Genomic DNA, 71,624 nt, shown 5'->3' on the forward strand with positions numbered 1-71,624 from the left:
GTTCTGAATAAAAAGTCTTCTTTGTCAAAACCCCAGCAACAGAGTTTGGTGCAATCTTCCAGCAACGGCCTTGACATAGCCCACACACTGCTGGAGGCCCCTTTAGAATCTTCTGTAGTCATGTTCCTCTCTCTCAGACTTGTCAGATGTGTCCAAATATAAACTGTGCAAAAGTCAGAGTCCATATACCTAACCCTGCTGCTGCGGGTTTTGTCTGAACATGCCTGGACACTCCCACCCCCGCGCATGCGCTCGTCTCTACATGTTCCCTAACCCCGCCCCCGTCCTAGGAGGTTTTTGAATAAATAACCAGGCACAAGATGTAGGTATTTTTCCTTTTTTTTTTTTTTTATTATTATCATTAAGCAGTTTCTTGTAATTAAACCCCATCGCGTCCCCCCCGACGATTTTTTTCAGAGGTTCCGGTAACTTGGCCTCGATTCTTCCCATGACTGCCTGCGGGTCAGAGGCCATCTCAATACTTTTTATCAAAGACCAAAGGTTGACTAGGGTGTCTCGTGAAAAATACAGGGCGCCTAGTTTACTGGAGAGACTGCTTATAATTTTGTCCATTTCCGGCAGTGAATCGGCGCCCTCGACACATTCTCTAAAATCCTCAAGCTGATCCATGGCTTGCTGTGCGAAAAGTAGTTTGTCCAACCTGATGGACACGTTAATAAGGTTCCAAAGCCCCTCAGATCCGGTTAGGAAGCTGCACACTTTTTGGATGATCTCTGTCTCGCTGCCTTCTCGCTGCCTGGCCGCTAAACCTCCGTGTAAAAATTTTAGGATGCAGACTTTCAGAACAGGCACAACACCGTCAGGCCCTCTCGTTTCTCTGACAAAAGGAAAAAAGAACATAAAACTACCCTCCCTGTGAACCGTAGCCGTCTGTTATTCAAAAGCTCGATGGTTGCTTACCCTGTGCAGTCCTGCATTGTGTGCAATGACACGCCACGGCGGGCTTGTCCTGGCCGCTTTCATACGGCCCCGGTCTGATGGCTAGTTTCCTGGGGCGGGGTTTTCTTTTCAGGGGCTCTGTGGTCCCGGTGAACGAGGAATCCAGCATACCTGCCATCTTAAAAACACGGCGTTCTGTATTCGAGACAGACGTACCCGGCTCCAAATTCCCTCACGGCCCCGCCCTCCGCCACATGTGTCCCGCCCACGGCTCCCCATTGGTCTCGGCGCGACTCTGCCCCGGGCGTGTCTGGAACATGCCCGGACATGCCCCCCCCCGCCCCGGCGGTCCCCTCCTGCCTTCGGAAAACCCTGGTGGGGGGAGGGGAAAGGCTCGGGGCCCTGGGACGGCGGGCGATAGCCTTTATTGCGCGGGAGAGTCGGCGGGGCAGCGGGCAGCGAGAGACTGGCTTTGGGGCTCGGGGCGGGCAGCTGCCGGCTGGCTTTATTGCCCAGGGGAGACGGCGGGGTGGCGGGCGGCGAGAGACTGGCTTTGGGGCTCGGCGGGCGGCTGCCGGCTGGCTTTATTGCGCGGGGAGACGGCGGGGCGGCAGAGCTTTGGGGCTTTGCGCACTTGAGGGGCTTCCCCGTTTGCAAACACGCGTGCTTTTGTCGTTTTCGACACTGAACCGCTCGCCTAAAACGGTTTGTCGTTTTAAAATCCCCTGGTGCTTCCTGGAAAACACCGCGGCGCATGCCAGGAGGACAGCCGCTTCTGGCGCAGACTGCGCAAGGCATGGCGGGAGGACGGGGAAATGGCACTTCTGGTTCCACCCGCGTGAGGCATGACGGAAAGAGGGACACTTCCGGATGGCGCGCAAGGCATGCCAGGAGGAGGGACAACGTCACTTCCGGTTACACCCGCACAAGGGATTCTGGGAGGGGTGTGGCCATGACATCACTTCCGGCCCACTCTTTTCCGTGGGGGGGGCACCTCCCATTGAAAATCGGTATACACTTATACTACTAACCACAGCTGCTAATGAATCCAGTTGGTTCTGGAGTTCAAGTACTCCTTGCGCAATTTGATCCAGGCTACTTTGGAAATCTTTTGACAGTTGTTGAAATGTGATAGCAGAGTGGGTTATTCCGGCAATCCCAGTTCCTAAGGCTACTCCTATAGCTATTAACAGGGGAAGAAAAAGTGGGACTCACTTCCTCCGAATATGTCCTATCAAAGGGATTGGCGGATCTTGCTTATTTACAATAACCCCAATATCAGGAGACAGGAAGGCTAAAGTACATATTCCTTCCCAATCAAGGGGCAGGCATCGAAATGCCTTGTCTCCACAGAGAAAGAAGACTCTTCCCTCTTCCAGGCATGGTCTCAAAGTGAATTCAAAATCTTTTTCCTGTGAACTGTCACTGAGCCTCACAGTGAAAGTCCCAGTCACATACATTCCAACCAATGGTTGCACCCCTTCTTGTGGTTTTACAGGGGCTTCCATTGATCTGTTTACTACCACCCCTGGCAGGGAAGGGTCCACAAAATATGAGGAGTCTTCCCACTGTCCCTCTTGGGACCTTTGGGGAATAGGGAAACAATCCTTTCCCTTCTTGCCCTTTAAGAGCCAAGGGAGGAGATCGAACTGGTCATAGGCAGGTTTATTCAGACACCAGTTCTTTCTCACATTTCCTTGCAGAATAGTTACTCTGGATCCTTTGGTTAAATACACATCTTTAAGCTGTTTTGTAACTTCATGCATAACTTTCATCATCGTGAAAGTATGATCACGAACCATTGAAACCATCATAGAGCAAGCATTCACATCAATTCTCCCCACTTCCACTCGTCTCTTAGGTTCATGGGGATTATGTCGCTGAACACATATTGGTGTCTTATCCAGCATTTCTACTCCAATAGCCACAGGCCCATCTATGGGGGGGCCTTGCTTTAGTCCCATTCTCAATATCATCCTCTTAAGTGTATCAAAATAAGATCGAGCAAGTCCACTTGGGGGTCTTTCTCCTGTGAAAACTAACTTGGTCTTGATTTTGTACCACCATTCTGCTGGGACAGGAAGGGCTTGGTGAACCCCTGGGGCTATAGGTAGACATATCCAACAATCCTTTGCTATTTCAGGGTTGCCTTCCTGCAGCAGATTTTGGGACAAAACCACAGTATCGTAAATGTAAGTCTTATTAGACTGTAAACGGGACACAAACTCCTCTGTATCTTTTCTACGTATTACCTTATAAGTAGGTGCCGGAGGTGGTGGTGGTCTCCGACCTCCATACCTTTGGATATAAGCATTAGTATTGTCAGCCAAAAGAAACACTTCAATTACCAATAGCCTTATGAGCAGATTTTGCAGACACACACTTTTTGACCTGTCCCTGGGCATCCAGGGCACTAAGACACCCTGGCTCCACAAAATAGTAGTCAATCCCATCTTTACCTCTTCCCCAAAAGGTGCGGGGAAACAAACAACAAGTGAAGAGTATTCCAAAGCAAAGAATCAATACAATGAAAACAATATCAGTTTCACAACGTGGTTTGTGACAAAGCCAGCACATCTAGGGGTTGTGTGGCTGTAAAGTCTGTAATTTCAAATCTTCTGGTTGTTCCTGAATTAGGTCACTACCGGTGGACCTAATCAGTCTTTGAAAAGATCTGTTAGAGAAGCTAGAGAGCGCTGCAATTTTAATTTGAGTCTATCGACTGAGGAAACTTGCCAAATGTCTGGGGGTTCCTTCACCTGCTCGATCCTGGATCCATGCACCCAAGCTTTGATGCCCTCGATCTTTATAGCAGTTGGCATGTTCAGGAGTACTTGTTTCGGCTCGGACCACTTCAGATCAGGGCAGGATGGGAACAGCTCCTTCACTCTGACCCACTAGCCTGGCTGGGCGATGGGTAGTACATCAGGAGCGACTGGCAAGGCATCTCAGACCTGCAGTGAGATAAAAGATTGGACGTGCACCAGCTTCTGCAAATATTGAGAGATGTTCTTTTCACCTGTCCATGCAGTTAGCACTTCATGGGATACAAACGGTCTCCCATAAAGCATTTCAAAAGGTGACAGCATCAGTGGCCCTCTGGGCATGGCCCTAATACGTGTTAAAGCAAGGGGCAGCATCTTTGGCCAGGGGAGCTGGGTTTCTTGACAGAGCTTTGCAAGCTGAGTCTTTAAAGAGCGGTTCATACGTTCCACTTTGGCTGAAGCCTGGGGCCGATAACTGGAATGTAGATGCCAAGGAATGTCCAAGAATTTGCTAACTTGTTGAGTGACATCAGAGGTAAAGTGCCTCCCATTATCTGACTCTAACCCTTTAGGGACCAAGAATCTTGGGATGATGTGTTCCACCAGGGCCTTGACCACTTCTCCTGCACGTTGAGATGAGGCAGGAAAGGCTTCAGGCCATCCAGAGAACAAATCTACAAAGACCAAAAGATGATTTTTGGGTCCCTTTTTGGGAAGCTCAGTAAAATCCACTTGCCAGGCTTCTCCTGGGTATTGAGCAGTACGGAGGTGGCCTGGAGGGGTAGGTTTACCACTCTTTGGATTATTTCTATGGCAGATAGCACATTGAGCCACAGCTGATCGGCAAAGGTGCCTCAGCTTCTTGTTACTATATCTTTGAGAAAGCCACTTGAAAAGAGGTTTGGGGCCACAGTGGGCCATAGCATGACTTCTTTTGACAACCATCCACAGGATTTGAAGAGGTAACTGAACACGATTGTTAACAATCCACCACCCATCCTTCCACTTTCCTTGTGGATCAAGATGATCATAGAGAGGGGGTAGTGGGTGATCAGGCTCTATAGGAATGAGGGGCAAAAGCTGGTGAGTTTCTGCAGGCATGACATCACCCCTACGAGCAGCTTGCTTGGCCCAATAATCAGCAGCACGATCGCCTCGGGAGATTTCACCTCGATCAGTCTGGTGACCTCTGCAATGAACTATGGCTAATTGGGTAGGCAAACACACAGCAATAGCTAGTTCTTCAAGCAGTGGTTTCATCTTCAGGGCTTTGCCATCTGCCCCCACATAGCCCTGGGTTTTCCAAAGAGCTGCATGTGTATGTGCAGCTAAAAAGGCGTATCTGCTGTCAGTGAAAATATTGGCTGTCTGCCCTTTGGCAAGATGACAGGCTTCTATAAGGGCTAACAATTCAGCTGCCTGAGCTGACCAGTGAGAGGGCAGCTTACATAGTAAAATAGGTCCATCAGTGGTGACCACAGCCAAACCTGTCAGGCGGACCTCATTTTCAACAAAGGAAGAACCATCAGTCCAAAACTGACATTCTGCCAAGTTAAAAGGTTCAACTTGGAGGTCAGGGCGAATTCCAACAATAATCTCTAAAACCTGATGGCAGTCATGGGGGCCTTCTGATGAGCTAGCCTCCTCTGATGGTTGAGGCAGGAGGGTGGCTGGATTGAGCCGCTCACAGCGAAACAGTTTAACTGAATCATTTTCCAAAATTAAGCTGGCATATTTAGTCGATCGGGCTGAAGTAGCCCACGCAGGAAGTTTTTGTTCCAGTAATGTCTGCACAGAGTGGGGGGTATATACATCTACTGATACTCCTAAAGAAATCTTTTCTGTCTCTTGAATTAAAAACGCTGTAGCTGCAATTGAGCGAAGGCAAGCAGGCCAGCCTTTTACCACAGCATCCATGGTTTTGGATAGGTAAGCAACAGGAATTCTTTCTGGGCCAAATTTCTGGGTAAGAACTCCTAGTGCACATCCTTGCTTCTCAGTAACAAACAAATCAAAGCCTTTAGACTGATCAGGAAGAGCAAGGGCTGTAGCTCTAGCAAGAGAGTCCTTTAATTCCTGCCAAGCAGATTGATGTTCTCCAGTCCATTCCCAAGCCATATTTTTCTGGGTGAGTTGATAAAGAGGCTTGGCACGGAAAGAATACCCAGGAATCCCAAGTCTTGCATATCCAGTTATGCCTAGAAATGTTTGGAGTTGTTTGATGTTTGTTGGCACACTTAGGGCTTCTATAGCACTCAGGCGACTCTGATGAAGCAGCCGAAGGCCCTTCTTGAGTACAAAACCCAAATACTGCACCTCTTGTTTAGCCCACTATACTTTCTTTTTAAACACTGTGTATCCTTTAACAGCAAGGTGATTGAGGAGAGGTACAGAGGTGGTTTCTATGGCTTCTTTAGTTTTTCCAGCCAAAAGGAGATCATCAACATAAAGAAGCAGAGAATTCCCATTGGGGGAAAAGTTCTTTAAATCTTGGGACAAAGCAGCAGCAAATGCTGTAGGGCTATTTCTGTAACCCTGGGGAAGCCTTGTCCATGAAAGCTGGCATTTCTGTCCTGTAGTGGGATCCTCCCACTCAAAAGCAAAATATTGCTGGCACTCCTTAGCCAAAGGGATGCAGAAAAAGGCATCCTTGAGATCAATAACTGTATACCATACTTGGTCACTAGACAAGGTAGTTAATAAGGTGCAAGGGTTGGCCACAACCTGGTGCAACGGTTGAACCCTCTTGTTGACCTCTCTAAGGTCGTGGACCATTCTCCAGGAGCCATCTTGCTTGGGGACCGGGAAAATAGGTGTTGACCAATGAGATTGAATAGGAATCAACAGGCCATTTTCCAAAAAGAGATCAATCAGTGTTTTAATTCCCAGGCGTGCTTCCCGCCTGATAGGATATTGCTTGATCGAGATGGGTTGTGCCTCAGGGAACAACTGAGCCATGTGGGGCTTGGCAAATTGAGCAAACCCTGGTTTCCCTTGATACCACACCTGTGGGTCAATCTGGGCATTATCAAGTGGGCTGGCTTCATTTGGCTTGGATAAAAAGCAAAGATAAGCCTGTTCTGGAGGAATGTGAAGACTCAAGCCTTGATCATTGAATTGAATGGTAGCTCTTAATTTTCCTAATAGGTCCCGACCAAGGAGATTGATGGGACAATGTGGCATGAGCAAAAAAGAATGATCCAGTTGAGGTCCCTGGGGGGCAACAACTGAAAGGGGTTGGCTGATTGGTGCCATTTCCATAACTCCTGTTGCACCAATTACAGGAGCAGAGGGAGTAGTCAGGCAAGGGATATTTAAAACACTATAAGTGTTTTATTGTCATTTAAAACACTATAAGTCGCGCCTGTGTCATTGAGAAAATGATAGGGTTGCCCCCCGACATTTAACTCAACCAGAAGATCGGGGGAAGACAAAAGTCCTCTGGAGCCCCTTCAATATGAATTGTCCTCAGGGTAAAATTCAGGGGCTTGAGCACTTAAAAGAGGCAAGGGGGGTCCAGACCTCTGCTGGGAGTTTTGAGGTCGGCTTCTTTGTGGCTCTTGGCCTTGCAGTGTTGGTCCTCTTCGCCCTCTATTGGCCCTTGAAAGTTGGGCATCAGGTTGGGCATCAGACAAACATTCATTTTTCCAGTGGCCAATTTGTCCACATTTTGCACATTGATCTCTCTGTATGCGTCTCTGAGAGGGAGGATTCCTTTGGAAAAAACCTGGCCTTTGAAAAGAGTCTTGCCTCCCTTTGCTTTGGGGGCGAATGGCCAGTGCAAGAAGAGATGCTTGCTTACGCATCTTCTTGTCTTCTTTCTTTTCATCCTCTAGCTCTCTCTGAGAATAAGCAGTGAACGCCATCTGGATAAGGGTTTCAAAATTTTGGGTGGATGGGGCAGGTAACTTCTGGAGTTTTTTCCTAATATCTGGAGCACTCTGGCCAACGAAAGCAGCTTTAATCATAACTTCATTGGGAGGGGTTTCTGGGTCAAGATCAGTGAAGCGGCAATAGCCATCTTTAAGGCGTGTCAGGAATTCCATAGGGGATTCTTTAGGTTCCTGAACAATTTGGTGGACACGATGAAAATTCACTGTCTTTGGCACACCCAATCGCAGTCCCTGAAGGAAAGCAGTTCTAACCCTTTCCAGAACTAGTGCCCCATCTGGAGTATTGGGATTAGCCTCATAACTCGGCACCAGAACATCTTCAGCAGCTGGCCACGCACCGAGTGGGCGACCAGCCTGCACATCCAGATTCCTTGCAGCTGTGTATGCTTCAGTAGCTGCTTTAAGTACTTGACGCTTCTCTTCTGGCGATAAAAAGGCTGACATCAAAGTAAACAGATCTGGGATAGTAGGCTTGTGAGTAAAAATGATGCGTTGAACAAGATCCACATATTGCTGGGGAGACTCACGATAAGGAGGCAGTCCTTCTCTCCAGTTAAATAAATCACTAGTAGTGAAAGGGGTGTGAATAAAAGCCAATTGGTTGCCCATTGGTACTTGTCTAAGAGGGGCAAGGAGATTAGGGTCCTGCCCCCATAGTGAAGCAACAAAAATATCAGGACAGTCAGTGTTGTAACAAGTCCTGTCCTGGTATATGAAGGGCTACTCACAGCCGCTGGCAATTGCGAAGCTGCCACTAAAGATTCTTGAGAAGCTGGCTGAAAAGCAGCTGCAGAGGTTAAAAGCAGTGGGGGGGCAGTCCCAGCTGCGGGGGTTGCTGCAACAACAGAGCCCATGGGGGCTGGCGATGGAGATGCCTGAGGAGCTGATGCAGGAGGCGGAGGAGGAGCCGTTGGAGCACAATAAGGGGGGGGGGAAATTCCTCCTCCTCCTCCGTTTTGTGCTTTAGCTTTGTTTCTGTGTCCTGCTCAGCTCTTGGCCGCAGGGAAAAAAGTTTTGCAGGATTGGTTTTCAGCCCACACAGATCTTGAATGTCTGGGCGAAGATAGAGGTTAAAGAAAAATTTGGCATAAACCTCTTCTTCAAGCCTGCTGCTTGAAGCCAAAAAGCTGGCAAAAATATTTATAAACTCTCCATCAACAGTACCCTCTGGTAGCCAAGATCCTACATTTGGACCAATATGATAATGTGGCCAAATGAATTCACAGAGAGTTTTTAGTTTATTCTTTTTAAAATTCATCTCCATTGCTACTCTGGGTTTTAAAATTTCCCAGTGCCTGATAACGCATTGCAATGGGGTAAAACTCTTTTTGCTATGGATTCCTTCGTTGCTGTTTCACTCAGATGGCTGTTGTTATTTCCCATAGTGCCACCTGGTGGATTTTCTTCTTTTTCCTTTTTTTTCCTTTTTTTTTTTCTCTAAGCCTTCTGTTAACTAGAGGATTTCTTGGGTCTTTATTTCCTTCAACTTGGGGTTTCTGTGAACTTCACCTGGAGAATTTCTCGGGCTCTTTATTTTCTCTCCCTGTCCGTCTTTCCCTCAACGCAGGGGTTCAGCTCAGAATTTCTAGAGATTTCTCGGGCCGATTTTTCCTATAATCAGCTCGGGGTCTGGCCAGTGTACCCTCCCTAATGTGAAATTCTTCTCCCTGTAACAGTGAGTCCTCCTAACCTAGAACCCTCCTCTAGAACAATATATTCCAACAAACAAACCAATCACGTGGACCGTTGTGGCCTCTGTCGCCTCACATGGGTAAGCAGAGAAAACGCACTAAGGTCCTCACACACTCACTTCATGGGCAGATCTCTAGCAGAAGTTTCCCATGTCTCATTCACGCACTCACAAGGCACCACTCCCCACCTAATGAAAGCATACTCACCTTTCCCAATCCGTCTTTATACAATGGAAGGGAGAAGCCTCAATTTCGGAGCGTTCAGGCCCAGCAGGAGCGGAGTCTGCTGACGGCGATCAGCACAAGGTCACTGGAAAACTTCCCAGGTGCACGCTTGACATTGATGGATGATCTCCCTCGATTTCCCCGTCCGCTGTTGTGAAGGCAATGGGGGGGAGCTTAAAGCAGCCTCCCCAAGGAATCCCTGCCTTTGGGACTCCTGGCTGGCTCGCCAAAAATGTATGGCACCTTTTATTTCCCAAGTTCCAATAAAGCCAAATAAAGAGACTTGAGACTAGGCTTCTTTAAGATAACAGATGTATATTGATCAAGACACAGCTGGGTGACCCCAATCAACACCCGTTAGAAAGGAATGTTGAAGGAATCACACCTCACAAAGCAAACATCAGAGTTTTATAGGCATCCATTAATGTATGCAGGTGATACATTCCCCTATATCCATACATGGGGTTTGGGGGATGGTCTAAGGAGGGGTTGAGGTGGTCCCTGAAAGTTGAATCTAAGTTTAACTTTTTTTTCTTCTTATCTCTCCTTTGGAATCCCAAACCTCTTTCTCCTAACACCAGCCTGGTACGGAATTAATTTATGGCTACAGGCCTCTGGCTAATTGCTTTTAAGGAAGATGGGGTAGGGGAATGGTGTGCTCTTTATAAAGTAAGTTAACCCTTTAAAATACAGTGCACTCTTACAGGTATAGTTATACATTATGTGAAACATATCTATAAAATATATATAGAATATAAAATTGTGTACTAAAATAATGCCCTTCAATCCCTGAAAGGAATTGACTTATTAATGAGAAAATTAAAAGAATCTGGTGCGCTGGCTGGCTTTAAGATTAATAACCACAAGACAAAGATGTTGACAAAAAATATGAAGATACAAGACCAAATGGAATTGATGAACAAAACGGGTTTTAAGGCTGAAAAAAAGATAAAATATTTGGTGTTACTCTCACAAATATGAATTGTATATTGTTTCAAAATAATTATGTTAAGATTTGGAATGAAATTTTAAAAAGATATGTTAAGATGGGTAAAATTACAGCTGTGTTGGGGAGAATTTCTGTGATTAAGATGAATGTTTTGCCTAGAATGTTATTTTTGTTTCAGACAAGACCTGTTTTGACAACTGATGTATCATTTAAACAATGACAGAAAGATATATCTAAATTTGTGTGGCAAGGAAAAAAAAACCATGAGTTAAATACAAGGTGTTACAAGACACTAAAGAAAGAGGAAGTTTAGGTTCTCCTGAGTTGAAATTGTATTTTACAATACAGCTTGTTGCTTAGTTTAATGAAAGTTTGGGTGATGTCCAGAAGTTTATTGGAATTAAAAGGGCATGATTTGAGAATTGGGTGGCATGGCTATTTATGGTATGATAAAGCTAAGGTTAATGTAGATTTTAAAAAACTGTTTTATTAGACATGCCGTACTGAGAATATGGAATAGATATAAATCTAATTTGTGTCCAAAAATACCTTTATGGCTGTCACCCCAAGAAGCGTATTACAGAAGAGAAATGATAACTAAGCATAAATAGTTAACTTACAGCGATATACTGGAATTAGGGAGACTTCAAAATAAAATCAAGAGAGGATTTGATATCAGAAGGCTATATATGTCAGCGGTTTTCCTATCTACAATTAATAGAAAGATTTAAAACAGACAAAAGGACTTTTGGTTCTGAACATAGTAAGACTGAGTTTGAAATAGAATTATGTACAAATGACGAACATGTTATTGCTAAAACGTATAAACTTTTATTGAAAGTTGAAACAGAAGATGAGCAAGTAAAAGAATGTATGATAAAATGGGCTAAAAACGTTGGTTATACAGTAATATACAAATGGAACAATAGGAGAATATGTGTATGAAAGGATTGAAATTTACATTGTGTTATAATCTTAAAGAGAATTTTTATAAAATGATGTATCGTTGGTATTTGTCACCGGAAAAATTGTCTAAAATGTATAAAGGTCCTTCGAATGTACGTTGGAAATGTGAACAACGAGAGGAGACTTTTTATCATGTTTGGTGGGCATGTAAAAAAGCTAAAAGATGTTGGACTCAAATACATATATTAATTCAGAAGATCTAAAAGACTAATATACAATTGGAACCAGAAACATTTCTTTTGGGATTGATGGATAAACAGTTGGAAAAAAACCATGGAACTTTGTTTTTATATATGATAATTAGCAGTTGAGACTTTTATATGCACAATGTTGGAAAGATTTGACATTACCTACAGTGGGAGAATGGATGTGACATTGATGGATGAGATGGTGAAATTCACAGCTTTGATTAGAGAAAAGACGTTGATAAATGTTAACGTTGATTAGAAACCCCTTTTGGATTTTTTGTGTGAAACAGAAAAAAATGAAATGATATATGGATTTGATGATTAGAAATAATAGTAGACAATAGAAAAATGAAAGTTATGTTGTAAACTTAGAATAAGAGCTTAAAGCAACTGTTGTAAAAGAAAGTCAGAAGTCATTTTTCTTCTGTATTCCTCTTTTTTCCTTTTTCTTTCTGCACTTTTGATCTTGTTTTCTTTTTCATTCTTTACCTTTTTCTCTGTCTGTTTTGTATTTTAATTATTAGTTCTAGTTAGTTTTTAACTGTTTATTTTAAAAATCTAATAAGGTTATTTAAAAAAACAAATTCAGGTTTTGGCATAAAATGTTGCCTGCTCTCTTCTTTAATTTAATTTATTTGATTTAGGCACCATCCTACTCCAGGCAGCTCATAAAATAATAAAATAAAAATGCAACAATTCAAAACAAAATCAAGTCACATCCTTCAAAAATAGATGGCTCACATGTGAAATATAGGGAGACAGATTTTGGGTTACCTTGCTGAGTTTTATGTAAAATTAGAGTTGATTGCCTTAATCCAGTGGTTTTCAAACTTGGCGACTTTAAGATGCATGGGCTGCAACTCCCAGAATTCCCCAGTTGGCTGGCTGGGGAATTCTGGGAGTTGTAGTCCATACATTTTAAAGTAGCCAGGTTTGAAAACCACTGGATTAATCCAAAAAGATCAGTGTGGTGGACAGGTGGAGATGGGAAAATCCAGATGCAAATTCATTTGCAGCCATAGAGACACCCTGGGTGACCTAGGGCCCATCATTCACTCTCAGCCTAGCCTACTCACAGGGTTGTTGTGGGGAAAATAGGAGACAGAAGTACCACGTATGCCATCTTGAGCTCCTGAATAAAAAGTGGGACACGTGCCTAATAATAATAACAAAATGCTAAGGTTGGCAGGGGTCCTTGAGTTCATCCAACCCAATAGTGACGGAATACAGATTGAAGCACCCCAATCCAGCATCCATGGGAGGGAGAGTCAAAGAACTTAAGATGGCGGCTGTGTGGGATCAAAGCCCCGCCCCTTTGTACGTGTGGGTGGATGAGTGTGGCTTCAGTGGGGTCGTGCCATCTGGACTTTCTTGTTACTTTGCCCTGTGGATGCCCCGGCACTTGCGAAAACAGACATAATACAAAAGAGGAAACTCAAGTGGCTTGCAATGCATCTCAGTCATAGCAATGTTTTTTTAAAAGACAATTCTCATGTATTTTCAAAGTAATTCAGCCAGTCTAAAATAGAATGGCCTCAGATCATATAAATCAGAGGAAAACGTGCTACGTGGCCCAAGACGTGGTCATGTTCCTTGTGAATAATCATTCTGGGGTTCATTGTAACAACATTCTTGTCTTTGATCTTGGATTTCTATAAACAAGGGAATTGAGCCTTGAAAGAGAGCTGGCTGGGCTAACGTGGAATTGAGTTTGGTTGATGGCTTGGCATAAATCCAACCCATTGTGGTTTGTTCAGTAAACCGTGATGAAGCAGGCCATGGCTGAATATGCTGTGGGGACACTCCAGAACAGTAGGAAAGAGATGAATAACAGTGCTGCTCCGTAGACCTGCTGTAAAAATGAAGCAAAGGAATTATTGTATGCACTGTAATTCCAAGGATTGACTGCTCGTTTCTCTGAGAACGTCTCCATCTCAGAAAAGGAGAAAAAAGCAAGATGTTGTCCAAAGTTCAGCAAAGGATTAGATCAGTGTTGTCCAAACTTGGCCACTTTAAGATGAGTGGATTTCAACTCCCAGAATTCCCCAGCCAGCATTCTGGGAGTTGAAGTCCACTCATCTTAAAGTGGCCAAGTTTGGACAACACTGGATTAGATGGATGGAGAAGAGACAAATCAGGTGCTTAAAAGTGGGCCCATGTATCTGCTTTGCTTGCAGAAATTCCCTGATTTTAACAAGGAGACTGGAAAAGATTTTCACCTGAACACTCCAAATCTGCAGACCACCGGTTCCCAAGCCACCTTCACTCCTCCCCCCCACCCCCCACAATGGGTCACAAGCAATCTAGAGGTGTCTCACTTTGTTTTTAACTTGGTTGGCCTATGGAACTAGGTTTCATGGACTGCAGCCCCACCCATTAGGTGGAATATGTTGTCCTAATGTACAAGAATAGTTATGGCCAGGGTTGGTGGGAAGAGAACTGTAAACAGCAGGATGAAGTGGAAATGAAATGCAGAAGATAAAAGCCAGGGATATCACTATTTGCACATTTCGGTCCTTGGTGTGGGCATGCCAGTTTTCCCTGGCGCAGAGTTTGGAAATCTTTGTCATTGGTACAACATACAGATGAACTGACTGAGTGATTGTTTTGCAACTTCAGTTTAGACGCCTCTTGCTTTTAGAAGGAGCTGGTAGAAATGTCCTGTCTATTGGTCAGATTTTTCAGCCGCATGGGCAAACCACTTCCTCCAACCGTAGCTGGGCTGAATCACCCTCGTTTGCAAACGCAACTTCCTAGATGAGTAGGACTCGTGCCTGTGTGCAATTTCAGCTACTTGCAGGATGGTGGGTGACGAGGGGGGAGAGTTGGGAAGATATGATCTAGCTGCCTTCTGCTCTGGACCTCCAGAAGAGAGATCTGGAGGTCCAGAGTTTGTCAGATAAAGCTCCCTTCCAAATTGGCCTGAGGTCAACTCAAGTAGATCCGAGTGATGTACCCCAGATTTGGTCTCCTTCTGTAATGTGGTATTTTCCGATATACAAAAGAGACTGAAAAAGGTAAGTAGCAAAGTGTTGCAATTCTCATCTGGAAAAATAGAAGGGAGGGCAATAAGGGATTCAATTTCTCATGGACGGATTTGTCTCAATTTACCCATGAACGAAAGCAAGATTCTGAAGCAGAGAGTTTAAGGGGGATTTTTTGCAGATGACTTTGAAGGATGTTATAGTTGGCAGGATGTGAGAAGCGGTTGCTTGTCTCATGGGATGGCAAAGCATGCGTGCCTCTTTTAAGATGCAGCATAGCATGGACTTCCACCACCGGTGTGACCAGCAGTGAGGTTGGTGGACCACAACTTCCTTATCTGGACCCAAGAGCTCACTTAACTACACTGGGTCTATAAGTCTTGAAAGTGAAGGTTGGCATTTGTCCTGTATGATCATTTCACCACAGGGTGACCAAGATGGCTCTACCAGACCATGACCAAAAATACATTTTTTTATATTTCTATTTCAAATTTGTCACCGCCCATCTCACTGCAGAGTGGGTAAGTATTGTCCCACTCGAAACACAATGGCATGCTAATGGGACCTGTAGGACAGTGTTGTCCAAACTTGGCCACTTTAAGATGAGTGGACTTCAACTCCCAGAATTCCCCAGCCAGCATGGGTGGACTTCAACTCCCAGAATTCCCCAGCCAGCATGCATGGGGAATTGCTGGGAATGCACACTGGCTGGGGAATTCTGGGAGTTGAAGTCCACTCATCTTAAAGTGGCCAAGTTTGGACAACACTGCTGTAGGATGTTCAGATGGGTATGACTTCCCCCAGATGGTTTTTCTGTGATAAAACGCAAGTCATGGTGATTGAAATAAAAAATGGAAGATTGGCGTGATGCTAACGTGTGCGTGCTTCTTTACCTTCTCCCTCCTGGTGAACCTGGGGCAGTGAGGCCAAAAAACATCCTTGAGGAGAGTCAGGAAACATCTTGTCTTCTTCAGCATCAAGCAGGAGCTTCTGTGGCCTCTAAAAAATTTTGCTGCTCTGTGTTCCTTGCCCTGCTCTGTTCCATCCTGTAGCAAACTGGCAAATTGTTACCCAATCTGGTAGCCCAAATTCTGTTTTCAGAGGGAGGGAATTGTTGGCTGGGCTACAGCTGGAAGGGGGTTTCCCCCTCATGTGATCAGTTGGTGCAATCACGATTGCCTAAGAGTAATCAATTCCCACTGAACACGGGCTCTTAGTTTAGAATGGTGTTTCTCAACCTTGGCAACTTTAAGATGGGGGGACTTCGACTCCCAAAATTCCCCAGCCAGTGTGCATTCCCAGCAATTCCCCATGCATGCTGGCTGGGGAATTCTGGGAGTTGAAGTCCACCCATCTTAAAGTGGCCAAGTTTGAAAAACACTGCTCTGGATGTTTTGAAAGGACTGCTCCTGCCAGACTTTTTGGGAACGGCAGTCTTAAAGCATCCGAAAGCTTCCAGATTTGAAATATATAAACTAAGAAAAGGTACAAATGCCTTCAGGTCAAGCTCAGCTTTTGTGGCATTGTTAGGGAAGCAGTCCTTTGCTGCGTTTTTCTTTGTTGTTTTTTCAACTTTCTAATCCAGATTGCCCTGGGACTTCCTGGTGCCGTCTCGTGTGCATACAGAACTCACCAGGCACTAGCCACATTAGCTTCCAGCTCTGGTAAGATCAGCCAAGTGTTGCCCTCTCCGGAAGCAAATAAACTCAAGTCTCTAGATTGCTGAACGCTTGAACCCTGCTGGATAGTGACCGAGTAGTTTTCAAAACGGGAAAAAGGAACAGGTTGTAAACAAGCACAGAAGGCTTTGTGATTCCATTGTGGAGAAGATGCTGTCAGACATCCAATGGAATCATAGGCTAGATCAGTGTTTTTCAAACTTGGCAACTTTAAGATGCGTGGACTTCAACTCCCAGAATTCCCCAGCCAACATGCTTTTCAACCCTGGCAACTTTAAGATGCGTGGACTTCAACTCCCAGAATTCCCCAGCCAGCATGTTTTTTAAACTTGGCAACTTTAAGATCCATGGACTTCAACTCCCAGAATTCCCTAGCCAGTACAGTGTTTCTCAAGCTCAGCAACTTTAAGATGGGTGGACTTCAACTCCCAGAATTTGAAGTCCACCCATCTTAAAGTTGCCAAGTTTGAAAAACACTGTGCCAAATTATGAATTACTGTATACAGCTGTAATTAAACATTGTAGGAGAGAACAATTTATGGTGGCAAAAAATCAGAAGGCATTTGGTAGCCCCTTTTCTGATTAACCAATTTTATTAAGGCATAAATTCACAAAGCTGATGCCTTTTAATAAAATTGTTGAGTCAGAAAAGGTATTGCCAGGCTCCTTACAAGTGTAATCAGTAGATATCGTGAGAAGGAAATAAAATATGTAATTACAAGCGTGTGATTATTAGAAATCCAGACTACTTTGTCATCAGCTTGTGATAATCATACCAAACATTCGTTACTGGGAAATTTTACAAGCAGATAAACAGGAAACCAAAACATGGTTTGAGTTTAATCCCATTTTACTGTATCTGGTCCACAGTATAAACTGCACCAGATTTCAAAACAAGCAAGCAAGCAGTAGCCCCTTTCATTTGTTACTGCTATCCGTCAGCATGAATTGCAACTTTGCCGTTACCACTTGGAATAGAAACTCCTTAGGATTTATTACACAACTTTAACCCCAACCCCAAGTAAGGTTGCCAATTGGGTGAGCAGCCCCTGCTCCTGTGCTGATGCCTCTGGAAACCCAACGGATCTGTAGAGCAGTGTTTCTCAACCTTGGCCACTTTAAGATGGGTGGACTTCAACTCCCAGAATTCCCCAGCCAGCATGGCTGGCTAGGGAGTTCTGGGAGTTGACGTCCACCCATCTTAAAGTGGCCAAGGTTGAGAAACACTGCTGCAGAGCGATGATCACAGTGCCATCCTATGTGTGACATGTATATCCCCACCCTAGATGTAGCTAGACTGGGGCCAATCCCGGCTTTCTGATCTGTCAACCGTTGTGATGTGATAGATCCCTAGGTAATGCTCTCTTGGCCTCTACAGGAAAGTAAGTAGGTAGGTAAGTAAGTAAGCGGATTGGTAAAGAATCCCTCAAAACTTACTTCTTCTTTAGTGATCAACAGTGCAGTATTGAGGACACGCCTGCCAGCCTTCTCGTTTGAGCGGGCACATGTGGAGTTCAGATAGCACATTGGAACCATCTTGACCCACCCACAAAACAGCTGCCTTGATGAGTTGATTGGTTGTCAATCACTCATTTAACCAAAGGGAAACCAATCAGGGATCCCAGAAGGACAGTCCCCCCCCTCCAACCACTGCTTAAGTGTTTCCAGTGGACAAAGGCCACCCAGCGCCTTTTTCAGTGCCAAAGGAGATTTTTCCTGCGTTTGGCAAAGATCTGCTCCCTTCCAATTTTCAGCTGTTGGTTCCCCCCTTGTTTCCTGGCATAACAGGTATAAATCTATTCTATGCGTTTCCAGCATTTGAAATATATGTAGGGGTGTCCACAGGGTGGTGGTCAAAAGAGTCAAGATGGAGGCTGCCATCATGCAGTCAGAGCCCTTTCTTACAGCCATTGATAGGCATGTACAAAAGAGGTGGACTTTGATCAAGCAATTACAGACCCCATCTTGACTTTTTTGACCACCCTGCTCCCCCTGAAGACATCTCTCCTAGTGGTTGAGTTGACTGAAGATGCAATCCTAGTCTATCAAGAGCCTCCTAGTTTTAGCATGTATCTAGCAAGCCATTATGCTAAACTCTAAGTAGGTTTATTTGTTATAGATGCTAGAAATATGTTGCTTTAATCCAGATTTAGGGCGATTCAGCTTCTCTATGCAAGTTACACATATCAAGTACTTCCAAGTGGCCTTTTCAACGCCCTTTGCAGCCCAGTCTGAATATTCAGCTTTTTATTGAAAAAGAAATGGGGGAAAAAAGAGAGAAGGAGAACACAAAAGAACCAAAGATGTGACGATGACACGCCTGGTTCGGGTGAACAGTGCTCTGAGATTTCATTTTTGAGGGGCTGGAGTTAGGTTTTCCCCAGTCAAAAAAGCCAAGTTGGCAGCTGTGAGCCCAGAATAAACCCCACCCTTTATTCCATGCATCATAAAAGCACAACCCCTATGTTTTTTTCTGATTTAATGATTTTTTAAGCATAGCATGGATGTTTTCAAGTTCTCCTTATATTGGGTGAGCAGCTGATAGGTGTCAGATGGCAGCAGTTTAGAAACACAAGGAAGAACTAAAGAAAAACATATAATAACATAAACCTAACATTAATTAAAAACGCAGCAATAAACGCTCATCCAATAACCCCAGGGGACCCATGGCATCGACTCCATCAAACGTGTCCAAAACAGATCAGTTTTAACTACTGTCCAGAATGCTTTGCGGGGGGAGACTTCCATAAAATAGGGGCCATAATGGACAATACTATCTACTGTTTTTAAGCCCCAGTCTCCCTCATGCCTTGAAAAGGGGGAACCCTTAGTAACTTTTGTAGAAAGGATAATCTGAATGGATCAGCTTCACTTGGGGGCAGCAGTCCTGAAAATAACTGGGGGCCAAGCCACTTAAGACTTAATACAGTGTTTCTCAACCTTGGCCACTTTAAGATGTGTGAACCAACTCCCAGAGTTCCCCAGCCAGCCATCTGGCTGGGGAATTCTGGGAACTGAAGTCCACACATCTTAAAGTGGCCAAGGTTGAGAAACACTGATTTAGGCTATACGTGTTCCCCATTCAATAATTCAAGAAGGCACTGAAATCTTGTTAATGTTTAATATGAATATTAAAATATTTATTGTTTTTGACTTTGTGATTACGTGCATTAAAAGGGGGCAGGGATCTGAGCATGTGGTTACGGCTGCCATCTTGACTTTTAATGCGAATATTAAAACGTTTCATATTTAATATGAATATTAAAATGTTCCACGTTTAAAGTGAATATTAAGATTTTGTATTTAATTTGAATATTAAAGCATTCATATTTAATATGAGCATTAAAATGTTTCATATTTCATATGAATATTAAATTATTCATTTTAGAGTCATATTAAGCAGGTAAAACCCTGTTGAAGTTCAGCTGCCATTTGCCATGTAAAATTACCATCATTTAACCAGGAAGCATGCAATGTTAATTATTCATTGTTTTGGAGAGTTCCTTATAGTATTTGCAAATATATATATTTGAGAATAATGGGGCTAAGATCCTGTGGGATTTCCAGATCCAGACGGACAGGAAGGGACTTTCCAATCAACCAGACACTGTGGTAGTAGACAGAAGACAGTGGTGGTGATAGATGTAGTGGTTGTGACACCACATCAGGAAGAAGGAGTATGAGAAACTGGAGAAGTACCAGGCCTGAAGGAGGAACTAGAGAGGATGTGGAAAGTCAAGGCCAAAGTGGTCCCAGTGGTGGTAGGAGCACTTGGGGCTGTGACTCCTAAGCTGGGAGAGGGGCTCCCACAGATCCCAGGAACAGCATCAGAGCTCTCTGTCCAGAAGAGTGCAGGGCCAGGAACAGCTCAGATCCTGCGCAGAACCCTCCAACTCCCAGGCCTCTGGAGGAGGACCCGAGATTGAGGAAGACACAGACCACCCATAGGGGTCAGAGGATCCAAGGTTATATATTGAAACTTTTCCAGTTTTTCAGACTTGGAAACACTCCAGAAATGCTGCTTTAAATTTCAGTTTTAATTTCTGATTCTTTTTCTTTTTTAGTTCTCTTTTTCTCAGATTCTATGAAATAGTTCGTTGTGTTTTTTTCCCAATGGGAAAAAGAGAGTTTTTCAACCTTGGGAACACTGAGATGCCCCCCACCCCCCATGACAGGTGGATTTATTCAAACCCTCTCATGAATCAAGGGTGTCCATGGGGGGGGGGTCAGAAAAGTCAAGATGGCAGCTATGTCCATGTCCTGTCCCTTTTTAATGCATGTAATCACAAAGTCAAAAGCAATAAAGATAGATGTGTGCCAGAACACTCTAGGCTGCCAAAATGGTCATTTTGAGCTCCTTCTGAACACAAGGCTGGTAAGATCCTCACCCTGGTAAGAGCCAACCAGGGCGAGGATATTCCATAAAGCAGAGGTCACTACCAAGAAGGTCTGTCTCGTGTTCCAAGACCCCTTGATACTTCCCCAAGGGTGGGCAGAATTATGTTTGGAAGGACATCTTGTGACCATGCCAAATAGGGTGGGGTTTATTTATTTATTTATTTATTTATTTATTTAATCAATCAATTGGTATTTATAAAGGGTGTGCAGCATGCTGAACAATTGTGCAGCCACAACAATTAGGTATTTAATTCATAATAGAATGAATTAATGAATGAATGGCAACCTGGATTTGTGCAACCTTGCCAGCCCTTCTGGCTCATGCTAAGACCGTCTTAATCCAGCGTTTAGTTTCCCACCATGCCCAACCAGTTGCTGCTGGGGTCCTCAGAAGCAAGAGATGGAGACCTACCTTGGTTCCACCCTTGTTCCCCTGCAGCTGAGATTTGGAGCTAGCCTGCCCCTGATTGGAGGTGACGCTGAGCTTTCAAAATTAATGACCCCTGATAGACCTGTCCTCCAAGAATTTATCTAACCCCCTCTTAAAGCCCCTGCTAATCAGGTCCTTGTTTGAAAGCCAGACTGGAGGGATTTAAAAAATTAAAACTCACATAATGAGCATAAAATCAGAGTATTGGGAAGAGGAACCTGCTTCTCAGCTCTGTCACCACCTTGTGCAGAGGACCATGCAGCTTCTCCTTCATGCTTTCTTTAGAAGATCTATTCCCAAAGACACCTGAAATATCTCTGAAATCTTGAAGATCCACTCTACTGGCTTGGGGAATTTTCCAGGGGACTGAACATCTTTCTTCTGCACAACTTTGACCCAGCCCACAAAGGAAGGAGAAGTTACACTGATTTTGCATCAAGTCTTGATGGTTCTGGATTGCTCCTCTATATTAAATGTTCTTCATTTGGCCCCTATGTGAGTCTTTTTGCCAAGGACCAGGCCCGTGGAGTGTACCAGCTATGGCAAGCAGCAGTACTACCTGTTCTACACCAGGGAGTGGGTGTCTCAGCAGCTACCCAGTTCCTCATTATTTCTTCTTTCCCCACATGATTGGAGGCCTCTCATTTCCAGGAGCCCTGCCTGGAATACAACACCAGCTGCCGGTCAGTGGGTAGCCTTTGGCAGCTACCATTGAACACACAAAGTACCAGCTCGGAAGAGATTGTACCCAGCCCTCCTTCACCACCCCCAAATCTACAAACCCTGCTTTGTGTGCCAGGATAAGTCATCTGGCTACCACTATGGTGTTAGTGGCTGTGAAGGATGCAAGGGTTTTTTCCACCGTAGTATCCAGAAGAACATGGTGTAGACCTGTCACCGGGACAAGAACTGTACCATCAACAATGTGACCCAGAACCCAGCAGACTCAGTACTGCTGCTGACAGAAGTGCTTTGAAGTTGGCATGGCTAAAGAATCTGTCCAGAATCATAGGAACAACAAGAAAAAAGAGGATCCAGAAGAATGTTCAGAGAATTACATCATTACACTTGAGATGGAGGATCTCATTGAGAAAGTGCACAAGGCTCACCAGGAGACCTTTCCTGCCCTCTGCCAGCTGGGCAAGTGCACCACCAACAAAAGTTCAGATCAGTGGGTATTTCTTGACCTTGATCTGTGGGACAAACTCAGTGAATTGTCCACAAAGTGCATCGTCAAGATGGTTGGATTTGCCAAGCAGTTGCCAGGCTTTACCATGCTCACAATTGCTGACCAGATCACACTCTAGATCCCCCTGACCAGATCACACTACGTGCCTCGACATCTTGATCGTACAACTCTGATCATCCTTCGCTACAATGGTCCAAAGCCTCTGGAGATGTTGAGGTTGAGCTCCAAATCTGTAGGGCATCAAATAGGCAAGGTCTTCTCTAGGTCTATGCTACATTGCACTGTAATAAATGTTCACATTCAATGTGCTTGCACGGGAACGGCACACTATAAGCAGATAAAAAATAAACAGGGCTGCACTTCCAGTTCAATGTCAAGAAATGGAGGACGGCTGAGAAGAGTTTAAAGATAAATATTTGCATATCCGATTCATCTGGCCAGTTTCTCACAGAAGTTGGAACAGAAGTTGAACAGGGAGATTTCTCCCACAATTGATTTAATGAGCACTTTAGGGGCGGAGAGCCTTGAAAAACTTCTACAAAAAAACCACATTCTAACTTGAGCAACATTTCCAGTTTCATGTGAACTGGAAACCCTCCTGAACCTACTTTTAAAGGAAGTTAATAAGTAATGGTGGAAAACCCTTGACCTCCCCTTTTGAAACCTATTTAAGCCACCTCAGGGTTGGAAATCAGTCCCATATCTGCTGCTTGGAGAGGAAGTCAACCAATCTCAGAGGACACTCCTGTCAGGTAGAGATCTCTTTCTCTTATAGACTCCAAGAGGGGTCAAAGCCAGAGAGATTTAAAATGGAGATAATATAGGGAAGAATCAGGTATTGATGATAGCAGCCTTTATCATCTGCTGTGTCAGTTGTGAAGATGGATGAGTTGCAAAGCTTCTCCATCCATTGCAGTGAGAAGGGTAACTATACCCCTTTGGAATTCAGGCAGCCAGAAAACTTTACAGCCTGGGGAGCATTATGTATTCATAGAAGGCTGGGCATAATTGCGTGTTTGGGACACACAATGCCCTCACCTAACAAAAAGGACTGCACAAATGTTTTGCTAATTCAAATTCTGTGACTAGATTAATTTCTGCCTTCAGGTTACATTAAGCCAGTAGGTCTCAAAGTGTGTTCTGGGGAATCCCAGGGGTCCATGAAGTCAAATAAATATTTGAAAATGTCTCAGTTTTAACTTCTAATACAGTAAATATTGATAAATATACCCCACATAAACCAAGTCTTTGGGGCCCTCAATCATGCTGAAGAATGCAAAGGGGTCCTGGGACCAGAATGTTTGAGAACTACTGCATTAAGCAAATTGAATGCAATTTGTATAAATGTGATGGCCTATTTTCTTAAGGACTAGAGTCCTGAAGCCTATGGATAATTTGGGATATTTTGTCAGGGAGGTAGGAAAAAAAGCCCTGTTATTGGAGTTTGTTGTCCACTAGCAGTTTGGCCTACTTGCTGCACATCATTCTGTCTTAGGCAAATAGCTCTATTCTAAATGGCTGGTGTGGGCACACACACACCCCTCAAATTCCCACGCTCTGCTTTCAATGGGTGTTTTGAACTGGGCTATGGGACTCCCTGCCCTGAAAGGCTAGACCTCTGTTGCTTTTGGGGAGTTCAGTAGTGGAATGGGGAGATCAGAGCTCCTTGTTTTGTCTTTCAAAACAAGGTGAAGTTGACAAGGGTTCTGCCAAGCTATTGGAAGAACTGAACAACAGTTGCTGTTGTTTTTCTCCGTCCTCAAAAAATATTTTCAGAAAGGGAAATCAAACAATGCTTGCTTTCTTGGCATGAGTCAGAGGGATCAAGAAGCAGAGGAACCGACCAATCAGGGAGCATCTTGCCAGACAGAGCACCTGGCCATTCCTGTGGCTGAAATGGAAGTAGGGGATGACATCCAGAAGAACATTTCTTAAATCGGCTTCATTTCCTACTGGTTTATGTGTAGGAGACCAGCAGCTGAAGATTGTGCTATGGAAAAGCCCAAGGTTGTCTTTAAGTTGAGCTCAACCCTTTTTATGGAGATGACACATGGAGCACTTTTCTCGGCAGCAAGCCTGAACTGAATTGCCATTGCCTTCTACAATGGCGTTTGGACTTTCTAGAGTAGCCTATAGTCCTGGGGCAGTCTCACCAAGATGTCAGTCCAATGAGGTAGACCAGATCAGGAAACGGACTCCATGGGAAGACTAGAACTCTGTTGAGATAGGTTGTAGTAACAGAATCTTGCAGGTCTACCTGTGTTTTCCTTCCCTTCTTCTTATACCCCAGAAAATCAGGGGGAGCCAACCTTTCTTTGTCTAATACTTTCCTGTCTCCCTGGCCCCACACATGACTCTGCACCTGTTGTCCCCAAGGCCTTCTCCATGGCTCCCTACAAAGCTGGACACTTTGAGTTACTTAGCTGAATAAGGAGAAACAGATCTGTTTGTAGGCCTGTGAGAATTGGCTGAGATTGGCCTCAATGCATCAAGTCCATGAAGACTTTACTTCAGTTAATAACTTCAGTCGGATAATAGGAGCTTCTCTATGTTCTTCATATGCACGGAAGCCCCTATTATTGCTTGGTCAAAAAAATGTGGTTGCTTGGTTCCCGTTAAAAGTAGACACCATTCCCTACTTGTTTCAAAGAGAGAGTTCCAGTGAAGCTCCAAAGAAACCAAATACTCCCTTGATATTCTCTGCAGCCCTACTACTGTTAGTCCCTGTGGTAAAAATATTACAGAAAACTAGCATAACATCCTTGGAAAAAGTTTTGACAGGTTTTTCTTGATCAAAAATGAACCTAACTTAATTCTCACACCCATCCTTAGGTTTGCCAATTCAGGAAGTGCCTTCCACATACATGAACACAGCTCCTTTGAGAAATATGCTCTTAATTTTCTATAACCATGTTGATAATATTTTGCCCCCCTTCCCCGAACACAGTGCTGTGAATTTGGCTTTGAAGTTGGTATCTCTGAATGTTTTTCTGTCACGCTCTAAGATTACACTTGTTTTCACAAGGCAGATAAGGAAATGGGGTAGGAAGTGGGCTGGAATGAAGTTTGCAATAGTGAAATTAAGAAAAGTGGTATAACCGCAGGCTATGTGAGTTGACAAAAAGAACAGAAAATACTACCCTGAGCCTTATAAAGAAAATTACATTATTTCAGATGAAACTAACCAGGCATTTTCTAACTTGAGGCCCTGTTTACTTCGGGCCATCTGGCAATGGTCTTTCCCATCACTTGCAATTTGGAGATGCTTGGATCCGTAGTGAAGATTTTCTACATCCTGTATCCCTGAGTTGGTCCCCATTTTTGCAGGAAAATCCTTTCCATGAATTCTGGATCATCATAAACATGGGAAAATGACTTTCCATCATAATCAGAGATGTACAAAATAGCCAGTCTGGAGAAACTGTTCTGTCACCTTGAAAGAGAGATACACATGCTTTGAGATATGTTGAATAAGAGTGATTGACATGAGTTGAATTAAAAAAGCTCCCAGTTTGAGGTAGTATTTAATTTGCTTTCCTCAGTTCCTCCTTTTGAGAGTGTCAGCTTTCAATGGCTAATCCATCTTACCACCTGATTAAACTCTGTTTATGTTGGTATGTCTGTTTTCTTAAAGCTCAACTTAGGGCTCTGTTCTTTGATGGATGGAGATTCCATCCCAGGGCTACCCAACTGCCATTGTCCATGTGGACTGTGAACTGTGGGAGCTGAAACTCTACAAATAGAGGATCCTGAATTTGAAGGCTGTCACATCTGGGCTGCAGACCCTTGGGAACCACTAGGTGGTATCAAGTGAAATACAGAAAAGAAACCTCTCCTGCCATTTCCAAGTCCCCCAGATTTTGCATCGCTATTTCCCCATGCAAAGGGCACCCCTCATTTCTTCTCAGCCCCAAACGCTGCTGGCCTGAGACCAACCAGGCTTCCTCACTAGGAAAGAGGTGTTTCTTTTCTTCAATGTAGCAACTCCAAATCACCAATAGTGAGGACAAAGCGATGTGGCAGAGCATGTTCTCTGTAGTGAAACGAAACAGTTTAAGAGTATTGATAATTCAGCTTAATTTACACAGCAGCTGCTGTTTAGCTTTCCTCGGTCCTTCATCCAACCATGCTTCACATCTCCTATTATATAGCACCGTGATATGTAAAATTGCACCACTGACTGATGATCCCTATTTGTGACACAGCGGCTGTAGAGAATCACTGAGATGATCTTGGAGGAAATGTGCAGAAATAGTTATGAAGGGAGGGAGGGAGGGAGGGAGGGAGGAAGGAGAATAAGAAAGAAAAAAGAAAAAAAAACATACTTTAAGGCCAGGAAAGTGTTATGAAGAAGTTCAGACTGGTTCTACTGCAATTCACTGGGGCATAAGAGGAAGGGAAGGAAAAACACAGTCATGTTTTCAAGATTCTGTTACTAGAGCCTATACCAGCAAAATATATTTCCAGTCAAACTTATGGAGTTGGTTTCCTGACCTGGTCTACCCTGAAGGGTTGACAACAGCCTTGAAAGCCTGACCTTGTTTATTCAGCATACCTAAACATATCAGTTGAAGACCTAGCCACTGCATTCCCAGACATGTTAGGCTTGGTTAGCATCAATCTTGATTAGTTCTCTGTGTGTGAAAGACAAAGAGAGAATAACTTAGTATTGTTGTGCAAACCCACCATTAGATACCACAACTAACTGGTGTCCTGAAAACCCAGAAAATGGGTGAATTCAATAACCGAGTTGAGCATGTTGCCAACTAGCCCATGTTAATTAAATCATGGCTTACTCAGTTCATGTAGTGCCTTGGACCATAAAGTAACTACACAGGTTGGGTTACTTCATTACTTTAAAATGTGGAGTGATTTTCATGTGTGTGTGTCAGTGTGTAATTATGAATGCAACATATTTGTCATTGCCAACATTATTATTATTAACACCACCAGATAATTCTGACTAGATGATGACGATAATGATTTTACAATAAATGCTACCTGCTGCAATCAAAACAGACCATGGGTTAGTGTAGAACATGGACACAGGTGAATAATAAAAATCATCGGGGAAAATTCAACACTTCATAGGCACCATTCAGTTCAACTAACTTAAGGGCCAAATGCCACTGGAGCAGGACTGCTTTGACTACTTTTGAAAAGACCCCCCTGAGGAGGGGTCATCCATAATTCCTTGGGGAGAGGCTACATAAAACAAGGGGCCACCGCTAAATTGTCTGAACCAGCAAAGCCAGTGGGTGATATATAGGCCTCTGATGGGATGGGTGACCTCTCAGGTGCCCAGGGTTTCCACCCCTTATGTCCACTACCCAATGAACAAAGCAGAAGCAAAGCCAAAGTTGCCCTTCCTCTGGAGAAGATCTGACTCCCTGTCCCAAAGGTGGTCTTCAAACAAGTTTGTCTCTCAGTTTCAGCCCTTCTTTTTCTCTTCCAGACACCAACTCTGCCCCAACCATTTCACACGATGTTGCCACTGCTCATCCTCCTCTCTGTGGGCTGGAGTAACATGCCAACAAATGGGGAGGTGGTGGACTCCTTTCAAGACAATTGTCCTCAGTTTTTCCTCCGAGAAACTCCACCAGATATAAGGCTTCCTCCACACCCTGTCCTCATTTGCCAGCGTTACAAAAACCTGTATCGTTTTGCCTCTTTGTATGATAAAGACAATCGCATCCCAGTATATTCAGCTTATATCTACAATCCGGGGAAAGCTAAGAGACCCACAAAATGGATGGTTGAACCCCAGGTAAGAGACCAGGATGGCGTGGTCCCTCCTCCCTTTGGTTGAATGTAGCTTATAATTGATATCTCCCACAAATATTGGGGCTGAAACTCCCAGAAATGTATCTTTTCTGTTCTGTTCCATTTCTATCGTAATATTTATTTAGGTATGTATGTATGTTGGGGCACTAGATTATTACTTCTCATTCAAGTGCTGCTTCCACTGTGTTGCATCTGTATATTCCTTGGTATATTCAAACATTACATTGGGCCGTTAACCTCTGATGGATCTGAACAAAACCAAAACTGGGTAAATGCTAGAACTCTGGAATTTCTCTTCACTAGAAATGGGAAAATTGATTGGTTATGTGCCATCAAGTTGTTTTTGACTCCTAGCGACCACATAGATAGATTTTCTCCATGACAATCTGTCCCTAACCTGTTCTTTCAAGTCTCCCAAAGGTGCACCCATTGCCATTGTAACTCAGTCCATCCACCTTGCTGCTGGTCCTCCTCTTCTTCTCTTTTCTTCCACCTTTCCCAGCATTACAGTCTTTTCCAGAGAGCTGGGTCTTCTCATAATGTGTCCAAAGTAGGATAATTTTGAGCCTGGTCCTTTGTGCCTCAGGTGAGAACTCTGAGTTGATTTGTTTGATGATCCATCGGTTGGTTTTCTTGGCTGTCCATGGAGTCTTCTCCAACACCAAAGTTTAAAGGTGTCAATACTCTTCCTGCTTTTTTAAAGTCCAAGAAATGGGGAAATAGCACACAATAATAATAATAATAATAATAATAATAATAATAATAATAATAATAATAGTAGTAGTAGTAGTAGTAGTAGTAGTAGTAGTAACAACATCTGCCTATCCCAGATCCTTGGGAAGGACTCAATAGGTGGATAAAAATGCCGAATCCATCTGGCTGACTGTGCGGCCAACAGTAATAATAATATATTAAATTTATATGCCGCCCGACTCCCAGCAACTCTGGGAGTAGACTAGGCTAAAGGGGGCTTGAATAGTTTAGGATTCTGTGTCTTGTGGGAACCCAGCCATGGTCTTAGCACATTGTCTTGAGACCATGAGATAAGTTGATTTGTTTGGGCTTAGCATGTTATGTAAATGTAACTGTTCAAGGCTTAAGTTAGACGTGTTGTGGAAACACGGCTGTAGATTAGACGGCAGTGTCTATGTGGTGCTAGGTATTTTTTGTTTCTTCCCAATCACTTATCCTTTAATTCCCACTGTTTGTGCTTCCCCTTTTCTTCTCTAAAGCTCATTAATTCAGCATTCCAAGCTGAAATGGAAACCGAAGGAGACTTCCTGAATAAAAAGGGGTCTAAAGTTGCTCTCCAGATCAGCCAAGCCATCTTGCAAGATTACAAGAACCTCACCGATTGTAACAGGGGCCATCTTAACCCAAATGGACACCAGCCTGACTACAGTGCCAAGTCATCTACCTTCACCCTGACGAACATTGTCCCGCAAAACATAAAGCTCAACGGTGGGGCCTGGAACAACTACGAGCAAACCACAATGGCAGAGATGACCAAAGGATGCCAGGAGACATTTGTGGTGGTGGGAGCGGTGCCAGGGGACACCTACATAGCAGGAGGGCGGGTCAACAAGCCCAGCCATTTGTGGTCTGCCGCCTGCTGTGTGATCGACAACAATCATCTTAGATCCTGGGCCATCCTTGCCAGGAATGAAGAAAATGTGGTGCTACGGTTCACTTTAGGCCAGCTGGAGGATCACCTTGCAAGGCTGTATAATGTGAATCATGTCTCCCTCTTTCATAGTGACTGTCCCCGGCAATAAATTATTGTCGTTCTAGCACAAACATGGCAGATACAAAATTGCTTGAACTAATTTAACAATGGGCATATTAAAATTTCCTGCAGGTAGCAGCACAGAGCCAACTGGGCTGATCATGGAAAGCTAAACAGGGTCAGATCTGGTAAGTATCTTCAGGAGGAAGCACTACCCAAGCCCAGATATTAGGGTAGAGGGGGAAGTTGGAAAAGCAAATGGGAAAAATGAAACAGCAAACTGCTTTTATCCTGTTGCAAAGAGAATGACATGGTGTCACTCACGAGGTGTTGATCCCAACTCAAGGGAGTCTTTATCATTAATATCCTGTGAGCCATCAGGAAGGCAGTGAAATGCTTGCGCTGGCCTCCTCCTCCTCCTTCCCAGGGCTGAGAGAGAGGGACTGGCCCAGAGTCACCCAGTTGGCTTCATGCCCAAGGGGGGACTAGAACACACAGTCTCCTGGCTGCTAGCACGGAGCCTTAACTGCTGCACCAAACTGGCTCTAGTAGTTAATAGCTAATCTCAACACCCCGTAGCCCAAGCCAAGCGGGATTGTGCAGAAAATTTCCTCCATGATGTGCTATCCAATCACGTCCTCTCCCTTTCTTTGGTCCGTTCGGTACAACTGGAAGCAGCAACGGGCAAATCCCAACACAGATGCAGTGGTGGAATTGTACTAGGTCTCAGTAGGGATATCCTGTTTATTCCAAGCACTTCTATCTTGCTAGCAGGAAAAAGAGGGCAATTCCTTGATTAAGTTACAGCATTAAAAAAGGCAGCCCTTATCTGCAGGTATATAATCTAGAAGAAGTGATGCAAAAACGAAAAGAGGAGGAAGGAAGAGGGGAAAAAGAAAGAAACTCAGGTACAAACTCTTGAAGTTGACCAGATTGCCCATGCTGGCTGGGGAATGCTGGGAGTTGAAGTCCACTCATCTTAAAGTTGCCAAGGTTGAGAAACACTGGTTTAATGCTAAGCACCTGGAAACAATGCAGGGAAAGGAAGAGGTGGTCTTTCTGCAGGGTTGGTAAAATGCCCCGCTTTGGAGAAACTGCTGATCACATCTTAAACATTTATTCATTGAAAGGGTTTTTATTATATTGTTCATTCCCCAAAGCTTCCACAGTAGTTTACATAGAACAGTGGGGAAAAAAGGCATGGCTTGTCAGCAAGCATACCACCTAAAAGACACAACCCCAAAGGAAAGAGGCTCTGAGGGGGAAGATGGGTAAGGCAAGCCCAAGGGCTAATTCTTGCAGTTCAGTGGAACTTGCCTGTAATGGGTATAATGATATAAGTGGGGCTTTCCCCCCTCCTGCTGCCAGGTTGCCTCTTCTGCTAATACCTGTTGCCTTGCAGAGAACCTTCTCAGTGGACACTGCAATGGACAGGCTTAATATGAGCTTAGCCCCGCCGCCCCATGAACAGGAAACACCCATTTCATGGAAGGAAAATGGAGAAAGCAAGTGAATGAGATTCCACGCATAGTATGTCAGGCAAACGTATCCATTTTGCTGTTAACCCTTGGCAGTGAAATTCCTGGGGTTGCAAGGAAGTAGCCCAGGTCACATGCGGCCTATGGTCCGCGTGTTTTCTATCCTTCCAACGATACCGTGCCTGCACTATCCAGAGGAGAAGTCATAAGATCTTGTCTGGTTATCAAGCAGAATTAATACAGAGCATTGCTTGCATGCACATAGCATTCTGGTGCATTCAGGCTATTCCATCCCCTCCACGGAAGTAGCTGAATCAACTTCTAGCACGGGGATGTTACTTCTGGTGTACTGGTTAAGATGTTGGAATGGGATGGCCCAGGTTCAAATCCTCCCTGAGCCATGGGTGATCTGAAGCTCATTGGGCGATTTGGAGCTAGTCATTCTCTTCCAGCCCAACGTATCACACAAGGTAGCTGTTGTGGGAAAAAAATAAAGAGGAAGGAATCTAATGTATATCACCTTGAACTCCTGGAGGAAAGGTGGGGTATAAATAGCATATTATGAATAAATAAACAGGCACAACCATGGAGTGGCAAATGCGAAGAGCCAAGAAACCATCTTTGGGCGACTTGGCTATTCCAACAGGCTCTTAGAGCTGGAGTGGTATGAAAGGTTCCTCTGTCCATGGAAGGTCTTTTAATTCTGGTTGGATTGACCATGGTGTGTTTCTAGTCCCACGTATTTTGCTTTCTCAGGATTGGTTCTAATTGGAGCCCTCTAAAATAAAAATTAAAAATATGAACAAGAAGGGAGCCCTGTGGGCTACTAATATTCCCCCTGCTATTATGCTTGGAAGTGACACTAATTTAACAACCAAGATCCAAGAGAAGAACAGGGACGCAACAACCAATCGCCAAGAGAAAGAGCACAAGGACAAGTGTCCAATCTTCTCTCACCATGTACCAGGTTTGCAGTTTCAAGGCCATTAGCAAAAGAAATCAAACCAAAACAGCAACAGTGTTCACCATGTGTGCTATTCTTTCAGATCAATATGTAATACCCCCCAGGGCAAGATGGTTCATCTTGGTCTAGATATTCTCCTAGAGAGATCCATGCTTGATCATGCGGAGAAGTTCTAAGCTGCCATGGGGAGGAAAGCAGTTGTGTTTCTCTGTTGCTTCTCACTGGTGATCCTGGACATCCAGAGAAGCTGTAAGCACTTTTGAAGGGATGGGGTCATTTTGACAATAAAACAAAGGTTGAAGTAAGGAGGAGGAGAATGACACCTTTTTTCATGACTTTTGGGAGAATTGGCCACAAGAGAACAACTGGATATTTGGACCAGCAAAGAGGAAGAGCAGCCCACTGATTGAACAAAGTATGGGATACTGTGAACAAAGCATATGAAAGACTTTAGGTGGAGATCAGTCTGGGGAAAGGTGTACAGCAATTCCAGGCCATGCAATTCAAGGGGGACCTCCAGAGTAGATGACTGGTTATTGGTAGGAGGAAAGATGTTGCAGTAAGACAGCTGTCTCAGAAAGGATGCCTATGCGCTTTGGATGAGTATAGAGCAGTTTCAAAGTACCTTTGAAGGGTGGAAAACCTATGCATTCCAAAATATAACTTTTCACTTGGTTATGACATCTATAGAATGTGGTGGTTTCCCAGAGCAGTTTTAAGAACTCTGGAAGGGCAGTTGTCTCTGTAGGGATAATACTGCATATGGGCAATCTAAGCGTAAAGGTTTCTGGGGAGGACAGTATAGCCACTCAAGAGGGACAGCTGTCTGGAGCGGTCTGGAACTGGGGAGGAACATATGGGACCTCATTTGGATAATGTTTTTCTGGAGCATGAGTGGGGCAGCTGTCTCTGGAGTGGCATATGAAGATTATGTTGGAATAGAGGGGTGGTCAATAGGGCAAGGTTTCTATGGGGAAATGTATTCTTCTTCCAGAGGGTCAAGTGCATCTGGAGGAATGTATGGAGACCCTGGTGGAGTATATGGGGGCTCTGGAGGAATATTTGGCTGCTCAATAGACTGAGATGTCTTTGGGGCACTGTATATGAATCCTGGAGGAATAGATGGAGGCTCCAGATTGATGATCTCTGAAGGAATAATGGGGGGATCTGGAGGAATGTAGGGGGCTCCAGAGTGGTAGTGGTCTGTAGGATAATATATGTTATCTTGGGAGGAGGAGATTCTCCTGAGAGAATGTATGGATGTTGTAGAGGAGCAGGGATTTCTGGGGGGATGTATGGAGGCTCTAGAGGGGCAGGAGCTTCTGGAGGGGCGTATGGGTGTTCTAGAGGAACAGGGGTTTCCTTGGGGATGTATGGATGCTCTAGAGGGGTAGGAGCTTCTGGAGGGGTGTATGGAGGTTCTAGAGGGGCAGGAGTTTCTGGAGGTGTGTATGGAGGGTCTAGAGAAGGAGGAGTTTCTGGAGGTATGTACGGAGGGTCTAGAGAAGGAGAAATGTCTGGAGGCATGTATGGAGGGTCTAGAGGGGCAGGAGTTTCTGGAGGTGTGTATGGAGGGTCTAGAGGGGCAGGAGTTTTTGGAGGGGCGTATGGACGGTATAGAGGAGCACGAGTTTATGGAGGTGTGTATGGAGGGTCTAGAGGGGAAGGAGTTTTTGGAGGGGCTTATGGACGGTCTAGAGGAGCACGAGTTTCTGGAGGTGTGTATGGAGGGTCTAGAGGGGCAGGAGTTTTTGGAGGGGCGTATGGACGGTCTAGAGGAGCACGAGTTTCTGGAGGTGTGTGTGGAGGGTCTAGAGGAGGAGGAGTTTCTGGAGGTATGTATGGAGGTTCGAGGACAGCAGGGGTCTCTGGAGGAGTGTATGGTACTTCAAGAGATGGAGGTTTCTCCACAGGCACATATGGTGGCTCTAGAGTGGCAGAGGTCTCTGAAGGTATGTATGGATTTTCTAGAGGAGCAGGAGCCTCCAGAGGGGTATATGGAGGTTCTATAGGAGTGGGGGTCTCCTGGGGAATATATGGTGGCTCTAGAGAGGCAGGCGTCTCCAGGAGGATGTATGGAGGTTCTAGGGGGACAGATGTCTCTGGAGGCATGTATGGAGGCTCTAAATGAGCAGAGTTCTCTAGCGGGATGTAGGGGGGCTCCAGGGTGACTTTTGCTTCTGGAGGAACATATGGGGGAGGCAAAGCAGTTGGGTCTGGAAAGCGGTATTGAATTGAGCTATGAGCTGATTTTGGAGATTCTTTAGAGTATGGTCTCAAGCGAAATGGCTTCTCAACTGCAATAAATGGAGGCTTCAAGATTATTGCCGTCTCTGTAGGGATGTAGGGGGACATTGGAGGTGAAGGAGTTGTTTCTTCTGGGACATATGGAGGTTCTAGAAGTGGGGGAACTGTTTCTTGAGGGAGGTATGGTGATTCCATGGTAGCTGTGTCCTCAGTGATTGAGGCTGAATTGGTGTCCTTGATGTTGTGATTTTGTAGATGTTTCTTCTTTGGGATCTTTTCTGTTCCCACCATCTTTCCAGAGATCCATTTCAGGAACTGCTGAATGGAGGTGTAAATTCCTGGGCAGTTTGTCTTGGCACAGTCTTTCTTTGAGCTGGTAATCCCAACTAAGTAGTATGGTGACTTGGGCAATGTCTTGCACATTAAAAGCGCCCCACCATCTCCCTGTAGAAAAAAAAAAACGAAGGAACAAGATTCAGCAACAAACACTTTGCAAACACAAGGTAGCGTTGCTTCACACCAAGGAGCAAGAGGCAAACTCAAGAATTTCTAACCAGGTCAAAAGAATGCATATGGCTTTTTAGCAGTGTATCACATCAGGAAATTATCCCTTGTAATATGCCACAAATTCATTGGCTTCTTGGTTAAACAAAACACAAAAACCACGACCCCAACTCCAGTCATATTTGGGCTTTCTCTATATGGCACATTAGTTAGGTTGCTTTTATTAGTGAATGTTATACTTCGACCATTTGTTCACACAACACACTTAACCAAAGGCTGCATTCACACAAAAATGTCAAATTCGGTATGTCATATTTTTTATGGTTTAGCCTATAGCTGACCTTGGCTGATCTTGGAAAGCTTGGCAGGGTGAGACCTGTTAGTTATGGATGGGTTACCATTTAGAAATCCCAGGGCGATGTGCTAGACAAAAAATATTCTGGAAGAAGGCAGAAGCAAGCCACTTTTGTGCTGTTGGCCAAAAAAATGCATGGATGTGAAGTCACCAGGAGTTGAGCACAACTCAGAAGGAGACTTTATGTTGTGTGAACCTAACCTGATTAATTCGTTTATGGCTGAATGTATTGTGAAAACCTAGAAAATAGGTTGAGTTACCAAGTTAAAGATGTATGAATTTAGCTCATGTGCGGTAACAAGATTGTCCCAAGGAGTCACAGAGAGTGTAAACTCAATTTAGATGCTTAATGATTACTTCAGTGTTGCACCAATTAATTCTTTTGAACATATACTATCTGATTATAGAACTGAAGATGTGAGAGGTAAGCTAAGAATCAGGAATTCTCAGGATGGAGATGTCCGTTATGTCAACAACTAATGGTGGTCCAGCTTGAAGGCCATGAAGCATAGGGCAAAGTATCCTTTGAAATATAGGAAAGGTGGAAATAAGATGTGATGTGTTTCAACTGCTGTGGGTATAAGAGGGAAATGCACCCCCACACTGACAAAGAACAGTCAACTGTTTTAATATGGCTACTGTCTGGCTGTGAAAAACATTCTTACCTAACTATGTTGTGTTGTGTGTCTGAGAGACTTCTAAGTCCAGGTTTTGCAGCCTGATAAGGTGTATAGAATAGGGGTTGGAGATATACAACTGAAATCCAACTGCAGACCCTAAAATAGTTGGTTTTAACTCTCAGGTTAGCTCCAAAAACTATCATCAAATTACGATTTTAATATGACCTAGGAAAAATCCTTAAATACATGGGAGGTGAACAGCATTCAATGCCTTACACTGAATAATTAAAATGTAATTTAAAGTAAAAAATTAATTCAGTTTCTTCAAATTTAATGACAGTTTAATTTCAATCAAATGCAGCACAAGGGGAAAAGAATACCTTCTATGGGAAGGAGCTATGCATTTAGGGTTACTCTCAATTAATTAATGCATTTGCTGAATCAATAATAACTAGTTTCTTTAATTAAATGTTAATACAAATCTAAATTTAATTTAATTGCCTGAGTTGGTCCCCAGCTATGTTTTTTGGAGCATAGCCACCACAGAGGGAAAGTGATTTGCTCGGTATTTTTTTCCTAGTGGACCTCAAGATTTGGTTACAGCTCCAGTTTGGTGATTTGGAAAACAATCAGCTTCCTCTCCCAAACAATTTGGGGTCCAAATCCCAGTCTCTCTTCAGAAATAGGGGTTCTTTCGACACAGTAGGCTAAAATCTAGGGGTGAGTTGGTGGCTCAGTGGGAGCTGTAAACCTAGAAAACTGGTTCATGAGGGAACCACACTTACACTGGCAAACTGTAATGGTATGTGGGAATGACCCTGGGAGACAGGGAGAAGAGACGTAGCCAAGGGAGTGGTCAGATAAAAGGCAGCTTAGCTCACAGCAGGAATGTGAGTGGGGCAAGAGGCTCAGAAGAGACCCTTCCTAGTTTCTTGGACTGTAAAGGCGAGGGTGGAGAGATGTCCTTTCAGACTTGCAAGATTCTGTTAATGTAATCTTACAATAAAGTAGAATTAGCTCATCTGGCCATGCTTCCTGTCTGGTCTACCTTGCAAGGTTGACACAGACCAAGCCAACAGGAAGCAGCTTTTGTTTTTCTTGTTGCTGATGGGCACAATATTGGACTCTTTACCTGGCAATGGTCACTATTGGTGTCCTCCGAACTTGCACAGAGTGTGTGGGGATTCAGCCCCCTTTTGTACCACTCACTGCTGTTGCATACTTTTGTCTTCAGAACATGTGCTCTGGCTTCGTGCACAACAATGGAGGTACCTGTGGGCAAAGCGTGGAGTTCAGCTGGATGACCACCTTCTCTGGTGGTAGCAGTTCCCTTCCCTTACACACACACACAAACATACAACCCATTTCCCAGCCTAGAATCTATAGCCTGCTTGACACAAAACCTAACTATTGAGAGAGAGAGAGAGAGAGAGAGAGAATCATAGTATTACTTGTGGATTGGTAAATTGGTCCTTACTGACCCACATGTCTAGAATTGATGCCCTCACCTGGTCTGAACTAAGATGTCTTAGCATCCTTGTGTTGCTCAGTTATCAAGCAGGCTTAGCAGGCAGCTGATCATGGAGGGGTCTTACTTGGCATAGAGGAAAAGCTGGCTCTCTCAGACCTGGTCATTGTATCCTGCACTTCCATTCACTAAGAAAAAAATGGGGCCAGAGGACTGTCCTTTACCCAAAGGGAGGGGTATACCAGCCCAAAATAACAATAAGTGTTGCACTCATCTCTTCTTCTAGAGAACTTCTAACTGCTTCCATCATCATAGATGGTGAAGCATGGCAGGTTGTCCCCATACTAAAATGGGCAATATTGCGAGGGCTTGTTTCTGCCATGGTTAGATGCAGGTGAGGGAAAGTCCATAGTCCTCTAAGGAAGAAATAGAAAAATTGAACTTGACATATTTGTGAAAATGAAAATTAGAAAGAAACCAAAATTGATACACTTGCCCATCCCCAAGTGGACATCCCAGCCAATTCTCTGTGTGCCCCAGCCTGGGCAATCTATACAGTAGCACACCCATATATGAACCAACCCTTGCCCGTGCCTCCCTCCACTTGGATTCCCTCACTCTTAGAGCTCCAGCCACTGACGTAGCAGTTGGAGAAGGCTTTAGAGTCCATGGTGACTGGTGGCAAACAGATTGGCTGCACGTGGTCATCAAAAGTCACAGGTCTGTCAAGCTCTATCAGCGCGATGTCATTGATCTCTGTGGATGGATTGTAATCCTGGTGGAAGATGACTCGGTCTATTGAGCGTAACTGTACTGTGGCCGGCAATCTAGAAAGGTCTGTGGCACCCAACACAATCCTCCAGACTTTCATGGAGCTGCAAGCAAACAGAGCATGGGATGTGCAAAACTCAATGAAATCTTTCAAACACAGTTATATCCCCAGAACTCAGATTTATAAAAATATGGAACCTTATGCCCCCCCTCCAAATATAAAGATCTTAACCACAATACACAGTGTCTGAAGTTCCTGACCTGTACCTGGCACAAGTTGGTCTCCATATGAAAAGGTTTGGAAGGTCTGAGGAGGACCTTCCAAATTCTGAAGTCCACCCATTGCACAGACAGAGAAGAGGGATGCACTTAATATTTTTTGAAGACTGAGCACCATGTTAGGCTGAGAGCTGGCCCAAAATGGGTGGAAGAATTTATCAGCAGGGATATGATTCTCTATTTTTTCCTGGGTTTGGGGAGGATGCTTAGTTTTCTTTTTTAAAAGGATATTTAAAAAATATTATTAAAGAATAAGAATATGGAGATATAAGCATTGATTAATAATTTCCATCTCAGCTGGTAACACTTTTTCTGGGCTCAGAAGTTGTAGCCAGGCTGAAAAGTCAGAAAACATGCTGGAAGAAGGCAACGACCAAGAACCACTTGGCAACAATGCCAAGGAGATAGCGTGATTGTGTCCAGGAAGTCAACAGAAGCCTATTTTGGCTTACAAGTGGCTTCACTGAATCAATGTTCTTTTGTTCCACTGTGTACTGGCTTACTCTGGATTATTGTTTATAACATATTATGTAAATAATCTGCTGTTCACCACTCTAGGCTCTGGGGGGTAGGTTGGATTTACTAACAAAATAAATGAATGAAATCCAAATATGCAAGAGAATTCTTGGAACCCTGGTATTCAGACAAGGCAGCAATCAACAGACACATAGAGATTAACAGCATCTACATACTATTCAAAAGAGACAAAAGACCAGAAGATCGCCTCACCAGCAATCAATCACCAGCAATCATCTCCAGCAATCATCACCCAGATGAGCAAAGGTCACCACCAGGCACACAATCAAGCAGTCAACAGATGCTAATCAATGAACTACCAGAGGAGCAAAACAGAACCCACCCCCACCAGCACTGGCAAGGCAGGCCACAGCAGATAAACAGAGAGCAAACCTCATCCCATTTTAGCACTGAAGATGTTACCTAGCCGGGTAAGGAAACATTTGCAAGAAAAGAACCAAGCTCAGAGAACCCCAAGCAAATAGATGCTGTTTTTTTTCTTACTTTCTCTTTGCACTGAAACAGTGTGCCGCAGTGAGGATCCAACGAGCAGCAACAATGGATCCACCACACGAATGCCTTGATCCCTTGGGAGTGTATATCTGAATGCTGCTGAGCCACGGCCATGTTCCAGGTAAGGCATAATTGCCACCCGCCACCTGCTTCCTGCTTCGGTGGATGGCTCCCAAGGGCTGTATCCCACAGGCTGAGAAGAAGCAAACACAGAAAGATCAGAGGTGAAAAGGAGCTCGGTCCAACCTGATTGTGGTCAGGCTAAAGTTGGCAGAAATAGCCTTTCCAAAAGATCCCACAATTTGTGGGTAGAGAAACTGTGGAGGTGATTTCTCCCCCACTTCTCCAGGGGCAGCAAAATGTCTCCAAGGGCAGGATTTTCCCTGACCCCTGACAGTTGCATCACTTCTGGAAAAAACGGATGGGAGGGGCTCCTCCTTCAAGTTTCCTCTTAGAATGGCATGGAAATATGAGCAGCTAAGATTTCTGGAGAGAGGGTTGCAGAATAAAAAATAGAACATCTCCAGCCACCCCTTGACCATCATCACTAATAAGCAGAAGATCATCCCACTCCATCTGTGTCTATCTCATCCACATTGTCCTTCTCCTTTGAAAAAAATTCTAAAGCAATTTCAATGTAAACTTCCAAGGCTCACGAGATCAGCTTCAACAACTCCATTCCTTAAGTGCGTAACTAAATACAACTACTAAACCTTGTATTTAAACCTTGCCCATTCCTTTTCTGCAAGTTTTCCTTCAAATCTCCAGTTTTTAGTCTACATTATAGGTTTGATGCAAATCAACACTTGGTAAGAAAGATTACAAATAAGCACACAACTGAAGTAGTTTTTCCCAAAGACACATGCTCTTGATGTCTGGAGTACTATTCTCAGCAGTCCCACCTAGCAAGACTAGATTAAACATAAACACTCACTTTTAAAGTTGCTGGTGGTCCGGAGTATTAATTTTGCTACCTTGATGGCCCATCCCTCCACACTGGACTCAAGGAATCAGATTTGGGAATTTGCAACTCTACTGATGAAGTCCTCAGGATATCTGATTTTATATCTTTGTTTATTTATCAAATGTTCATTTTGCCCAATTGCAATCAACTCCCAGCGACTTAAGTCAGTTTAAAACTCAATAAAACCACTACACAATCAAGGTCAAAACTAAATAATATATAACAAACATATGAGGCACCTAAAATCAAGGGCCCCAGATGTTTCCGAAGTCAGGTATGTTTTCCTTCTAGATTCCAGTGCTCCTTGATAAAATCAACCAAGCTGTCTTTATCTTGCCCCTTGATACAGCCTCCCCAGATGGTATGACCTGCTATCAGTGGGGCTTGTTCTCAAGTAAGCTGTAAAATTTGCAATTTTAGGCAAACTGTTGTCAGTCAACAACTACTTTGAACAGGGTGCTATCACGATTCACCAGCTAGCAAAACCGAGAAATTTCAGCAGGTTGTTTGCTAAGGCCAGCGCAGTTCCAGATGCAGAGACATGATCGAGAAAAGCCCCTGTGTGTGGGCCCTGGCAACAGAAGCCATGGAGAAACCCCTTATTCCACCCTTCCCAGGCCCTCCTCTTACTCTCTAGTTCAAAGCCACATGTCCCCAACAATGACAGGAAGACTACAACTGCTCGAAGCAGCCAGCCCAAGTGGGGCACCCATCCTGCACTGTGGTTCATGGCATCGGTTCCATATTGTTCAAACCAAGGTGGCAACATCAGCGAGTTCTTCTGCGTTGCTAGGAGACAAGGCCTGGGTTTGACCAGTGGGGATGGACTGGAATGAACAAGTCACCCCTTAGCTAATGGCCCCAAGATGAGGGGCTCCCTCATGGAAAAGTTCTTTGGGAAGCAAGAAATATCTATTTTCAGTAGAGTGCAACCATACTGATGCTTCTAATTAACTGTGAAAACAGGGCTGGCATTGAGGTTGGGCCTGTGGACTGTCGACAGATAAAGCTTCTGGAAGCTCAGCCAGGCTTTTTCTCTCTGGGCTGGTGTAAGCAGCCACATCTTGAGATTTTAATAGACAGTTTTCAGGAGTGGTCAGATCAAAAGATTCAAAGAAAACCCCATGACTCAGCCCCAAATTGATTGCATCTGCGTGTGAGATCCTTATGCAACAAATGGCTGGTGGAAACAGCATCTCTATTTCAAACTGTTTGGGGTTTGCTTTAAATATATCATTCTTCTTTTCCAAGATGGTCATCTAATGAGGCTGAAATGTATTTCCTTCTCAGTTCCTTCTTGGAAATTTCAGGGGTTCAAAATTTATTCCTCTGGATACAGAGATGATCACATTTCCATTTCTCTTTGTGGCATATTCTATAGTCCCATTTTAAAGTAGCTTATTTATCATACCTATGTACCCATCATCGTGCTTTCGGGATAAACAACACTATACAAAATGCAGAAAAAGAGTAAGAGGAGGTTGGCAAAATGCACTGTAGGCAGAAAAGAAAAGGAAAAGAAATCTACCTAAATCTATACCTAAGCCACATACTGGAAACTCAAGAAGCAAGACTAGAATAGCTTCAGAAAGGCACATTTCTGAAAAAATGGATTATAAATTATAATCTTGAAAGCTGTAAAAAAAATTCCTAAACAGCTTTAGAGCAAGCCAATCAAAGTAGAGACTGCTTGAAGCATTTCTTTCCTATAATCCCCACCTCTGGGCTGGGCTACCTCTTCTGACAACCTTCCACTGCCTGCTTCTCACCACCTGCTTCTCACAGTCCTTCACACCATCCATGCGTCTATGGTGTCCATACACCCACACACTGATTCTCCCATGTACTTATTTCCTCCAAGACACAGTTGCCCCTAGCCACAGGAGAAATTTGCCCCAGCAACTTCTTTTTCCTGACCTGTCCCCACCATGTTATCTTTATCTCATCTGCAGTAAGAGAGGCTTAAGTTTTATGTGGCAGCTAGGTGGTAATCAAGGTTAAGGAGCCAAATTTGAGGCCAGGTAGATGTATCTTTTGTTAAGAGAACTGCCGTAGCAAGCAGAGAAGGGAGATCTGAAGTCCTCAGATTCTGAAAGAAGCATTTTGCAACCAGTTGTTCTACTTGGTTTTGTTAGTTAGGAAAGCCACAGTATATTTATGGAAATGTTTGAGAACCATAACTATGCCATTTAGGCTTAGAGGTTAATATCTGACTTGCTCATCTGATCATCAATGGTCACTCTTTGAAATCTTTCATCCTGATGGTTCCATATCTTCCATGTTGGCCACATTGTCCTTTTAGTTTCATCAGAGAGAAGGTAGAATCTCCAACCTTTGCTTAAAAGGTCAGTTGGTCAGTTGGTTAGTCATATGAATAAACAAAATCTTTGTAACATCATCTGAAAACCCCGTCACTAACAAAAGATAAAGGGAGTCACAGAAAAAGAGGAAGAAAAATAACAAAAGAGGTAGAGGAAGTATATGGGGAATTGAAAACCCCCAGGTTCTCCTGATATCTCAAAGGCAACACAGAAGAAAGCAAGTGACCTTCTCCATTTCTAAAAAGCCCCTGTTATTTCCTATATTTTACAGCTTAAATAATTTTGTTCAGAGGCTGTTATTTTCATTGTTATTTACAATGGAAATTCATAAATATTTTCAATATTTATTTTATATTTAATGTTGTACCTTCTGTCTTCTATATAGGTTCCGTATTGAATTATGTTAGACTTTTGTAATAATAATGTTAACTTTTTCTTTTTTGCCCTTCATTGTCTAGATTGTTATAGTTACTGGTTGCACATTTTACAGTTTTAGGTTATTTTATGCTGCTCTAGGGCTATAATAATGTATTATGAATAATGGCAATCAAGTAATTAATAATAAATTATGATTACAATCTGAAGAAGTATGAATTTTGCAGTATCACTGACTTTCAGTTCGAAAATGACTTCACAATCTTATGTAAACTAAACAGATTTTGCCTCCATGCTTAATATATCCTAGTCATCACCCACTAAGTCCTTTGATCTCTAACTGGATCAAAGTGCCCAATGTGATCTGAGTCAGTGTCTCCCCCATCTAATTCTGTTTTTAATTCTTTAAATAAAAATAAAAATAAATGGAAAGCAAATGCCACTACAGGCAGTTCCTATACAAGAGGGAACTGTTGCTGTGAAGTGAGGAACCATGAAATCACTGGCAGAAACCATTAGGGAAGAAATTAAATCTTGTAACTCCACCAGTTGAACTGCCTTGCCTCCTACTCTTGAAGAGCATGGCTTGACAGAAATGGTGGAGCCTGGTCTTATTAAGTTGACTGCCTGGAGGTTTCAGACAGATGGGAGAGGAATAGGGAGGCAAAGGAAATTTCTGTGTGCCTAAAGCATCAGATCACGGCTTATCAAGGACCTTTGGTTTATGAGGAGACAACTGTGTCTGAATCTCCAGCACAACCTGTTGACTACAAATGTCTAGAGTAAGAACACATTGCTTATATTCCCCATACTTTGATTCCTATTCCTTTCTTGGAGATCCTGTCTTTACTTTATGTTCACTCTTTGCAACTTAGCCTGATATCTACCATACCTTGCTAATTTTTACTAGTCCTAGCCCTGGAATTTAAAGGGACAGGTGCAGAATAAAGACAATCTGTGGGCTGCTTTTTGGTGTTGGGTTGTTTGCTTCCAAAGCGTTAGCATGAACTACATGGCCTACCTCTTCTCTTTATCAACAGAGGCAGTTCCACAGTTAGGTCAGCATAGATCAAGTGTCTTTCAAGGCCATCAAAAGAACAGCCAAGTGTCCATTGACTCAGAAAGGTGAGAGGAAAAAGCCAGAATTTAAACTTTGGAGCATAGGCTTATATATGGACTTTGAATCTTCAGTGTGTATATGGCTTCATTCTTGTCTACAAGCAAGAGACTAATCAGGCCCAATTGCATCTATGAGTCTTCTGCTGGTTAAGCCAATGTGTGTTGTTTTGTTATTGGCCACAGCCACTGTGGGAGCCATTTTGTGCAAATGCTTGAACTATGCTCTTTAAATCCTGGGTATATTCACCTGTTGATTGCATGTACAGCAGCTTTTGGTTACTATAACTCAAGTTATAGTTTTGGTTACTATAACTCAACTGCCAGAACCATGAGAATGGTTAAAATTAATTATGGTTAATGTGGGGAAAGAGGTTTAAGCATCTAATCATCTTGCTACAAGGGCTTTCAATACTTCTTGAAGCAGAGATAGGAAATGACTGTTAATGTATGAGTTTCCTTCCTCTGGATTTATCAGATACAGAGGTGACAGAACTGCTGAAACAGAATTCATGCAACTTTGGGTTGAATTCATAGACATGCAATGTCCTGAGCATTAGAAGCAAGGGTTCTATCATTTTCTCGGTTAGATGAGTCACATTTGGAGTTTGGAATCAAATCCAAATAATTGCACATCCCTGGTTTAGAGGATGCAGGATAATATTCATTGAAGAGTGGTTAAGAACTGTTCCTTGGTCCAACAGCAATATGGAAGAATCAAGTCCAGGGGCAGGATGATAACACCAGCTCGAAGGAGGTGGGAATAATTTTATGGGCATATTATTACTTGAATGCCCTATTTGTCAGCTTGTTGAAAATTCTGGCTAGTCATAATACAAGAGCAGGGAGTTGGACTTGATCACCAAAATGACCCTTTCCAACTCTAGATAGGAAGCAGAATTTGAGTAGGAATAACTCTCATGCTCTGATCTTGGAATTCTTTTCTGTTCTTCTGCACTGAGAGAACTGTAGCACTTTAAGCTGTACTGAGATCCACAGCGTGTGAAACTAAATTGTGATCAGTATACAACATTTGTTTACAGATCTGCTCCTCCTTCCAGCCATCTTAATTCTACAGGGCTGTAGTGTTCCGGAGAGCAATGGAAATCTTGGCTTCATGTGTGCTGCTAAGCTAAGCCATGTGGTTGGTTTAGTTTAGTCAAGATGGCAGCTGTGGCCATGTGATTGACGATCCACCCTTTTTGTATATGTGTCAGGATCTACGCAAACCAGACTCTGACATATGCGCTGACATCACACACAGGTACAAAGGGGTGGGGCTTCTGTTGGGTGGTTGTGGACACTGTTGGAATATTTTCCTTATATGTTTACAATAAATTTAAATTAAGGATCAATGAAAGATTGTATAGGCAATAGTAATGCCATTTTATAAAAGGAAAAGGCTGGCTCCTGCCATTATAAACAAATGAGCACATCACGTAGCAAAACTATGTAAAGGAAGACATATATCTTAGGTATAGAAAAGCATATGTATAGGAAAGATAAAATACCCATTTAAGGAGACATCTGTTTTAATACAGGTAGTTGTCGCTTAATGACCACAATGGGACTGGAAAATTCATCATTAAGAGGGCAGTCATTAAGCAAAGCATCATGTCAAGTGACCGAATTTTACAGCATTTTTTGCAGAAATCGTTAAGTGAATCATGCAGTTCCCCATTGATTTTGCTTGCCGGAAGCCAGCTGGGAAGGTTGCAAAAGGAAATCATGTGTGTGCAGGATGCTGCCACCATCATAAGTGTGAGCTGGTTGCCAAGTGCCTGGATTGTGATCACATGACCGTGGGGGTGTTGCAATGGTTGTAAGTAGCTTTTTTTAGCACCTTCATAACTGGTCACTAAATGAATGGTCATTAAGCAGGTCTGTAAGGAGATGTCTGTTTCAACTCTAGATAAGAAAACATTTGTTTGTAATAAGCTAATGCATTCCATTCTATCAATAACAATTGGCTGAATCTTTAAACTAAAAACCTATAAGAAGGGAGACAGAGGAGCAGTCCACTGCAGCCACCACCCAATGTTACTTGACAACCTTAGGTTGAATAAATATATTTTCTTTGACCTCCACTGATCATCTCCTGTGTTTTACTGGATTCCCAGCTTGGGCACAAACCGTGGGAAAAGAAGGTGTCTGATCCTTCTGACAGCCCCATCCTGACTTTTTTGAACCCCCTCCCCCAAGGAAGCTACTGTTTGTAAACTAATAATTTACTGGATTTCCCCCAGCTCTTAATTGTCCTGCTTGATACAGGTCAAAAAAATTAAGTCTGAAATCCATAAAGGAGGATAAATTCTGTATTAGCAGATATGAAGCATTAATAATATGCAGTGAAGGTTTTCTTACACACATATTTAAAAATTCCTTAACCTTGTGTTCCAACTTTACACATGTTACTTTTATTTCTTCTTTTTCCAAAGCCAGAGATGATAATCCAATCTGAAATAAATACCTTGAAGACCGCCATACAATCCCTAAATGTACAGAATGTCTATTTGAAGCTCCTGAAGCTCTTGTCTGCTTTATTAAATATGTGTCTTTTAATAATAGTGTTGTTAAATACCATCTTGAACTAGTAGAATGCAGGGGTGGTTGGGATGGCAGGATCACAGCTCTGTCCCTTTTTTAATGCAAGTCACAGCTACTATCCTGATTTGTTTTTAAATTTTCCAGACCCTCTTGTGTGGTGGTAAAAGGTTGTAATGGTCTGTGGCAATGACTTTGGGAGACAGGAGGAAGAGCCACAGGCTAGACACGCATCATGCAAAAGGTATCTCTGCCCACAGAAGGAATGGGGGTGGAGAAAGCATTCCAGAAGGGACCCTCCCTCATTCTCTGGAAACTAAAGAGACGTGCTTTCAGACTTGCAAGATTCTGTCCTGTAACCTTACAATAAGGGTAGTGTTAGTATTCATGGTTTCGGTTTCCTGGCTAGACTACCTCACAGGGCTGCCACTGATGGGTGGGTTGATGTCTCCCTGGTAAAGCAAATGCTGTGGATCTAGCCATCTGTCACTGCTGAGATCAGGGGATCCTTTTCCACCCACTGGTGATGCTGAGAAAAGAAGACAACAGCAAAGACAGAGTGTTTAATCAGTGGCTTTGCTTAACACACTCTGCGCACCCCAAAATCAGGACATCACCATCTGGCATCAAACCAGAACAGAGACCAGGGAGTCAGGATAGGGATCAGCAAGGGAGATGGCAAATTCTTTGCAAATTTAGTTTTCTGCTTTGCTGAGATTGGTGGAGGATGCTTTATCTGAACCATGGGGAAAGGCCTGTTGTCTCTGAGTTTTCTAAGTGGGTGTTTCCATAAATGACACCCTTCGATGTAGAGCAGAAAAATAGTAAGCTGGTTCTAAAGGGTTCCTGAGAGGGTAATAACATGTCCTGCCATTGTGGAACGATTGCTGTGTCCCAACAGGAGACCCGGCCCCGTATGTCCGAATTCTTAGTGAAAGCCACGATAATTTCTCGTTACGCATTTACCACAGTCTCCTGCACTTTGGTGAACACCGGTTCAGAGGCTCGAGAAGGCATCTTTGAGATGCAAATACCCGTCACAGCCTTCATCTCCAATTTTACCATGTAGGTGAGCGGTTTTGTCACAAAATAAGTGTAACGGTACGTGGGAATGACCTTGGGAGGCGGGAGGGAGAGCCGCAGACTGGAGAACCAGCATGTAAAAGGTATCTCAGCCCACAGAAGGAAAAGGGGCTTGGGAAGCATTTCAGAAGGGACCCTCCCTGGCCTTCCAGAGAGTAAAAGGAAAGGAGGGGAGAAATACTTTCAGTCTTGCAAGATTCTGTTAACGTAGCCTTACCCTAAAGATAGTTAGTACTCATAGTTGTGCTTCTTGTCTGGACTACTTCGAAGGGCTTACAAACGTACCCCTTCACATACACGTGAGCTGCGTTCACTACCTACCCTATAAGATTCCACCTCCCCAATATATATCTGAGCTGCTTACAGTGGCCTTGTAATAAAACATTCACAGGAAGCTGAATGGACCCTGAGTGGTGACAGGGAGAGGAACCAGACAGGAACCAATGACCCAATAAACCCATATCTCAAAGACAGTATAGCCAGCATGTTGACTTAGTAGGAAGGGGTAAACAATAAGAAGGTCACCCAGACAGGTTTATCAAAAGCATTCCAACGTCATGCAAAAATATTGCAACATCACGCTGTAATTTACACTGTATCTGCCTCTTTCTTTGTCTTGTGTTTGAAATGTAGTAGGTCAAAGGTATATAAATTGTGGTTGTTCTGCTTTTGCTCAGGGCTGCTCAGCAAACTGTCGTACAGGATAATGAAAACAAGGACAAATAGGCTGAAGAATAGCCTCTATCTTAGAGCTGCAACTATACTGAATTCTATCGTATAGTGCAGTATTAATGCAGCATCAGGGGTTGTGCAATATGGAATGTGAAGGTTGTGTTATATGTGTTTTATGTGTGTTATGTGTTTTATGTGTTTTATGGTTTTTATATTTTTAAAGCTGCACTGGGGTAGCATTTAATTTCGTTGTACAAGTAGTACAATGACAATAAAGATTTCTATTCTATTCTGTAGTTGTTTGCATGCTTAATAAATGTATGATGTATCTTCAAAATGATTTGGTTTGTTTAAGTGAGCTGGGTTTTGGCCACAACACTTGACAGAGAATACCTATCATCCATCCATCCATCCATCCATCCATCCATCCATCCATCCATCCAGGGCTTTTATGGCACTTCAGTTAAAATATAATCTAAGCAGTTTATAACAGTGAGATATAATAAACTCTACAGTATTAACCATCAACGTCATTTATTTATTATGGCCAAAGACCAAAATATGATATAATATATGCAACAGCAAAGCATGTAATAAAAACTAAAGCATAAGGGAAATATATGGTAATCTATCAAATTTTGTTTACATCCCATATTTCTCAAGGCCACAAGGACTGAACAATAGTTTACAAAGCTTTTTCTATGTTTCTGAAGATCTCTGTTGATAAAAACCCTAACCCTAACCCTAACCCTAAAAAGAATGTATTGTCTTCCATAGAATCACCAGAGCTGTTAGTAATTCAGGGCACCATGTATGGTCAAGCAGATAACTCAGTAAAATGTGCAAAGGTGATTCAACTATACACTCTCAGCAAGAAGAGATTTGATCCTGGAATGGCTCTCTTCCAGAATCATTAGAACATTAAGCCTAGTGAGAATAAATACTGTTCCTCAGCATCATAATAAAATCACAGTAATAACAACATAATTAGCAGCTTAATTAGAAGTGTAAAGAGCACATACACTCTGGGTATATCCCATGCATTCTCCATAGATGCTTCCACAGGAGGAGAGCTTGGGCAAAGAATGCTCACTTCTGGGTCTGGGTGGTTATCAGTGGCAGTCCCATGTAGGGTGCATTACAGTAGTCCATTCTGCATCTGTCCGTCCATCCCTCCATCCATCCCTCCATCCATCCCTCCATCCACACACATGCTCAGTTAATCCACTGCAAGATGGAGGCATCTTCACTGAAGGTTATGGACTATAATCCTCCACACTGGTCCAGTATGGGTTGATAAATTGATTTTTTTTTTTAATTCCCAGTCGAGCACTGAAGGAGAGTGGCTGGCCCAAAGTCCCCCTAGGGAGCTTCCATGGCTGAAGGGGCCTTGAACCCATATGTCTTTGGGTCCAGCACCTTCACCACTACACCACCCTGGCTCTTGGGCTGAGAGGAAGGGGCTGGCCCAAAGTTACCCCACCAGCTTCCATGCCCAAGGGAGGCCTAGAACCTGGGTCTCCCTGCTTCTAGTCCAGCACCTTAATCACTGGCAGAGAGGAATAGAGGGGGAGGGGGAAGGGGATACACACATATCTATGCAGTGAGTGTATAAGTAGTACACATGAATACATCCATTGACCTGGAAAGGCAGAAGTAAAATCCATAAAACTGAGAGTCACACACACAGGCTTTTACAAAAGCTTTATTAGCTGTGTCATGTCTATCAGTCTTGTGAGCCTCCTGCTGAGTAAATCAATTCCAGAATAATTTGTTAAGTGTCTGGAGAGCCAAGATTTATACCTGTGCCTGTAGGAAACCCGACAACAGACAACCTCCAGCATCACCTTTATTTTGGGGGTCATAGAAAGTCCTCCCAACCCTTCTCAGGAAACAAAACAGTAACTGTGTTGTTTGGAAGTGGAAGCCCAGAAAGAGAGATAAAAGCAAGCTGAGTTGCAAGAGTGAATGATGGGGAGAAACCTTCCAGGTCTACCCCAGGATAATGGATATTTGGTAATTGGACATGACCATCTCGGCAACCATGTTTTGGGAGGGCTTATGCTATTCTCTTAAAATCCCACACCACTTCACCAGCTGATTCCATATAAGGCAGTTTTCAATATGTCATTGCATTTCCTTTTTGTGAGACGTGGGAACATTATTAATTATGGTTAATGTGGGCAAAGAGGCTTACAGTACACATCAAATCATCTTGCAAACAGGGTTCTTATAGAAAAACCTTAGAGAAAAGGTCAGTCTTTAGTTGTTTCCTAAATGTTGTCAGAGAAGGGGTGAGTTTGATGTCAATGGAAAGATGGTTCCAGAGAGTTGGTGTTGAAACAGAAAGGCAGCACCCCCTGGCAACAGTCCCCCAAATTTCTCAGAAGTGGGTTAGGATTAGGGTTAGGGTTAGGGCCAACTGTAGTTTCTGAGTAGTCTTTTAAGGCACACAAGGGCATCCTCTCTTGTCCCATGACCAACTACTGGAACCATCCACAGCAGAACGAACAGAATCCCTCCAGGATGGCGTCTCCACCCCTGCAGACAGTCCAGAAGAATACTATTTATTTATTTATTGCATGGCACATTCACATCGCAATTCAATAGAATAAAAGCACAAGAGATAAAATAGAAGATATAAAATATAAAATTATAGGCATATGTCTAGATTATAAATATACTTTTTTACTTCATTTGTCACAGCCAGGAAACCAGCGAAATCTCCATTATAGGCTCTGTTTTGGCACTCTGTCACTATATGTTGGATAGTTTGTCTTTCAGCCCCACAATCACAATTCGGTGATGTTATTTTGCCCCACTTATAAAGGGCACCTGCACATCTACCACGGCCTGTGGGAATTCTGTTCAATGCTGACCATATCACGTGGGGCTGGTCAAATCCAGATGGCTTCTCTGAGATGCAGAGTAAGCTTCGACATTGTGGGGGGCACTTTTCTAGCCAGTACTGTTTCCACATGTTGTGGATGTGTGAATACTATAATCAGTGGAATCAAAGGCTGGTGAGACATCTAATAGGAAAAAAGGGGGCGGTCTTCCAGGTCCCAACAAAGATCATCACAACAGTGACCAGTGCCATATATATGGCTTCATTCTTGTCTACAACCAAAAGATTAATCATGCCCATTTACATTTATGAGTCTTCTGCTGGTAAGCCAATTTGAGATGCTTCATGATAGGCCAATACCGCTGTGGGAGCCATTTGGTGCAAATCTTTGAACTATGCTCTTTAAACCTCAGATACATTCAACCATGGATTCCATATAAGACAGCTTTCATGTCATTGCTTTCTTTGACAACAGTTAAAACTAATTATGTTTTAAGCATCTAGTCATCTTGCTACAAGGGTTTTCAATACTTCTTGATACAGAGACAGGAAATGACCCTCATGGTCTAGGTTTCCTGCCTGTGCATCTGACATGTAACTTTATGCAAGTATGGTGTTCTGACCTTAGACACAAGAGCTCCACCCTTTTCTTTGCAGGTTCAGTCAGGTTTGAAGATGTGGGCAGCCCATTGAAGAAGGACATCAGCAATACAGAAGCATATCCAGAGAACAGCAACAGCTGGAGAGTGAGGAGTTTGAAAAGAAGGAACACTTGAAAGAAATAGGTAAGTTAAGGCACAATTGAGATCAACTAATATATGAAGAACTGTCCCATGTAGGATGGAATAATATTAGAACTGATGGACAAAAATTACAAGAAATTGAATCTGGCTGATCACTAGGAGACACTTGTTAATGCTGAGTATTATTTGGCAATGGAAGTGTATGAAAATCATAGAATCGTGGAATAGCAGGAAAAAGTACAGAAAAGGGCAAACCTCTGGGGCACAGAGAGAACTGCTCCTGTCTGTGCTCCTGCACTCTGAAGATGCCGGTCACAGGTGCTGGCGAAACGTTAGGAAACAAGACTTCAAGACCACGGCCACACAGCCCGGAAGACCCACACCAGCTATTTTAGACAGTTAGCTGGAAGCATCATGAATGTCAACTATTCCATCCTTCCATGGTCTAATACCTGCAGGTATGTTGGGACTACAGTTCCCAGCCATCTGATTGAGCACATCTGGAGCACATCAGCAGGTGGGGCAAGATCAGGGTTCTACAGATGCCAGGAATCTCTTGCTCCCTGGTGGGATAACAGCCTTGTATTGTGGGGATCAGAGGCAGGAAGTCTTCCTTTTCCACAGCCTGTGAAACCCTCTGCCTTACTCCCTGTGGCTTGAGCTTCTGTTCTTCATCCAGGGCTCCAGAAACAGCCTCAGCAATGCAGTCATGGAATCGGTTCTGAAGATCCAGAACTCCAGGCCAATCTTCTTGACGACCTTGGGCTTCCTTCATCTCTCCAGCCCTTGGCTGGGCTCCACTTCTTGCTTCCTGTGCCTGTTCAAGAGCATCACATCTTCCCGGATAGGAGTGTGTGTCTGTTTGCATGTGTGCGTCTGTGCAGTGTTGCTTCTAGCCCCTTTCTCTTCCAGAAGGGCAGGTATAGTGCTGGCTACAAGCGCAAGCTGATTGCCCTCATAGGAAGACATGGCACTTCTCCTACATGTCACAAGAGAAGTTCTCTCCGTCTTTCTCTGATGAACAACAGACAAAGAAAAAAAAAGAATGGCTCCCCTGTCATCCTCTTTCTCTCTCTCTCTCTCTCTCTCTCTCTCTCGTTGGCTTCCCTATATTTTATTTATTTTTTATTTATTTATTTGTTGGATTTCTCCCCCACCCATCTCCCCCACAATAGGGGACTCTGGGCGACTTACAAAAAACATTAAAACTATAAATATATCTAAAACACATAATACATCCAAAATTAAAACAATACTAAAAAAGAAAAATCCAAGAAGATGGAAAATCACGCTGCGGACAGCTGGCCACTATGGGGCTAGCCATCCCCCAAGTATTCCCTCCCCACCCCAGGCCAAGTGGCAGAACCAGGTCTTCAAGGCCCTTCGGAAGGCCGGGAGTGTGGGGGCCAGTCGCACCTCCGGGGGCAGGATGTTCCAAAGAGCGGGGGCCACCGCAGAGAAGGCCCGCCTTCTGGACCCCGCTAATCGGAGTTCTTTCACTGAGGGGGTCCGAAGCATGCCCTCTCTGTGCGATCGGGTGGGACGGGTTGAAGACATAGGGGAGAGGCGGTCCCTTAGGTAACCTGGCCCCATGCCATGTAGTGCTTTAAAGGTAATAACCAACACCTTGAATTGGACCTGGAAGCAAACTGGTACCCAGTGCAGCTCGTGGAGCAACGGTGTTACATGGGCCCTTCTTGGGGCTCCAAAAATAGCCTGCGCGGCTGCATTCTGGACCAGCTGTAGCTTCCGGATATTCTTCAAGGGTAGCCCCATGTACAGCGCATTGCAGTAGTCTATCTGGGAGATAACAAGGGCATGAGTGACTGTTCGAAGGGCATCCCAATCCAGGAAAGGGCATAACTGATGCACAACCCGAAGCTGTGCAAAGGCCCTCCTTGCCACGGCTGCCACCTGCTCTTCAAGCAGGAGCCATGAGTCTAGGAGGACCCCCAGATTATGCACTGGGTCTGTCTGGGGCAGTGCCACCCCATCCAGCACCAAAGATGACAACATCCCGGATACAGAGGAGCCATTAACCCACAGCCACTCCGTCTTACCAGGGTTCAGCCGAAGCCTGTTGTTCCCCATCCAGACCCCCACAGCCTCCAGGCACCGAGAAAGGGTGGCCACAGCATCACTTACTTCACCTGGGATGGAGATGTATAATTGCGTATCATCAGTACGCTGATGATACCTCATCCCATGGTGGTGGATGATCTCACCCAGCGGTTTCATGTAGATGTTGAAAAGGAGTGGGGAGAGAACCGAACCCTGCGGCACCCCACAAAGGAGGGGCTGAGGATGGGACCTCTCGCTCCCTATCACCACCGATTGGGATCGGCCCCGAAGAAAGGAGGCGAACCAGCACAAGACCATGCCGCCCGCCCCCAAGTCCCTGAGCCGTCCCAATAGGATACCATGGTCGACCATATCGAAAGCCGCTGAGAGATCAAGGAGAGCAAGGAGGGTCGCACTTCATCTCCTGAAGCTGTCTCCACTAGCTCAGCAGCAAGCAATGCTCCAATCAGTCACAACTGGAAGTTAGCAGCAGTCAGCTGGAAACAGCCACAATCAGAAAACAGCAACAGTCTCTCTATCATCTTAGCTCTTCCTCCTCTCACTTCTGCCTCTTCCTTCTCCTCAGCTGAGCCCCTCCTGTCAAACTTCTGTTTGTTCCTAAGGTAGCTCCTGTCTTTGGGACATGTGTCCCTCCCTTCCCTTCCCTTCCCTTCCCTTCCCTTCCCTTCCCTTCCCTTCCCTTCCCTTCCCTTCCCTTCCCCTTTTCCTTTTCCTTTTCCTTTTCCTTTTCCTTTTCCTTTCCTCTCCCTCATTTCCTTCCTTTCTTTCTCTCTTCCTTTTTCTTCCTTTCCTTTCCCTTCCCTTATCCATTTACAAACTTCCCTTCTTATATTCCTACTCTCCCATCTAGACCTGTAAGCAATCTGGTTGGCCATTATCTGACCTTTGCCCTTGGCCAAACCCAACCCCAAGGCCATTCTTAAGTTCTTAATGGAGAAGGAAGAGTTGGTAAATCTGAGCTTTATAATTATTCCTTCTCTCTCTCTCTTTCTTTTTCAGACAGAAAAGCTCCACTTGAAAGACCAACCGACCGAGTGCACAGCCATGTTGCTGCTGTGGATCCTCTCCCTGGCTGCCTCTTCTCTCCTGCCTGCAAATGGTGAAGTGGTGAGGAATTTCAGCACCTGCAGCCAGTTCTTCTTGGATGGAAAATCCCCCAAATCGTCACTGAGTCCAATGAATCCAGCCAGAATCTGCCAGTACTATCGGGGCAAGTATCGATTTGCCACAATGTATGACAGAGATCGGCGCATCCCCATGTTCTCAGCGTATAAATATCAACCTGGTGGGGGCAGAAGAAAAAATGGATGGATGATAGAACTGCAGGTAAGAGGAATTCCTATTCTGAAGCTAGACATTCATGAAATGGAGGCGACTCAAAGGGAAAACTCAGTGTTTAGCAAATAAGGCAAGACAGCGAAATTAAGAATTATTTTGTACATAATTACTCCCAGGGTTACTCAGGAGTTAGATGGTAAGAATCCTGTTGGCCTCGCTGTCCTCTTTGGCATACTCCCATCTGATTCTTTCCCCAAATAACCAAGCTCAGAGAGCACCAAGAACCCAATGGTTCAACCTTGAGCAATATGTATTCTCTGCCATAGGACAGCATAAAGCAGGCTTCCTAAAAGAGTTCCTCTGGGGGGCTCAATTTCCAGAATTCCCAGAAACTACCCTGTTGGCTTGGAAGCTTGGAAGGGGCTCTCCAACATATCTGAAGGCCACCAAATTTGCAAAGCCCCATTGCAGGGTATCCCACACCCCATTCCATGGCTGACTCATGGTAGATCTTTCCCTCAGTTCAGGGTATCTGATTCAGTGCCAGGTGAATGCTAATCAGACACCTTGTTTTTTCTTCCTTATTCTTAGCTGGCACTGCCTAAAGAGCATAAACGAAAAAGCATGGAATTGGAAAGCCGTAAGACAGTTGACCAGAAGCTCCTTGCAGAAAGCCAGGCTATTTCCAAAGATTACAAACAGCTTATCAAATATGACAGAGGACACTTGCTGCCTGTGGCCCATCAACCGGATCTTGACAGCAAAGTGGCAACATTCACCTTAACCAACATTGTACCCCAGTTTCGCCAACTCAATCAAGGAAAATGGGCAGAGTATGAAAAAAATATGAAAAGAAATATTACAGACTGCCGTGATACATATGTCATTGTGGGTGTGGTGCCTGGAGGTGATTTCATCGCTGATGCCAGAGTCAATATACCCAGTCATATCTGGGCTGCAGCTTGTCGTGTGTCTCAAGGCAAGCGCAGAAGATCCTGGGCTGTCATTGCAAAAAATGATCAGAACGAGGTACACCAATGTACCCTGCCACAGCTGGAAATGCTACTTGGTAAATATTACAGGAAGAAGAAAATTAATCTTTTCAATGATGCTTGTTATTCAAGGGATACTTCGCAGAATGAGTTCACAGAACAAATACAACCAGGGTACAACCTTAGCAGCTTACTTTTACAACATATTGAATGAATATGGTTAGTTATCATCCTGGCTTGTTTTGTGTAACTGTATTGCTCAATGTTGTGAAAATCCAGACTGTTTGATTAGTTTATGCTTCAAATTATTGTGTAAACCCAGAAAATAAATTAATCCAGTAACCAGATTAAGAGTGTGGTGTGGACACAGCTAAAACAGTGCCTCGTTTACTGTATCTCAGTGTACAGGTTGTATTGTTGTTGTTTAGTCATTAAGTCGTGTCCGACTCTTCGTGACCCCATGAACCATATTGCGCCAGGCCTTCCTGTCCTTCACTGCCTCCCTGAGTTTGCTCAGTTTCATGCTCATTGCTTCAGTGATGCTATCTAACCATCTCATCCTCTGCCGTCCTCTTCTCCTTTTGCCTTCGATCTTTCCCAGCATCAGGGTCTTCTCCAAAGAGATCTCTCTTCACATTAGGTGACCAAAGTATCTGAGCTTGAGCTTCATTATCGATCCTTCCAATGAGCAATCAGGGTTGATTTCCTTTAAGATTGACTGGTTTGACCTCCTAGCAGTCCAGGGGACTCTCAAGAGTCTTCTCCAGCACCACAGTTCAAAGGCATCAATTCTTCAGCGCTCGGCCTTCCTTATGGTCCAGCTCTCACAGCCATACATTACTACTGGAAAAACCATAGCTTTGACTATGCGGATCTTTGTCGGCAAGGTGACGTCTCTGCTTTTTAATATGCTATCTAGGCTTGCCATAGCTTTCCTCCCAAGGAGCAAGCGTCTTTTAATTTCATGGCTGCTGTCTCCGTCTGCGGTGATCTTGGAGCCCAAATAAATGAAGTCTGTTACTGCTTCCATTTCTACCCCTTCTATTTGCCAGGAATTGATGGGTCCAGATGCCATGATCTTAGTTTTTTTAATGTTGAGTTTCAAGCCAGCTTTCGCACTCTCCTCTTTCACCCTCATCAAGAGGCTCTTTAGTTCTTCTTTACTTTCTGCCATCAGGGTGGTATCGTCTGCATATCTGAGGTTATTGATGATTCTCCCTGCAATCTTAATTCCGGCTTATGATTCTTCCAGCCTGGCATTTCTCATGATGTACTCTGCATATAGGTTAAATAAGCAGGGTGACAGTATACAGCCTTGTCGTACTCCTTTCCCTATTTTGAACCAATCGGTTGTTCCGTGACTGGTTCTAACTGTTGCTTCTTGGCCCGCATACAGATTTCTCAGGAGACAGGTAAGATGGTCTGGTACCCCCATCTCTTTAAGAATTTGCCACAATTTGTTGTGATCCACACAATCAAAGGTTGTATGGGCTTTATCATTTCAAAACATGTAAACTTGTTAGAAAAGACACAGCAGCAAGAAGGAATGAGCACTGATTTTCAGCCCATTGCATTGTGTGGGTGGGAGAAGGACCTAGAGTAATCAAATTTGATTTCGTGCTAAATAATGTTTATATTTGATAGAATTACTATGCTAGAATCTGCTAGAATTCTTCCTCAATAGCTTTCCTAGTTCTTGCAATAAACTTGCTTATCAAAGATCTGTGTCGTTGTCTGACTTTTTTTTTTAGATTTTTTATCCCGCCTTTATTATTTTTATAAATAACTCAAGGCGGCAAACAACCTAATACTTCTTCCTCCTATATTCCCCACAACAACAACCCTGTGTGGTGAGTTGGGCTGAGAAAGAGGGACTGGCTGAAAGTCACCCAACTGGCTTGCATGCCTAAAGTGGGATTAGAACTCACAGTCTCCTGCTTTCTAACCTGGCACCTAACCTCTTGTCAGGTTCAGCCCAAGAAACTCAGCAGGACGATTCAGGAACAGTTCAATTACTTTATTAGCCTACACCTACTAGACCGAATCTCGCCAGACTAACTCTAACCCCCAACGACAGCAACTAAACACTCTGAATTCCTTAAGGTGGTGCCAGTCTCATCCTCTTAGTGTTCACACGCTCAGGCTGCGGGCTGAGGAGATGCTTGAGATTCCTCTCCCCCTCCCTATGACCTTGGACCTCCTCACTCAAGTCTTCTATCACATCACCCCCCTCCTCACTCTCAGCCTCCCCCTCTGAGAGCTGGGCAGTGGCAGCAGAGATGAAAGTGCAGGTGATGAGGCTCTGTCTGTGATCCCTAATGCCTCTCCCAATTCAGTCAATTGGCCCTGCAAAACAGCTACATCATTAATAGAATCAGCCCCCCTCCCCCCTATAAAATGCAAACTGGAAGTGGAAGGCTGCGAGCTCCATGCACCAGCCCTCTCCAACCCAGTCCACTTTTCTAGATGGCGTGGTGGAAGCTAAGAACCTAGTAGACAACCACACCTTGTCCCCCACTGAAATCTGCAGACCTCTCTGCCTGCAGGCATCAGCAGATCTCTTGTACACCTCTTTCGCCCTTGCCAGCTGGTCCTTCAATAGCTGCTGAGCTGCCCGCTGCTCTTTAAGAAAATGCACCGCACCCAGCACTCCTCCATGCAGCAAGCTCTCCGGTAACACCTGTGGGTTCATCCCGTACAGCGCCTGAAAAGGGGACATCCAATTGATGAGTGCACCAAACTATTATAGGAGAACTCTGCCAAGGGAAGAAGTGCAGTCCAATTGTCTTGGACACAACCACCAGAATAGATGTATAACCCTTCACCAGAGGCAGATCAGTAATAAAGTCCACTGACGGTATCCCAAGGCTTAGCGGGGATGTCTAAAGGCTGCAACAGCCCAGCAGGCCTCTCGTGGAGAGGCTTAGCTTGCCTGCACACGTGGCAAGATGCAACATAATCTCTAATGTTTGCAGCCATTTTCTGGCCACCAGTAATCCCTCAGAGTCCTTTGAAGAGTCTTAAAAACCCTTCCAACTCCACTGTAGGCAACTGCCACTTATACACAGTTTGAATATCTATGAAGCTTGTGGTAGCCCCTGAATCTATAAGAGCCTCCAACACTATCTTGGAGCCAGAATCCAAGGTTACTGTGATGGGAACTAGTATAAACACCTGCCTGTCATCTCCAGAATGAGCTCTCCTTAATTGCTTGATGGCCCCCCGCGAGCTCTGAAGAGAGGGGCTCTGAAAGTTTCCCTACTGTGGCACCAGGACTGAACCTGCATGCTTGGTCGAGGTTTGCTGTATGCGCTTGGTCCCCGCCGGGACATTCCTTGCTGGGCACGCCTTCACCATATGCTCTGGGGCTCCACAGTAAAAACAGAGGTTCAGATCTCTCCTCCTTTGCCTCTCCTCCCCCAAAACCGCCTTTCTAGCAGCTCCGATTTGCATCGTCTCCCCCTCTGCTAATTCTGCTGTTGCAACATGAGGAGGAGATAGGACTGCCAGAGGAGACTGCAAGGAAGCAAGAGAAATGGAAGGCAAATATTGCTTTAAGTCCTCCAGCCTGGCATCAATTACTATACAGAGCTGATAGAGATCATCCAGAGTATTTGGAATTCCCTGCTTTATCAGCTCACACCGAAGCTTGGGGTCCAACCCCTCCCAAAATTGGTCAGTGAAAGCCGTGTCATTCCACTCAACATCCCCGCCAACAATTTGAAATCCACAATGTACAACCTTACCAGTCTGCCGCCCTGCTTGAGCTTGCAAATGTCCCGACAGACAGTCAGTTTCCTTATCGAATCCCCGAAATGCCCCCTAAAGGTGCCGACGAAATTCTGATAGTTGTTGAGCACCGGATCACCTGCCTCTATTAGGGGGGTCACCCACTTAGCAGCAGCTCCCTTCAGTAAACTCAGCACAAAGGACACCCTCGTGAGGTCCGTAGGAAACTCCGCTGGTCTGCCGCCCATGAATAACTTGCACCGTGCCAGGAAGGTTCTCATCTGTTCCACCTCACCTTCATACTTCTCAGGCATGCTTCCAGGAGGACACGACAACACCGGCGGTGGAGCGGGAAGCTGCTGGCCAACTTGTCCAAGTTGCTATGCTAATTGACCCATGACTTCTTGCAGATTATTAATTTGCGCATCGACCTGCCGTTGATGTTGTAACAAAGCCAGTACCAAAAGCTGAGGTGTCAAATTAGCCCCCTGGGGAACCTTCTTTTTTAAGGTACAACACATACAGTTGCCAAGAAATTACATTGATTTGTCCATATTATCACCCAAAGTTGATCTTGAAATAAAGGAGACTAATGATCTCCCTTAACAATTAAGGAAGAAACAATGCCCTAATGAAGGAACCACCAAGAAGGAAGCCCACCTCCACCAATACTGGCAGGGGAAGTGACCATATATAAACAGCCAGCAAACCCACTCTCCCTCGCACGGACAATGTTACTTAGTTGGGTAATGAAATGTCTGCAGGAAAACAACCAAGCTCAGAGAGCATCAAGAACTCAAAAGTATGGTAGTTCAACAATAGCTTAGCAGATGGCAGCTCCTGAATGAACTTGTTTGGGGTCAGAAACTAAGCAGGGTCTGGGCTAATAAGTACATGGATGGGAGACCCCCAGAAAACCCCAGGGCTGTGCAAATCTCACCTACCAAATGCCAATTCTGGAGCATCCTTTTACAATACCCAACTATCTATCTTTCCCCTATCCATTTCTTTTTCTCTCACATTAGAATGATAAATCTAGTGAAGGTGATTTATTTATTACATTAAAGTCTGATTTGACTCTAGGGAGTTTACAGCATATATAATAATGTAATAGTACAGTAGTATAGGTAAAAATGCAGGAAGAGTCACAAAAGCTGCTGCTCAAACTCTCATTCTGTGCAAAAGCAAAGATCTCAAGGATGGTGACAAGGAGAGGTAATACAGACGCACAATATGAATCTTGTCCAGGACCTAAGCAGAGTTGTTGGGCCTGTAAAGTCCTTCGATGGGAGACCCTGGGAAGACCAAGCTGCTTTAGCCCAGGCCAGGAAGGGGGAATTAGGAGAGAGATTGCAGCGACAGCCAAGGGTCAACCAGCAGATGGTTGGGTCCATGAAGTCACCAGCAGCAGGGCTCAACTCAAGGAGGTCTTTGATTTTTAGACACAAACACACAACGAGAGAACAAGAGAGACAATGCCACTTGCTTTAGATCAGTTAGAAAGAAGAAATGACATTTGAATGATCATCATTTTCAGCAGCTTCTAGTTAGAGCTCAGGTCACTCCAAGATCTTTGATATGATAGGCTCACCTGTGTGTAGGATCAATATCATGAGGGCAAAGTGCACCAGTGATGTATAAATGGGGAAGAAGCCTTCAATGTAGAGATCTCCCAGTCTCAAAGATGTTGGCAAGCATTCCTGACAATAGGTGGATCAGATTCCTTAGCTCCCATCACCACCACCACCAGCTCTGTGGGGAAGAGAATGTCCACCCATGAAAAGAATAATTCTCCCATACATTAAAAAGGTCTCGGAAACCACTAGCATGTTAGCTTGACCACTTGGCATCACAGTATCCCACAAACCCATAAAATCTTCCCAAGCATCTTAAGTAAATCCAAAGATCCAACAAGAAAGAAGACAGAACAGGGGTTATTTACAATATTTCCCCAGTAAAACCAGCCACCTCACATGTTCCACTGAGCACTCTTTGTGTTAAATTGCAGGCAGAAGGTGGCAGCACCTCCCCAATCAATGAAACCCAGGAGCACATTTCAACTGTTTTCTAAGGGAAGAGAGCAGGTCCTGGAGCATAAAAGTGTAACAGAGGCAGTGGGCAGGCAAGGCAGGAAAGGAGGAAGAGGGAGGGGAGGAAGAAAGAAGAGGCGAAGGGAAGAAGGGAAAAAGGAAGGGAGGGAAAGAAAAGGTGAGATAGGGAGAGGGGAAGAGGAAAAGGAAGGAAGGAAGGAAGGAAGGAAGGAAGGAAGGAAGGAAGGAAGGAAGGAAGGAAGAGAGAGAGAGAGAGAGGAAGGAAGGAAGGAAGGAAGGAAGGAAGGAAGGAAGGAAGGAAGGAAGGAAGGAAGGAAGGAAGGAAGGAAGGAAGGGAGAGAGAGAGGGAGGAAGGAAGGAAGGAAGGAAGGAAGGAAGGAAGGAAGGAAGGAAGGAAGGAAGGAAGGGAGAGAGAGAGAGAGAGAAAGGAAGGAAGGAAGGAAGGAAGGAAGGAAGGAAGGAAGGAAGGAAGGAAGGGAGGGAGGGAGGGAGGGAGGGAGGGAGGGAGGGAAAGAAAAGGTGAGATAGGGAGAGGGGAAGAGAAAAAGAAAAGGAAGGAAAGAAGGAAGGAAGGAAGGAAGGAAGGAAGAAAGAGAGAGAGAGAGAGAGAGAGAGAAAGAAAGAAAGAAAGAAAGAAAGAAAGAAAGAAAGAAAGAAAGAAAGAAAGAAAGAAAGAAAGAAAGAAAGAAGGGGGGAGGGAGGGAGGGAGGGAGGAGGAGGGAGGGAGGGAGGGAGGGAGGGAGGGAGGGAGGAGGGAGGGAGAGCCTTGTAGAGAATAGACAAAATGATCTTCCTTCTCCAGATTACATTTGCAGACTGTGGACACTCCCTCCCTCCCCACAAAAGGTAGAATTGATGGAGTGGCTCTAATCTATCCTCTATAGGGTTTGTGCGTGTTGCATGACAAGACAGTTGATCAGCAAAATGTGTGGAAAGTTCTGGTGGGAATCATATGTTCCGAAATATCACAGAATTGAGATCCATAATAAAACAGACATAAAAAATGCTGTCCTCCTAGTTGCAAACCCGTTTTGGGGCAATGGTACATGGGGAGAATAAGTCCATCAGGGAGTTGGCCTTCAGAAGCCACTCATATTACTGTTTCTCCATAATGTGAGGGAAGAAACCTCTGAGTTAGAAGGTCAGGGAATACAAAGAACTAAAAAGGCTCCAGTAGAGGAACCAGAACAATGTTTCTCAACTTTGGCAATTTTAAGGTGTGTGGACTTCAACTCCCAGAATTCTCCAGCCAGCCATGCTTCCCCATGCTGGCTGGGGAATTCTGGGAGTTGAACTCTACACACCTTAAAGTTGCCAAGGTTGAGAAACACTGCTCCAGAGTGATGGAGAGATGCATAAACAAGAACAGCAGCAGCAGCATTAGACCCTCTCATGGTCTCCAGTAACGGTCTCCTGTAAGCAAGTTCATAAAGATCCACCAATTGGAAAAACATTAGGTCCTTAAGATTATGAACAGTGCAAGCAAATCACTCTTACAATACTATAGTTTGGGGTCTTCCAATTAAATGGGTTGGTGGTAAATTTAGGGTACATAAATATAACATCGTGGATTTCTTTTAATGCTGTGCATAATCCAGGGAATACATTCATCCCAATAACAGGCTTCAGAGCACTTTGAAAAAGTTCTGTCTTATCCTGATTGAGACCAAGAGGAAAAGGGTTAGATTTAATAAGTTTATGAATAGTGCCAGTCAAGGATGCTCATGACAATGGCCAAAGAGGATTGGGGAATGTTGGGAAAATGTGTTCAGAGAAAACATCAGCAACAGGACGCCTCACCCCATCTTTGCCTCTTCCAGCCCCAAAGAAAATTTAAGAACATCCAAGATAAATTAGAAAGGCATTTTGAAGCACCCCAAAAATAAAGTAGAAAAACAAAAGCCTCTCCTGCAGGAAGGAAGAAAGTCATTTATTTACTTCCTAATATTTATATCCTGCTCCAGTCGTGATGCACTCTGGATGGGTAAGAATGAAAATAAAACATAGAATACAAAAATCAATAATGCAATGGTAACTAACAAGAGTCCATGGAATGGTGAACATTTCAGGGCCAAAAGCAAACTCGAACCAAAAACTAGAGAGACTTCAAAGTATATTTCATCATAGCATTAGATCAGGGGCATCCTTGTTGGGTGGGAGATCAAAAAAGTCAAGATGGTGGCTGGTCTGCAGCACACAAAGGGGCAGTACTTCAATCGTGGCTGTGATCTTGATTGCAGATGCCCCTGATTGTAAGCTACGGAAGAACCAAGGGGCCATCAATGTTTGTGTGGTTTAGAGTCCTCCAAAGTCCAATTTTGAACCTGCACGGATAAGCTACCAGGGCTAATGTTCCTGTGCATGGGGTTGATTGTGGGCCTCAGCTGTACAAGGCGTAGATGCTCAGAGCTCCCTTGGTGAACTTCACAAAGGATAGTTAATTTCTTATCTTGGTTTCAGCAGTTACAACATGTGCTAGTGGCATTTATATCTGTGGACCACAGAATCAGATTGCTTGTGAAAAAGGGTCCTTATCAAAATAACTGATCATCACAAAGAAGGAGAAGCAGCTGTTCAATTTGAAAATAACTTTCCTTTTCTGTTTTTTGGAGGGAGGGATGGGAAGAAACCTGAGATGGGAAAATAAATCGCCCTGGTCACTTCAGCCCGTCCCACTCAGTCCAGCAGAGGGGGCAGGTTGCAGACCCCACCGGTCAGGGAATTTCGATTGGTGGGGTCTAGGCAGAGAGCCTTTTCTGCTGTAGCGCCTGCCCTATGGAACATCCTGCCTCCTGAGGTCCGGGGTGCCCCCTCCCTCATGGCCTTCAGGAAAGGTATTAAATCCTGGCTTTGCCAGAAGGCCTGGGGGCCAGAGGGGGGCTCGCACCTGTGCAGATGGCTGGTGGGATGATGGGTTACCCCCCCCCAGCATCTTACAGATTTTTATATGGCCAAAATTAGAGGAGGTTTTTTACGGTATTTTAATATGTTTTTAAATTATTTATAGTTTTTAGCCATCTTGGAGAGAATTGTATTTCTTCGTTTTTATTGTGAGCTGCCCAGAGTCACCCGTGGGAGAGATGGGCGGCATACAAGCCGAATAAATAAATAAATAAATAAATAAATAAATAAAATAAATAAATAAAATAAAACTTTCAGAGTTTGAGGGATAAAGGGCTTCCTTGGAGGCACAGCAGACCATATGAAGTTGATTCCTCCCTGGCCATTTTTGTTATTTTAAAAATATTATTACTATGTTTTTATCCTCAAGGAATTCAAGCCTAAGGAAGACCCCTCTCCTTTTTATATTCTCATGATGATTCTGTGAAATAATTTGGGCTGAGAATGATAAAGTGGCTTCTTGGTCGTTGAAGCGGACCAATGGTTGAGTTCCAAACTATAACCAAGTCAGATTAATTTTACTTAATCTGTTGTGTGAACTCCTCCACTGTGCTTGGTAAACCTGAATAGGTTGGTCAAATCCTACCAACTGGACCTGTGCAACAAAGTGAGGTTAAGCAGTCCTTGGCTTTCCACAAACTCTGGTTCACACATGAAGGTTCGTGCAATGGGAGAACCACTAAGGTCATCATTCCATGGGATGAAAAACTTTAGGTCTGACTGAAGATGGTGCACAAAATATGTCTTGCTGTGGATACAGTGCCTGAAACGTACAGAACAACTCCTAAGACTGGTCGGTGGAACTCAAATCCTTGCCAAATATGTACAGATTGAAACTGCAGATCTATACAGCAAACTCTTCCTCTTCTTCCTCTTCCTCTTTTAGTGTGATCTCCTACCAGAGGTTGGTGACCATTATCCCTATACTGATTTAAGAAATCATGAATATCGTTGACTGTACAGGAAGTTTTAGTATCAAGCATTACTTTCTCACTTTAATTTTATCATTTGTATTCCTTCTACCAAGGTATTTGAGGTATAGTACTGGTCCTTATCTCCTTTTACCCCACACAGAAATTCTGAGATTAGTTGGCCCAGACTTTCTAACAATAAACTATACTGGCTGCACTTCTAATCCAGCACAACTGGCAGGCATTGAGGGAGGGTGGGTGTAGATTACTAAATGGAGTAAGGATCCAAGCTCAAATCCCCCTAAATTTTGTAAACCAGTAAACTGCCCATCCCCTCTTAAGCTCCATGATGCTCAAACTGAAGCAGATGCTTTAGAAGTGGTCCAGTTTGGACTTTTCCAAAACGAATCAGGTGAAAGTTGGGAAGAAAAACAAGGCTGGATCCTGGCCATACTGTTTCTAGAGGGATGGATATGGGGTAATTTTCCCAAGCCCCACACACTGGCGGGAGGTGGGTCAAAATATGCTTCATTATTTGTAGTCTTAGAGGGATCAATGATTTGCATTCAATCTAATGCATTAAAATGTAATCCTAATAAAGTTTTCAGTATTTTGGTATTCCCCACATACTCCTGTTCAGCCATGGATTTCTTCGATGGATCAAAAACTGGGGAGGAAAAAAAATGATGGTGACATACAATACATTGCAGTGAGAAGAAATGGAAAATTAGTATTCACCTCATGTACTTTTCGACCTTAAGTTCTCAAACTCTGCTCAAACTCTAATGGATGTGAAGCTTTTTTACATTTTGCCCAGCTTCTTGCCTGAACCCAGGCAGAGCGGTTTGTAAACCAGGGTTTCTGGTTTGCATGAATATAACCCACTATTCTTGGTTCAGTAAACCATAATGCAACAAACTATGACTTCGTGCATTGTGAAAACCAAGCCACTTAATAGTAGGAAAGCTATCAAGACTGGGACTCAGTTAAGAGAATTATTCTATGTAGGTGGAAAAGACACTCCAGATATCAAAGAATGGATTCAAAAGATATGTTTTTGAAATGTTTTTATATTGTAAAAATGAGAAGATGAAGCAATATGTTTCTAGAACAGTGTTTCTCAGCTTTGGGAACTTTAAGATGTGTGGACTTCAACTCCCAGAATTCCCCAGCCAGGAATTCCACACATCTTAAAGTTCCCAAAGCTGAGAAACACTGTTCTAGAAAGTCTAAATTTAATATTATGTGAAAAGGCTGAATTAGCTGTATATTAATACTTTACTATATTAATACTATAAAGAACTTTCCTTTTTTTCTTTTAAAAATGTTTAGTTTATTTTAATCACTTTTGTTGTTGTTCAGTCGTTAAGTCGTGTCCGACTCTTCGTGACCCCATGAACCATATTGCGCCAGGCCTTCCTGTCCTTCACTGCCTCCCTGAGTTGGCTCAGTTTCATGCTCATTGCTTCAGTGATGCTATCTAACTATCTCATCCTCTGCCGTCCTCTTCTTCTTTTGCCTTCAATCTTTCCCAGCATCAGGATCTTCTCCAAAGAGTCCTCTCTTCGCATTAGGTGACCAAAGTATCTGAGCTTGAGCTTCATTATCAGTCCTTCCAATGAGCAATCAGGGTTGATTTCCTTTAAGATTGACTGGTTTGACCTCCTAGCAGTCCAGGGGACTCTTATATATTTTTATTGTATTGCCATTGTTGTATTATGTTTGCTTTTGTTAAATTTCACTATAACATAATAAAATATAGATTGGAGAAAACAGGTTAATAATAAGCAAAGAGATGTCTTTGACTGTAGTTACCCCATTCATCTCCTGTTTCTCAGTTTGGCTAAGCAGATACTACAAGTTTTCACAGTGCCTGAAAAATACAACTGAACAGAGGTGAGAATGAACAAAGGACTTAAGGTAAACGCTACAATCTGCAATGAATCATCGCTTTCATTTTCTTACATATACCCTCCCGACTGAAAAAAATAAAACCGGGGTGGGGGAGTGGGGGAATGTTTCATCCAAAGATGAGCAAGAAATAGATGAAGCAGCCTGCAAATTATGCCTAAAACCAGTTGGACTTCCTGCCAGATGTATGGAGAGTGGTGTTCAGCTTCCAGAATATGTATTTCAGTTTGCCTAGCTGATTTTCCACGAGGGGCATAGATCATTAAAAGGGGTGAGGCTTTGATTGTGCTGCAATTTTTGTCCGTGCTGCAACTTTTACTTTTTGGAGTTTCAGCCCCTGCTTCCCCCCATGGACACTGCTTGAACAGATAACAGTTGATTGTAGTAGTCATTTATTAAGATTGAGCACACTTTGGATTCAAAGACAAAAAGCTGGCTTGGAGTACACTGTGCGTTGGCATACTACCCATTTGCAACTTCTTAAAACAATTGTGTCCTTCCCTGGGTTGTCCGACTGTCCTCCACAGGCCCTAGAGAGAGATCCTGAAAGGGGAAAAAACCATTTAGTTTAAGGCAGTGTTGTCCAAACTTGGCCACTTTGAGTGGACTTCAACTCCCAGCATGGCTGGCTGGGGAATTCTGGGAGTTGAAGTCCACTCATCTTAAAGTGGCCAAGTTTGGACAACACTGGTTTAAGGAAATGCTAACAGGTGTGGAAGATTCTTGTGTGTTCCCAAGCATCTTTTCACCTTCAAATCTGAAGCCCTGTACAGCCCTACAATTGATTCAGAACGTTGTAGTGTCTATGCTAACATCATTAAACCATCCTGCATGCTTTTCTTTTCCCTCCCTTGAGGTTGGCATCTCCTGTTCTCTTGGCAGTGTTCATCCCATTTTACATAGAGTTTTTGTGTCTGGATTACGATTGTTCTAAAATAGGACCGTTCATAATATGCTGTAAGATTCAACATGTCTAACATTAAACCTGGATTAACAAAAGGCAGTTGCTAAGTTTACGTAACACATGATATCCAAACAAATAAAGCAGATGATGACTTTAAATGATAGTGTTACTCACACATCATGTCCTGACACATTTGCTGGGTCTCCACAATTGGTGAACCACAAACTACCGTTGTTACCGCATTGCTATATACTGTTTTGTAGTTGCTTGGTACCTATGTAAATAGCATACCTTGTGCCATAAAGTTGTATATAGGTGTGAAGGAATGTTGGAGTACACGAAAACCACTTAAAACAAAACAAAGAGGCCCAAGGGTTTGTTCTGGAAGATTTCTTCTTTATGCAGCATCTGGAGGAAAACCAGAATGAAGACCTCTATGAAGATTCCACAAGAGATGATTCTCATAACAAGAGATGATTCCCATGTGCGTTGGCACTCAAGTGGGCAAATACAAGGAGGGGGTTTCAGAAGAATACCAAGCCAGGTCTGGCCGAGCCTTTATTAAACAGGATGGGAACAATGGGACTTCTGAGTAATCACGCCAAATGAGGTTATGGCCTGGTGGCTACCTTTTTTTATTCTTCTGGAACTTAAAAGCTAGCCTGGTTGGTAAGAGTTTGAACTGGGTAGATATAGACGTGTGTATGCATGTAAGGGAGTGAAGCTTTTAACTCAGAAACAATAAAAACTAATTTTGCATTGGTTTCTATTGTTGTTGTTGTTTAGTCGTTAAGTCGTGTCCGACTCTTCGTGACCCCATGAACCATATTGCGCCAGGCCTTCCTGTCCTTCACTGCCTCCCTGAGTTTGCTCAGTTTCATGCTCATTGCTTCAGTGATGCTATCTAACCATCTCATCCTCTGCCGTCCTCTTCTCCTTTTGCCTTCAATCTTTCCCAGCATCAGGGTCTTCTCCAAAGAGATCTCTCTTCGCATTAGGTGGCCAAAATATCTGAGCTTGAGCTTCATTATCGGTCTGGATAAAGGAGAGAGAACACTGGAAATGTTAGACCCCTCTTTACAACCCTCCTCATGACATTCAATACTTTTTTGGCTGAGTCCAGAGTATTCTGCCAACCCAGCACTGAGTTCCTATCCGTCTAACATGGATAGAGTTCCTGACAAGGAACAAATTCTGTGCTAGTTGGTAAGGAAAACCTGGTTCAGGTGCTTGAAAGCTGCACTACGTTTTAGTCCTTCCTCCATCTCTCAAGACTGAGACTGCTAGGACAATCTGCCTTCGGGTTGATCGTGTGGTGCTTCTTTAAAATGCTGGTGCAACCCATAACATGGTCTCCCTTTATTGTTTGATTTGACCTGGATGTGTTCCTAAGATTTGGGTGGTTGGGCTTGGTGGTCCCATTCACCATCTGCCCACTTGGCTACTTGGTCCATCATCAACCTAGGTTGGAGGACCAAAGGTCCTGCTGTCATCCATAGAGATTCCATGGTCCTTTTGAAGAACTCTTTTGCTCTAGCACCAGTTTTGATGATCCACATTTGATGTTGGGTCAAAACTTTTATCCTGGCATTCTCCTACAACCTCACTTGTCACACTGGCTGGATGAGGAACAGTTTCAGAGGTGGCACTGCAGAATTAAGGCTAGTGGTCCTGGGAGACAAAAGTGATAGATTTAATCATTTTTATGAAAGGTGAAACCTGATTCCCAAATATGCAATGACAAGAGCAATCGTACAGTTCCAAATTCAAGTAGAGAAAATGCTGGATGTTCGTGAGTGACAAAATGGCTGATCAATAATGAGAAAGTTTAAAAAAAAATCTCCAGGATTATCCATTTCTTCTCTCTTGCTGGAGGAAATATTGAATAATAAAGGCCGTAAACTGTCAGTAGGATCCCTGCTTTGAATGCAGAAAACCTACTCCCTAAACCTGGAGTGAATAGGATGGCTGAAAAAGATTTTGAAACCCTAGTAGTAATATTGAAAATTCCAAGTTTGATTGAGTATAATCTAGTTCAGATTACAGCCTCTTCACATGCTAGAACATGGCGGATCTTTTCCTAACTGAACATGTAGAGCTGTCATAATTAAGGAAAAGGAGGTATAGCCATAAAATATCCAGAACTACTGTATTCTGTTTCTCTCAAAGGATATAACACTAAGAAACAGAGAATGGACAGATAGGTTGTTGTAGCTTGTAATGTGGCAAAATACCTCAGTTAATCTTACTTCCCGTTTTGGTCCCACTCAGTCATCCCTGAAAAAAGGCACAGTTCCTTCAGTTGAAGGACGATCTGCTCCGCTACCCTTGATGTACATGTCCTTGCAACAGTAGCTACAGCCCCGTATCTGGATTCTTCCTCTCTTCTCGTATGCAGGAAGCTCATATGTGTTTAGAGAAGGAGGATCTGGCTTCATAAGGCTTTGCCATCCTGAAAAGTTTCAATATTTTGTGTGAATGCCCCAAATGGGTTAATTCTGAGGCTGTGTTGAGCATACCATGTGAAACCAGCCATGTAGAATTTATTATTCTGCTATTGCAAAAAGAACTGAGTCCGGTGGCCCCTTGAAGACTAACAATGGATGCTATGGAACTAGGTTTCATGGACTGCAGCCCCACCCATTAGGTGGAATATGTTGTCCTAACGTACAAGAATAGTTATGGCCAGGGTTGGTGGGAAGAGAACTGTAAACAGC

General features: G+C 43.8%; 2 protein-coding genes and 1 pseudogene across 2 annotated transcripts; 2 read left to right on the forward strand and 1 right to left on the reverse strand.

The window, feature by feature from the left end:
- The first annotated feature begins 21,607 nt into the window (after positions 1 to 21,607).
- On the forward strand, positions 21,608 to 22,375 carry LOC103057301 (retinoic acid receptor alpha pseudogene; annotated as a pseudogene).
- Positions 22,376 to 22,901: 526 nt separating this feature from the next.
- On the forward strand, positions 22,902 to 29,838 carry LOC103057781 (endonuclease domain-containing 1 protein-like). Its single transcript, XM_007440303.3, has 3 exons — positions 22,902 to 23,009; positions 27,713 to 28,024; positions 29,274 to 29,838. Exons 2-3 carry the CDS (start codon positions 27,743 to 27,745, stop codon positions 29,814 to 29,816), a joined length of 825 nt encoding a protein of 274 aa, XP_007440365.1. The 5' UTR covers positions 22,902 to 23,009; positions 27,713 to 27,742; the 3' UTR covers positions 29,817 to 29,838.
- A 4,054-nt stretch (positions 29,839 to 33,892) lies between these two features.
- LOC148215991 (uncharacterized) lies at positions 33,893 to 42,248 on the reverse strand. Its single transcript, XM_088141527.1, has 5 exons — positions 42,230 to 42,248; positions 39,474 to 39,675; positions 38,022 to 38,278; positions 37,068 to 37,207; positions 33,893 to 34,900 (listed from the first exon to the last, which is right to left on the reverse strand). The coding sequence occupies exons 1-5, from the start codon at positions 42,246 to 42,248 to the stop codon at positions 33,893 to 33,895; spliced, it is 1,626 nt and encodes a 541-aa protein (XP_087997653.1).
- Between the last annotated feature and the right edge of the window lie 29,376 nt (positions 42,249 to 71,624).

This window comes from Python bivittatus, unplaced genomic scaffold (assembly GCF_059951505.1).
Source record: "Python bivittatus isolate LINGU-HERP-01145 unplaced genomic scaffold, Pbiv_v1 ctg000330_np1212, whole genome shotgun sequence".
Taxonomy (NCBI): Eukaryota; Metazoa; Chordata; class Lepidosauria; order Squamata; family Pythonidae; genus Python; species Python bivittatus.

Coding starts and splice junctions, on each gene's coding strand:
- LOC103057781 (XM_007440303.3), top strand. CDS start 27,743: ATGTTGCCACTGCTCATCCTCCTCTCTGTGGGCTGGAGTAACATGCCA. Junction 28,025..29,273: donor AATGGATGGTTGAACCCCAG/GTAAGAGACCAG, acceptor TCTTCTCTAAAG/CTCATTAATTCAGCATTCCA.
- LOC148215991 (XM_088141527.1), bottom strand. Junction 38,279..39,473: donor TGTTTCAGTGCAAAGAGAAA/GTAAGAAAAAAA, acceptor GTTTGCTTGCAG/CTCCATGAAAGTCTGGAGGA. Junction 37,208..38,021: donor CAGTGGCTGGAGCTCTAAGA/GTGAGGGAATCC, acceptor CTTTGCCCACAG/GTACCTCCATTGTTGTGCAC.